This window comes from Gobio gobio, assembly GCF_949357685.1.
Source record: "Gobio gobio genome assembly, chromosome: 18".
Classification (NCBI taxonomy): domain Eukaryota; kingdom Metazoa; phylum Chordata; class Actinopteri; order Cypriniformes; family Gobionidae; genus Gobio; species Gobio gobio.
This window is the reverse complement of record NC_137111.1, coordinates 1,345,992-1,418,080: the sequence shown is the minus strand read 5'-3', so window position 1 is coordinate 1,418,080 and position 72,089 is coordinate 1,345,992. Positions and strand designations below refer to the sequence as shown.

General features: G+C 42.7%; 1 protein-coding gene across 1 annotated transcript; it reads left to right on the top strand.

Annotated features, from left to right (window-relative positions):
• Window positions 1-32,039: 32,039 nt before the first annotated feature.
• LOC307142036 (uncharacterized protein) lies at window positions 32,040-63,964 on the top strand (the record flags this gene model as incomplete). Its single annotated transcript, XM_079842558.1, has 12 exons — window positions 32,040-32,179; window positions 45,046-45,091; window positions 46,189-46,227; window positions 46,915-47,541; window positions 48,929-49,543; window positions 51,271-51,870; window positions 52,114-52,728; window positions 54,187-54,207; window positions 54,298-54,490; window positions 54,684-54,871; window positions 62,412-63,035; window positions 63,162-63,964. The coding sequence occupies exons 2-12, from the start codon at window positions 45,079-45,081 to the stop codon at window positions 63,962-63,964; spliced, it is 4,338 nt and encodes a 1,445-aa protein (XP_079698684.1). The 5' UTR covers window positions 32,040-32,179; window positions 45,046-45,078.
• Window positions 63,965-72,089: the final 8,125 nt, after the last annotated feature.

Here is a 72,089-nt window from a genome sequence, read left to right as displayed (position 1 = left end):
ATTACTTTGTCAATACAAACATTTTAAGATATGTTAGTGCAAGTGGACCCATTTTATAATAGGTGGTCTTAACTACTACAGGTGCTGGTCATATAATTAGAATATCATCAAAAAGTTCATTTATTTCACTAATTCCATTCAAAAAGTGAAACGTGTATATTATATTCATTCATTACACACAGACTGATATATTTCAAATGTTTATTTCTTTTAATTTTGATGATTATAACTGACAACTAAGGAAATCCCAAATTCAGTATCTCAGAAAATTTGAATATTGTGAAAAGGTTGAATATTGAAGACACCTGGTGCCACACTCTAATCAGCTGATGAACTCAAAACATTAAAAACCTTTAAATGGTCTCTCAGTCTAGTTCTGCCAGAAAGACTCGGGAGAATAAATACTGTGACAATTATCCATTTATTAACAACCCAGCAAGCAATAAAGTATTTTGGCATAGGCCCCGTCCGTAGCTCGCAATCTGAGGGTCCGGACTCTGCATATCCTGCCTGAAGACGAAGGCAGAGGCGCAGCCGACCCCCCCCCGTGAGGTATGGAAGGGACCATCCTGGTGGTGGTGGGGTGGATGTAGGGAAGGATTTGACTTGGAGGTGGTGGGGAGGATGGCGGTGAATTGGAGCGTCAGCATCTGCGAACTCAGACGAGCGTAAGTACCGATCTTTTATACCCAGTATTAGAATGTGATTGGATAGATACATTTAAAGTGACATGACAATTAAGTCTTCCCGGCAGAACTTATGCTAAAGCTTCCATTTCTGCCAGAAAGACTCGGGAGAATAAATACTGTGACAATTATCCATTTATTAACAACCCAGCAAGCAATAAAGTATTTTGGCATAGGCCCCGTCCGTAGCTCGCAATCTGAGGGTCCGGACTCTGCATATCCTGCCTGAAGACGAAGGCAGAGGCGCAGCCGACCCCCAAAAATGAGGTGGAAGAATTCTTCCACCTGGACGGAGCCTATCCTATCCCCCAAAAATGGTAAACAAAATAGACCCACCGGTCTTGTATCCTGGAGTTCCTACAAAGAAGAAGAGCAAGAGTTAACATGTTAAGCGTGAACATGGAATGCCGCCTGCTGATGGCTAAAAAGGCCACTTCATGATTAACAGAACTTGAAGTTATCATTTGTAGAGAGTACTACGCATGAGCAAATCATATCTGCTGCATAAATGTAAACATTTGGCTGTTGTTGTGTTTTTTTTTTTTTTTTTTTTTTTTTTTTTTTTTTTTATATATAAACGCATGTATAAACCATCGAGACAGCCGCAGGGCCACACGGTCTGCTAGACCACGGAGACAAGGCCGCAGGGCCGCACGGACTGCTAAACCACGGAGACAAGGCCGCAGGGCCGCACGGACTGCTAAACCACGGAGACAAGGCCGCAGGGCCACAAAGATAAGGCCGCAGGGCCACACGGTCTGCTAGACCACAGAGACAAGGCCGCAGGGCCGCGCGGTCTGCTAGACCACGGAGACAAGGCCGCAGGGCCGCACGGACTGCTAAACCACGGAGACAAGGCCGCAGGGCCACATAGACGAGGCCGCAGGGCCACACGGTCTGCTAGACCACGGAGACAAGGCCGCAGGGCCACATAGACGAGGCCGCAGGGCCACACGGTCTGCTAGACCACGGAGACAAGGCCGCAGGGCCACATAGACGAGGCCGCAGGGCCACACGGACTGCTAAACCACGGAGACAAGGCCGCAGGGCCACATAGACGAGGCCGCAGGGCCACACGGTCTGCTAGACCACGGAGACAAGGCCGCAGGGCCACATAGACGAGGCCGCAGGGCCACACGGTCTGCTAGACCACGGAGACAAGGCCGCAGGGCCGCACGGACTGCTAAACCACGGAGACAAGGCCGCAGGGCCACAAAGACGAGGCCGCAGGGCCGCGCGGTCTGCTAGACCACGGAGACAAGGCCGCAGGGCCGCACGGACTGCTAAACCACGGAGACAAGGCCGCAGGGCCACAAAGATAAGGCCGCAGGGCCACACGGTCTGCTAGACCACAGAAACAAGGCCGCAGGGCCGCACGGACTGCTAGACCACAGAAACAAGGCCGCAGGGCCGCGCGGTCTGCTAGACCACAGAGACAAGACAAGGCCGCAGGGCCACACGGTCTGCTAGACCACAGAAACAAGGCCGCAGGGCCGCGCGGTCTGCTAGTCCACAGAGACAAGACAAGGCCGCAGGGCCACAAGGTCTGCTAGACCACATAGACAAGGCCGCAGGGCCACACGGTCTGTTAGACCACATAGACAAGGCCGCAGGGCCACACGGTCTGTTAGACCACATAGACAAGGCCGCAGGGCCACACGGTCTGTTAGACCACATAGACAAGGCCGCATGGCCACACGGTCTGTTAGACCACATAGACAAGGCCGCGGGGCCACATACACCACCACCAGTAGTTGCATAGGGATTTACTTCGATTTTAGACCATGTACGATTTGGGTTAAGATGCGAACCCACCGGCCATCGTAGTTCCTGACGCGAGATTCACAGCTACCATGACGTACAGATATATGGGCCACAGCCATCTTTTGATATAGTAGAAAGACCATGCAATCATAACGTACCGAGCCGAATTGGCCGGAACACCACCACCAGTAGTTGCATAGGGATTTACCTGAACCATTACTGGAGAGCTTGCTGAGCTTCAAGTTGATTTTAGAATCGGTCTTGTATAAGACTTGAATGCAGAAAAACACCATCTCCCCAGTAGCTAACTGCTGGCCTGGAATTTCCGCGGTCGTAGCTGTAGGAAAGTCTGATACGAAGAGAAGGAGGTAAACTGCAGCTTTTAATGTCAGTATAAAAGTGGGTCGGAAACCAGGCCTTAGAGAGAGGTGCTCCATTAGATAAAATATCGGTGTAAGTGGAAGAGCGACTTTTACGATTTAAGTGTTAGGAGTTAAATTAAAAGCTTTGAACTTTCCAGATGTTTGTTAAGACAAGTAGGTAATCTTAGTTTTACCTTTGGAATTATGGGAGAGTTTACTGAACATGCCTGATGGTTTGAGCATTGCTGAAGAAAACCATCTTGACCATCATGGAATCCCGCATCCAGATGCTTCTTGATAGGGGAGACCTTGGCAAAGGATGCCAACTCCGCGGGTTGAGCTATGTTCGTAGCAACTCCAATCTGAAAGAATGGCCCATGCACAGGTGAGTTGGAGTTCGCATTTCTTTCCATCTGCAGTTAGGAGGATTCTAAACCCCTGGGCGTAGCTCCTGCTCACATCTTGATAGAACACCATCTAACCGTCAACCTGCTGAGAGAACCCCCAAAAGAAAATTAACCAGAACAGCATGACAAATACATAACATGCGCATGTGGTTGAGAACACCGGACGATGCCCTTGCAAAAAGAAAATAAGTGTTATATGGTTTAGCTTTACTAGCTAATAAAACCATAACTAGCTATATAGGACCCGACACAGCTACCGAACCTATGAAAGGGATCAAAGCGAGATTCATAATTTGATAACCCAAGCCAGGATAATACTGTGATTTTTGCCACGTTTGGCAGTATGACAATATCGCAATCCTAAAAATTCCTTTGACCCTAGAATAAAATCTGATTTCTTTAATAGTTAGTTGACATGTTCACCCACACCATGATAAAAGTTTTGGCCTGAATGATTTCGCTAAGTGAATGGGTTGATGTAAAACTCCAGACAAGTCCTCGTGCATCTGATTAACATACAGCCTGCCGTAAATGCCCTGAGATCCCACAGGGTGGCATCGGGATCGTAGTCTGAAAAGCAACAAATCACAATGTCTAAGCGCACCGTGTGTGCCAGCTTTAGTGAAGAGAAAAAAAAATAACTTACTGCGAGAGACCTATCAGTTTGCGGTGCAGCCAGGCATCAATACGCATATGCAGACTGTGTCAACAGTCAAAGTTATATTTATCCCCCTGTATATTGTGTTAGTCACGATAGAATTCAATGCGAGTGTAACCGGTCACAGACATGCATTTTCTGTAGCTCAAACAGTAGAGCGTGGCACCAGCAACGCCAAGCCACAGGCTCGATTCCCAGGGAAAGCAAGACCCGAAAAATGTGCACCCCGAATGCAACTCAAGGTGCCCTAGACAAAAGCGTCTACTGCCAAAAGCGTTACTGCCAATTCTGCCTTCTAGTGCATACTATGGTGTACTATGGTGCAGACCAACGAATAGTAGAATATGCAATCGATCATGATCCGGTGCAGTCAGATTGACCACAGCAGTTTCCACTGGAGTTTATCTGAAATGAAGCATTGACAGTTTCATGCGTTTATAAAGGAGTGCACTCTGTTCACTGTATTCATAAAAGATTTGAATAATTGTATTCCCGTGCTGCGATTTAGATGCTGAACGATCCAATCTTTATGTATACGGGTCGGATTGAGTACGGAATTAAATTATTGCTGCTATCGAATATCAAGTCAAACCTTGTTTTGTATGCAAACCTTACCCGACATATGGTGCTGAGAGTACAAGCGAGATACAAATGTGTTTTATTCATAAATGTAGCCATGGCGTCCTAGCACAGAAGGACCAAGTGAGACATAACACCAAATTCTAAGTTTCTAGAAATATAAGGGTGATTCTTCAATTGGGGGCTATTTTGCCATCTTACATTTTGATGTATGAAATTTGGTTGAATTTTGTTAAAATTATGTCAAGACAATGTTTACATGCTTTGATGTAAAGATATAATAATGGCCACGACTGAGCTTAAATGTAATTTGAGCATTTTATATCTATTTGCCAACTGGCACTGCAAAACGTTATTACCATCACAACATCAAAAAGTATCATAATGCAAAGAATGTATCAAGGAGATAATTTAAACTCATTTATCTTGCAAACATTGTTAACCTTCAACAATACGTATAAAAAACTAAATGTTTCCATTCAGCGAATTACATATATTTTCTTGTTCTCACCATCAAAATGTGTTTTCTGTGTTCATCAAAGCACACTTTTGTTTAATTTCTGGAAAATTAATTTTAGATGTTTTTCTTTGAATAGGTGGATGAGTATTTCATTAGGCTTTCCATGTAGCACCTGAAGATTGAACATAAAACAGCACCTTTATATGAGCACAGAACGCTACAGATCTTCCTCATAGGGAAGGAAGCCATATCGAATCATTAAAAGGAAGCCAGTCCAACGCTTGGTGCCCCGTATGTTTGAGCAAAATATGTACTCTGCTGAATGACAGCCAGCACTTCAAGCTTGAAACTTTGTTGTGACAGTTAAATTGCATATGTGACGAACTCACAACACTTGGAAGATGAATCTAACGCCATTGAATCAGACCGGATCAAAGCAATGATGTCGGTGCTGTACCTAAATATGCTTATTTGCTCAGCATAGTTTTTAAATTCAATTTTAGTGATCTGATAACACTGAACCCAATCGCGATTTCAGCTTAACTTCAGTTCAACATGAAGCCCCGATTAAATGGGTGCATGTTGCTTTAAAACCCGTGTTAATTTTCCTTGCATTCGTAGGGAGAATGATAGAGTCAAAATATGCTGTGCATATCTGTTCTGTTTCAGTTTTATAGCAAAATACTATCTATAGCGGTAACCGGTGTCATGCGAATCATTTACGAGCACTATGGCCACAAACGAGTCACAACGAGAGATCACGTTGCACGAGCAGACCGGCAAACACCTGTGCGCGTCTCACACGATGCATGTGTGTGCGCTATAAAGACATGCTTGCGACAAAGTTGAAAAACAGTAATATACTACACCCAATCGGCATCGGAATGCATAACCATATGCATATCACTGTGATAAATGCTGATGTAGTGATGTCGCCAGAATGGTGATGAAAACCACAGCCGTGTCTTTGATAACATGCCCAGATAGTCCTCCATGAAGCGATTGATCTGAGTCTGCCGTGAGACTTGCTCTTGTTAGTGAAGCACTCGCGTCTGTTACTGCGGTAACCCATTGAACAGAATGAAAGGCTGACATGGACTTAGAACGCCACTGTAAACACATTGTTAGTTATCGTAGGACCAGCGATCGACCACTACGGAACGCCCGGATCGTCAAGTGAATTGGAGCGTCAGCATCTGCGAACTCAGACGAGCGTAAGTACCGATCTTTTATACCCAGTATTAGAATGTGATTGGATAGATACATTTAAAGTGACATGACAATTAAGTCTTCCCGGCAGAACTTATGCTAAAGCTTCCATTTCTGTAGGCGACACAATCATGGGGAAGACTGCTGACCTGTCAGCTGTCCAAAAGACGACCATTGACATCTTGCACAAAGAGGGCAAGACACAAAAGGTCATTGCAAAAGAGGCACAGAGCTCTGTGTCCAAGCACATTAATAGAGAGGCGAAGGCAAGGAAAAGATGTGGTAGAAGAAAGTGTACAAGCAATAGGGATAACCTCACCCTGGAGAGGATTGTGAAACAAAACCCATTCAAAAATGTGGGGGAGATTCACAAAGAGTGGTCTGGAGCTGGAGTCAGTGCTTCAAGAACCACTACACACAGACGTATGCAAGACATGGGTTTCAGCTGTCGCACTCTTGAACAACAGAAGCGTCAGAAACGTCTCGTCTGGGCTAAAGACAAAAAGGACTGGACTGCTGCTGAGTGCTCCAAAGTTATGTTCTCTGATGAGAGTCAATCAGGGTCTCAGAGTCTGGAGGAAGAGAGGAGAGACACACAATCCACGTTGCTTGAGGTCCAGTGTAAAGTTTCCACAGTCAGTGATGGTTTGGGGTGCCATGTCATCTGCTGGTGTTGGTCCACTGTGTTTTCTGAGGTCCAAGGTCAACGCAGCCGTATACCAGGAAGTTTTAGAGCACTTCATGCTTCCTGCTGCTGACCAACTTTATGGAGATGCAGATTTAATTTTCCAACAGGACTGGGCACCTGCACACAGTGCTAAAGCTACCAGTGCCTGGTTTAAGGACCATAGTCTCCCTGTTCTTAATTGGCCAGCAAACATGCCTGACCTGAGAAAATCTCTGGGGTATTGTGAAGAGGAAGATGCGATATGCAGAAGAGCTGAAGGCCACTATCAGAGCAACCTGGGCTCTCATAACACCTGAGCAGAGCCTCAGACTGATCTCCTCATGCCACACCGCATTGCTGCAGTAATTCAGGCAGAAGGAGCCCCAACTAAGTATTGAGTTCTGGACATGCTCATACTTTTCATGTTCATACTTTTAAGTTGGCCAAGATTTCTAAAAATCCTTTCTTTGTATTGGTCTTAAGTAATATTCTAATTTTCTGAGATACTGAATTTGGGATTTTCCTTAGCTGTCAGTTATAATCATCAAAATTAAAAGAAATAAACATTTGAAATATATCAGTCTGTGTGTAATGAATGAATAGAATATACAAGTATCCCTTTTTGATGATATTCTAATTATATGACCAGCACCTGTATGTTCTAACATTTTAATGAATTATTTGATACAATGCACTTATTGTGTACATAAATGTTTTTACATTGTACTTACATTTTTAAAAATACCTGCATGTAATTACATCTGTAATTAATTTCTGTAGTAACATTTATAATTACACTGCTGACCCTTCCCTTACACCTAACCCTACCCTTAAACTTACCCATACCACCACACCTCTCCCCAACTTTACCCGTATTCCACCTCAACATCAGCAAAAGTTTTTTGCAATACAATATGAACACAATAAGTACATTGTACTTATTTTTTGATGTAATAGTAGTTAAGGCCACCTAATATAAAGTGGGGCCGTGCAAGTTGCTTTCAGCTACCACAGCTCAAACATGCATTTTAGTCTGGGACTTAAGCCTTGTCTGTGAAACCAGGGGATAGTGTAGCAATCATGTGTTTATTGTCATTGATTTTCATTCAGCCACAGCGGTAGCTGGATGCCTCTGTCCATATAAGGCATTTCCTGAAATGTCATATGTAATTACTTACTTATAATTACTTACCAAAAATTCAGGTCAAATATGGACAAACCTAACCATTGGGATAAAAAATATTGGGATTTAAAAATGCAACCCAACAGTGGGGTTTGTCCATATTTTACCCCTAGTGTCTATTCACAAAGACATAGACATAGACATAATGCAATAATTCACATAATGTACTCCAGTTATTTCAGTGCACATGATTGTTTTTGCATAATGTTTTGAACAGCAGCTACGCTAATTATTTTCGCCCATCCCGAGGTAACTAGAGAGTCTGTCAGCTCCAGTCTTGATCCAGCCTCTTATGAAGACTTCAGATGACCATCATCTGTGAAGAGACAACTCCAACTCCACCACCAACAAACCTTTTCTATATACCCAAATCATTGTTAACAACATGTATTCTTTACTTCAATGAGCCCATTGTTTCTGCCTTAAATTAATACATTGTTTATTAATACATTGTTAGCTAACTCTGTGATTGAATATTTTCTGAAATCCATAACTTGGACACAGTCTCCTCTGATATCAAATCACTCTAAATTGTAATGTAGCTGTGTGCATTTTCTGTAAAGCTGCTTTGAGACGATATGTATTGTGAAGAGCGCTATAGAAATAAATGTGAATTGAATTATTCTTAGCCTCAGATGTCACGCACATGAACCATTCTACAGATGCATATGCCATTTTTCCGTGAGGTGTGTGTCACATTCTTTAATGGTCTGCCTGGAAACAAAGCTTTCTTGACATCAAACTCCCTCATGGAACATCGCCATGCTTACTTTGACAATGAGTTCTTATCAGGATCAACTAAATGCTGTTTTTTCAAAAGTATGTGAAGTATGTGAAGTTCAGTATGATAAAAGATAAAAGATCATGCTTCTTTAATAGGTCTACATATTTTGTTTTACTACACTGGCAGAGCTTTCAATGGTTTAAGCAGGGCTGTACGTTAACCTTTTTTGCACATAGCACTGGTGCTACAGAGGTTGAAAGTTTTGTAGCACAGGCCAAACAATTGTAGCACATGTATAAAATCTGTGAAAAATGCAAAAAAAACTATAAAATACAAAACAGAGTATTTAAGAATAAATATAATAATAACTAGAAAAGATCAAATGAAAAGATCATTACCTAGTATCATGTATACTTAATTTAGCTGAGGCTGCAAAGCCGCCCCCTCATTTAAAAAATGGCAGGGCAATCACTGCCGTCACTAAAGATTGCTTTTTAAATAATCTTCCTCATCAATATCATCTCCTCAGCATCCCAGATAGCTTAGAAGAAGTTGATGTTGCAACAGAAACTATTGACTCTCTCTTTTCCAGTACTTTAGACACAGTTGGTCCTCTGCGCTTAAAGAAGATTAAAGAAAATAGTCCAACGTCGTGGCACAACGAGCACACCCGGGCCCTTAAAACAGCAGCCAGAAAAATGGAGCGCAGCTGGAAGAAAACAAAACTAGAGGTCTTTCGTAATTCGTGGAAAGAGCACATGATCGCATACAGAAAGGCCGTAAAAACTGCTAGATCTGCTTATTTCTCGACTCTCTTGGAAGAAAACAAACACAATCCTAGGTATTTATTTGATTTAGTGGCTAAATTAACCAAAAATAAAGCTTCAAATTCTGATGTTTGTAAACAGCACAGCAGTAATGATTTTATGAAGTTCTTTACATGTAAGATTGATAATATTAGGAAGAAAAATTGGACCATGCAGCCGTCTACTACAGTATCACATCAGACAGAGCATTGTAGTGTCACTGAGGAAAAATTACTCTCATTCACTGCTATAGGAGAAGACACACACACTCACTCACTCACTCACTTAGTTTTAACTATTATAACCCAAGAGAAAATGTTCGTAATACATTAAAAAAACGGACATTTTAAACATTTAAAGAATATTCCATAATAACGTTTTCATAACGTTTTCAAGATGATAGAACGGAATGTTTCTGCAACGTTCACATAAACCAAGAAAAAACATTCTTATTACATGAAGAAAACGCACATTTGAAACATTTAAAGAACATTCCCTAATAACGTTTTCGTAATGTTTTCAAAATAATTGAATGGAATGTTCCTGTAACGTTCGCAGAGACTCCACAAAAAACGTTCTTAATACAATAAAAAAACTGGACGTTTTCAACGTGTACAAAATATTCCCAAATAACGTTTTCATAACTTAAAGGGAATGTTAACAAAACGTTCTGACAACAACTTTTTGTTAGCTGGGATGTATGCTCGACCCTGTACCGACTAGGCTATTAAAAGAGATGCTACCAGAGGTCATAGATCCTCTTCTTAATATCATTAATTCATTTTAGTCATTAGGATATGTAACAAAAACTTTTAAGTTGGCTATTGTTAAACAACTTATTAAAAAAAACGCAACTTGATGCTACAAAATTAGTCAATTACAGGCCAATCTCAAATCTACCCTTTCTGTCAAAAATACTTGAAAAGGCAGTGTCTTCACAACTATGTTCTTTTTTTAGAAAGAAATGGTATCTGTGAGGATTTCCAGTCAGGATTTAGACTGTATCATAGCACTGAGACTGCTCTCATCAGAGTTACAAATGATTTACTCTTATCATCCGATCGTGGCAGTATCTCTCTATTAGTGTTACTCGATCTTAGCACTGCATTCGATACTATCAACCACAACATTCTTTTGAATTGATTCGAAAATTATGTAGGCATTAGTGGAATTGCATTGTCATGGTTTAAATCATACCTATCTGACCGTTATCAGTTTGTAGCAGTAAATGAAGATATGTCACACCGATCACAAGTTCAGTATGGAGTACCGCAGGGCTCAGTGCTAGGACCGCTGTTCTTCACCCTGTACATGCTACCACTGGGAGAAATCATTAGGAAGCATGGCGTTAGTTTTCATTGTTATGCTGACGATACTCAGCTCTATATTTCTTCACGCCCTGACGAAACTTACCAATTCATAAGATTAACGGAATGCATAGCTGATATAAAAAATTGGATGACTAGTAATTTCCTGCAACTCAGTTCAGAAAAAAACAGAATTTTTAATTATTGGACAAAAAAGCTCCACAAGTAGTAACCTAGAATACGGTCTAACACTTGATGGATGCTCTGTCAAGTCCTCGTCGTCAGTGAGGAACCTGGGTGAGCTCTTTGATACCAATCTTTTGTTTGAAATCCACGTTTCTAGCATCTGTAAAATTGCATTCTACCATCTTAAAAATATATCTACATTACGGCACATGCTCTCAATGCAAAATGCTGAACAGTTAGTTCATGCTTTCATGACCTCAAGGCTAGATTATTGTAATGCTCTACTGGGTGGTTGCCCTGCTTGCTTAATAAACAAACTCCAGCTGGTCCAAAACGCAGCAGCTCGAGTTCTTACTAGAACCAGGAAGTGTGACCATATTAGCCCAGTTCTGTCAACACTGCACTGGCTCCCTATTAAACATTGCATACATTTTAAAATCTTGCTTATTACTTACAAAGCACTAAATGGTTTAGTTCCCCAGTACTTGAGCGAGCTCTTAACACATTATACTCCATCACATCTACTGCGCTCTCTAAACTCTGGCCAGTTGATAATACCGAGAATATCCAAATCAACTGCAGGCGGTCGATCCTTTTCCTACTTAGCACCTAAACTCTGGAACAGTCTTCCTAGCATTGTTCTGGAAGCAGACACACTCTGTCAGTTTAAATCTAGACTAAAAACACATCTCTTTACTATGGCATACACATAAAACACTTTTTCAATAAAATTATTGTTAGGCTGCATTAACTAGGTCATCCGAAAACCGGGAACACTTCCCATAACACCCGATGTACTCGTTACATCATCAGAAGAATGGCATCTATGCTAATGATAGTCTCTCTGTTTTATCCCGAGGTTTACTGCAGTCAGCCGGAACCGGGCCGTATCCAGTTCAGATGGTGGACCTGCGCCCAGACAAGACCAACGCACCCTGAAGTGTCTGCAGAGACCGTGTCAATTAGACTCCCCCTGAAATTGCCTCATCGACACGGCATCCTCAATAAACCCGTCTCCGGCACGATGACTCCGATTGTTCGAATATTCCTATTTAATAATTGTTAGAACGATATGTCATCCTCAGTAAAACCCGTCTCCGGCGGGTTGCCTCCGATCTTTAGAATATTGCACTTTAATAATTGATTCATCAATACGGCATCCTCAATAAACCTGTCTCCGGCATGATGACTCCGATATTTTGATTATTCCTATTTAATAATTATTTAATCGACACATCATCCTCAATAAACCTGTCTCCGGCGTGTTGCCTCCGATCTTTCGAATATTCCGATCTATTATGTCCTCTGATCTGTAAAGTTGTCAGAAAAATAATCATACACTGTTTGTTAATTGGCCAGAGGAGAACTGGCACCCTGACTGAGCCTGGTTTCTCCCAAGGTTTATTTTTCTCCATTATGCTCCTGATGGGGTTTTGGTTTCCTTGCCACTGTCGCCTCTGGCTTGGCTTGCTCAGTTGGGGACACATAATTTTTCAACTAAATATCCAAATAAATCTAATTATTAAACTAAATTAACCATATAAAGTAAATTACTGATCTAATTACTGGTCTAAAGCCCTTATTGTCACTGTATTACATTTAAATTTACATTTACATTTATGCATTTGCCAGACGCTTTTATCCAAAGCGACTTACATTGAATTCAAGGTACACATTTTACTTTTTTTGTCAATTCTTGCTTTCCCTGGGCATTATAATTTAAATTAACTGATGACATCACTGTTTTCTCCAGAACTGCTATACGGCTGCATAAAATCCTGTTGCTTTATTTTCCTGTTTAACACTGTGAAGCTGCTTTGAAACAATCTGCATTGTTAAAAGCGCTATATAAATAAAGTTGACTTGACTTGACTAGAGCATTCCACGTCTCTTATAACATACAGTTCCCTGATGTTTCTCTCCTTTCTATCACCTTCTTCATTTCCTACCTTAATTCCATTAAGAGCCTCCAAGTTGGGTCCATCAAAGGTTACTTAAGCAGCATTCAGTTTTTCCACAAACTGATGTACGATGCTCCCTCTCCTGAGATAAACAATTCACAAACATCCCTCCTGATCAAAGGGATTCAAAGATCCCAGCCCACCCGTACTGACACCAGACAACCCATTACACTAGACATCCTCACCAAATGCATCCACGCTCTCCGCACAGGGTACCAGCCCCTCAATACCGCCCAAACACTCAATGCCATGTTCTTTCTAGCCTTTTTTGGTTTTCTTAGATGATCAGAACTCACCGTCACTTCCAAATTCGACCCAAAAATCCACCCCACCATCTCAGACTTCAGACTCAATTCTAGATGGGGAAACAATCTCATATTTGCTTAAACAAAGCAAGACTGACCAAACCAAAAAAGGTAATTTCATCTACAAGGTCATTTCATCTCATCGCCAATCCAACCACACCAGTCAGTTCTGGCTTATCTTCAATGGAGAAATTCTCAGGCTAAATCTCCCCTGGAACCCCTTTTCATAGATGAATCCAACAAACCCGTAACACTCTTTTGGTTCCAGAAACACCTCAAATCTGTTCTCCAACTGTCAGGTGTCCCAGCAAAGAATTTCTCAAGCCACTCTTTCCGTATTGGGGCGGCAACCTCAGCAGCTCAAAAAGGCCTCTCCCAACAGCAGATCTAAGCTCTCAGGAGATGGTCCTCTGACGCTTTTCAAAGCTATATCAGGACCAACTGGTTCCACTGGTTCCACTGGTTCCAAACCCTTATCGACTAAAAACCTTCAGGGTCGTCAACCGGGGGTTTTCTTGACACCTAGTGAGCATTTGGTCTCCTGATGGACATAATGAGAATCTCCCGATCAAATACTCATATTTTCTCTTTTATGTTCTCAGGTTCCAGGAAGAAGTGGAAAGTTTCCATACAGCACGAAAGTATGGACACAGCACGAAAGAGTGGAAAGTTTCCACGTAGTATGAAAGAGTGGAAAGTTTCCACGTAGTACGAAAGAGTGGAAAGTTTCCACGTAGTACGAAAGAGTGGAAAGTTTCCACGGAGTACGAAAGAGTTGAAAGTTTCCACGGAGTACGAAAGAGTGGAAAGTTTCCACGGAGTACGAAAGAGTGGAACGTTACCACGTAGTACGAAAGAGTGGAAAGTTTCCACGTAGTACGAAAGAGTGGAAAGTTTCCACGTAGTACGAAAGAGTGGAAAGTTTCCACATTGTACGAAAGAGTGGAAAGTTTCCACGGAGTACGAAAGAGTTGGAAAGACGTGAAAGAGTGGAAGTTTCCACATAGTACGAAAGAGTTGGAAAGTTTCCATGCAGTACGAAAGAGTTGGAAAGATGTGAAGAGTGGAAAGTTTCCACATAGTACGAAAGAGTTGGAAAGTTTCCACGCAGTACGAAAGAGTTGGAAAGATGTGAAGAGTGGAAAGTTTCCACATAGTACGATAGAGTTGGAAGGTTTCCACGTAGTACGAAAGAGTGGAACGTTTCCATGTAGTACGAAAGAGTTGGAAAGACGTGAAAGAGTGGAAGTTTCCACGTAGTACGAAAGAGTGGAACGTTTCCATGTAGTATGAAAGAGTTGGAAAGATGTGAAGGGTGGAAAGTTTCCACATAGTACGATAGAGTTGGAAGGTTTCCACGTAGTACGAAAGAGTGAAATGTTTCCATTAGGGTTGGGTACCGAAACCCGGTTCCAATATGGCACCGGTACTTATATAACCGGTATGTACCGGACCGAATCAGAACGCAGATTTCGGTTCCTCATTTCGGTGCCAAAATTCAAACGTGCTTTCACGCTTTGGCTGAGCCAGAGACAGACGCTCAGCGCTCGTCACATCACAACTCATGACGTTAACTATTCAGTGTTTTCAACGACATCATGTTTATTTCAGGTTTCAGACATTTAAATGCTCATATAGGCTACTAGCAAAAAACACACACTGATGTCTATGGAAGCGGCAATGACAATCCTTTCAGACAGTTATAATTTGACTAACGTTGTGTTTTATTCACATCAGATACATGCACATTATATAGTAACTATAAAGTTTACTCTATTCTTCTTCCAGTTCACTGGTCACTTACTTTCATGTATTTCGTGAGACGAGAATGAACTCAAGTGTTGTAAATCCGACAGATCCGATTCTGAGGCACAAACTAACATGGCGCCGCCCATTGCGCTTTATAGATCAACTAACACACATTCACTCACACATTTGAACATCAGATAGTTCGTGACACAGAAGTTTGTGAATATTTTGAATAAAAAGAAAAAACGAAATAAACCCGATACAGCTGAGCTGTCAGCGCTATTGCGGCTGCTGTGTGTCATGTGAGAAACACGCGTCGCCATGGAAACATTAAGGCCATGCGTTCTAAAATATTTAGCCAGAGAATATGATCATATTTCAAAATAAAGCTGAAGCTCGAAGCTGGTTTGTAGCAGAGCAAGAATGACGACGACTGCTGTTATAACTGTAACTGTTATTTAGAGTTATATTAGGCCTGTTGTAGTTGGGTTAGGTGGCTTAGGTTTTACTGTGAATTTAAAAATAAGTCAATAATAATTTGTAAATAAGTAAATTGTGTTTTGTATTTATTTATATTCATACATTTAAGTATACATTAAACTTTTAATAAATGGTTCAATTTAAAAAAAAATAAATAAATAAATAAAAAGCCATTTAATGTCATCCACCTCGTTTTGTGGCCTTTTTTTTTTTTTTAAAGTATCGGTTCAGGCACCGTTTAGGCACCGGAACCGTTTTAAAAGTATCGGTTTGGCACCGGAATCGAAAAAAACCCAAACGATACCCAACCCTAGTTTCCATGTAGTACGAAAGAGTTGGAAAGACGTGAAAGAGTGGAAGTTTCCACGTAGTACGAAAGAGTGGAACGTTTCCATGTAGTATGAAAGAGTTGGAAAGATGTGAAGAGTGGAAAGTTTCCACATAGTACGAAAGAGTTGGAAAGTTTCCACGCAGTACGAAAGAGTTGGAAAGATGTGAAGAGTGGAAAGTTTCCACATAGTACGATAGAGTTGGAAAGTTTCCACGTAGTACGAAAGAGTGGAACGTTTCCACGTAGTACGAAAGAGTGGAACGTTTCACGTAGTACGAAAGAGTTGGAAAGTTTCCACGTAGTAAGAAAGAGTGGAACGTTTCCACATAGTATGAAAGAGTGGAATGTTTCCACGTAGTACGAAAGAGTGGAAAGTTTCCATGTAGTACGAAAGAGTTGGAAAGTTTCCACGTAGTACGAAAGAGTGGAACGTTTCCACGTAGTATGAAAGAGTTGGAAAGTTTCCACGTAGTACGAAAGAGTGGAACGTTTCCACGTAGTACGAAAGAGTGGAAAGTTTCCACATTGTACGAAAGAGTGGAAAGTTTCCACGGAGTACGAAAGAGTGGAAAGTTTCCACGGAGTACGAAAGAGTGGAAAGTTTCCAAGTAGTACAATCGAGTGGAAAGTTTCCACGTAGTACGAAAGAGTTGGAAAGACGTGAAAGAGTGGAACGTTTCCACGTAGTACGAAAGAGTGGAACATTACCACGTAGTACAATCGAGTGGAAAGTTTCCACGTAGTACAATCGAGTGAAAAGTTTCCACGTAGTACGAAAGAGTTGGAAAGGCGTGAAAGAGTGGAACGTTTCCACATAGTATGAAAGAGTAGAAAGATTCCACATAGTACGAAAGAGTTGGAAATACGAAATAGTTGGAAAGATTAATAGAGTTGGAAGGTTTCCACGTAGTACGAAAGAGTGGAACGTTTCCATGTAGTACGAAAGAGTTGGAAAGACGTGAAAGAGTGGAAGTTTCCACGTAGTACGAAAGAGTGGAACGTTTCCATGTAGTATGAAAGAGTTGGAAAGATGTGAAGAGTGGAAAGTTTCCACATAGTACGAAAGAGTTGGAAAGTTTCCACGCAGTACGAAAGAGTTGGAAAGATGTGAAGAGTGGAAAGTTTCCACATAGTACGATAGAGTTGGAAAGTTTCCACGTAGTACGAAAGAGTGGAACGTTTCCACGTAGTACGAAAGAGTTGGAAAGTTTCCACGTAGTACGAAAGAGTGGAACGTTTCCATGTAGTATGAAAGAGTTGGAAAGATGTGAAGAGTGGAAAGTTTCCACATAGTACGAAAGAGTTGGAAAGTTTCCACGCAGTACGAAAGAGTTGGAAAGATGTGAAGAGTGGAAAGTTTCCACATAGTACGATAGAGTTGGAAAGTTTCCACGTAGTACGAAAGAGTGGAACGTTTCCACGTAGTACGAAAGAGTTGGAAAGTTTCCACGTAGTACGAAAGATTGGAACGTTTCCACGTAGTACGAAAGAGTGGAACGTTTCCATGTAGTATGAAAGAGTTGGAAAGATGTGAAGGGTGGAAAGTTTCCACATAGTACGATAGAGTTGGAAGGTTTCCACGTAGTACGAAAGAGTGGAACGTTTCCATGTAGTACGAAAGAGTTGGAAAGACGTGAAAGAGTGGAAGTTTCCACGTAGTACGAAAGAGTGGAACGTTTCCATGTAGTATGAAAGAGTTGGAAAGATGTGAAGAGTGGAAAGTTTCCACATAGTACGAAAGAGTTGGAAAGTTTCCACGCAGTACGAAAGAGTTGGAAAGATGTGAAGAGTGGAAAGTTTCCACATAGTACGATAGAGTTGGAAAGTTTCCACGTAGTACGAAAGAGTGGAACGTTTCCACGTAGTACGAAAGAGTTGGAAAGTTTCCACGTAGTACGAAAGAGGGGAACGTTTCCATGTAGTATGAAAGAGTTGGAAAGATGTGAAGAGTGGAAAGTTTCCACATAGTACGAAAGAGTTGGAAAGTTTCCACGCAGTACGAAAGAGTTGGAAAGATGTGAAGAGTGGAAAGTTTCCACATAGTACGATAGAGTTGGAAAGTTTCCACGTAGTACGAAAGAGTGGAACGTTTCCACGTAGTACGAAAGAGTTGGAAAGTTTCCACGTAGTACGAAAGAGTGGAACGTTTCCACGTAGTACGAAAGAGTGGAACGTTTCCACGTAGTACGAAAGAGTGGAACGTTTCACGTAGTACGAAAGAGTTTGAAAGTTTCCACGTAGTAAGAAAGAGTGGAACGTTTCCACATAGTATGAAAGAGTTGGAAAGTTTCCACATAGTACGAAAGAGTGGAACGTTTCCACGTAGTACGAAAGAGTGGAAAGTTTCCATGTAGTACGAAAGAGTTGGAAAGTTTCCACGTAGTATGAAAGAGTTGGAAAGTTTCCACGTAGTACGAAAGAGTGGAACGTTTCCATATAGTATGAAAGAGTTGGAAAGTTTCCACGTAGTACAATAGAGTTGGAAAGTTTCCACGTAGTAAAATAGAGTTGGAAAGTTTCCATGTAGTACGAAAGAGTGGAAAGGTTCCACGTAGTACGAAAGAGTGGAAAGTTTCCACGTAGTACGAAAGAGTTGTAAAGTTTCCATGTAGTACAAAAGAGTAAAAAGTTTCCACGTAGTTTGAAAGAGTGGAAGTTTCCACTTTGTACGAAAGAGTTGGAAAGTTTCCACGTAGTATGAAAGAGTGGAAAGTTTCCGCGTAGAACGAAAGAGTGGAAAGATTCCACGTAGTACGAAAGAGTGGAACATTTCCACGTAGTACGAAAGAGTTGGAAAGGCGTGAAAGAGTGGAAAGTTTCCACGTAGTTTGAAAGAGTGGAAGTTTCCACTTTGTACGAAAGAGTTGGAAAGGCATGAAGGAGTGGAAAGTTTCCACGTAGTACGAAAGAGTTGGAAAGTTTCCACGTAGTACGAAAGAGTTGGAAAGTTTCCACGTAGTACGAAAGAGTAGAAAGTTTCCACGTAGTATGAAAGAGTGGAATATTTCCACGTAGTACGAAAGAGTTGGAAAGTTTCCACGTAGTGCGAAAGAGTTGGAAAGTTTCCATGTAGTACGAAACAGTTGGAAAGTTTCCACGTAGTACGAAAGAGTAGAAAGTTTCCACGTAGTACGAAAGAGTGGAATATTTCCAAGTAGTGCGAAAGAGTTGGAAAGTTTCCACGTAGTATGAAAGAGTTGGAAAGTTTCCACGTAGTACGAAAGAGTTGGAAAGTTTCCACATAGTACGAAAGAGTATAAAGTTTCCACATAGTACGAAAGAGTTGGAAAGTTTCCACGTAGTACGAAAGAGTGGAACATTTCCACGTAGTACGAAAGAGTTGGAAATTTTCCACGTAGTACGAAAGAGTTGGAAAGGCGTGAAAGAGTGGAACGTTTCCACATAGTATGAAAGAGTAGAAAGATTCCACATAGTACGAAAGAGTTGGAAATACGAAATAGTTGGAAAGATGTATAGAGTTGGAAGGTTTCCACGTAGTACGAAAGAGTGGAACGTTTCCATGTAGTACGAAAGAGTTGGAAAGACGTGAAAGAGTGGAAGTTTCCACGTAGTACGAAAGAGTGGAACGTTTCCACGGAGTACGAAAGAGTGGAAAGTTTCCACGGAGTACGAAAGAGTGGAAAGTTTCCAAGTAGTACAATCGAGTGGAAAGTTTCCACGTAGTACGAAAGAGTTGGAAAGACGTGAAAGAGTGGAACGTTTCCACGTAGTACGAAAGAGTGGAACATTACCACGTAGTACAATCGAGTGGAAAGTTTCCACGTAGTACAATCGAGTGAAAAGTTTCCACGTAGTACGAAAGAGTTGGAAAGGCGTGAAAGAGTGGAACGTTTCCACATAGTATGAAAGAGTAGAAAGATTCCACATAGTACGAAAGAGTTGGAAATACGAAATAGTTGGAAAGATTAATAGAGTTGGAAGGTTTCCACGTAGTACGAAAGAGTGGAACGTTTCCATGTAGTACGAAAGAGTTGGAAAGACGTGAAAGAGTGGAAGTTTCCACGTAGTACGAAAGAGTGGAACGTTTCCATGTAGTATGAAAGAGTTGGAAAGATGTGAAGAGTGGAAAGTTTCCACATAGTACGAAAGAGTTGGAAAGTTTCCACGCAGTACGAAAGAGTTGGAAAGATGTGAAGAGTGGAAAGTTTCCACATAGTACGATAGAGTTGGAAAGTTTCCACGTAGTACGAAAGAGTGGAACGTTTCCACGTAGTACGAAAGAGTTGGAAAGTTTCCACGTAGTACGAAAGAGTGGAACGTTTCCATGTAGTATGAAAGAGTTGGAAAGATGTGAAGAGTGGAAAGTTTCCACATAGTACGAAAGAGTTGGAAAGTTTCCACGCAGTACGAAAGAGTTGGAAAGATGTGAAGAGTGGAAAGTTTCCACATAGTACGATAGAGTTGGAAAGTTTCCACGTAGTACGAAAGAGTGGAACGTTTCCACGTAGTACGAAAGAGTTGGAAAGTTTCCACGTAGTACGAAAGATTGGAACGTTTCCACGTAGTACGAAAGAGTGGAACGTTTCCATGTAGTATGAAAGAGTTGGAAAGATGTGAAGGGTGGAAAGTTTCCACATAGTACGATAGAGTTGGAAGGTTTCCACGTAGTACGAAAGAGTGGAACGTTTCCATGTAGTACGAAAGAGTTGGAAAGACGTGAAAGAGTGGAAGTTTCCACGTAGTACGAAAGAGTGGAACGTTTCCATGTAGTATGAAAGAGTTGGAAAGATGTGAAGAGTGGAAAGTTTCCACATAGTACGAAAGAGTTGGAAAGTTTCCACGCAGTACGAAAGAGTTGGAAAGATGTGAAGAGTGGAAAGTTTCCACATAGTACGATAGAGTTGGAAAGTTTCCACGTAGTACGAAAGAGTGGAACGTTTCCACGTAGTACGAAAGAGTTGGAAAGTTTCCACGTAGTACGAAAGAGTGGAACGTTTCCATGTAGTATGAAAGAGTTGGAAAGATGTGAAGAGTGGAAAGTTTCCACATAGTACGAAAGAGTTGGAAAGTTTCCACGCAGTACGAAAGAGTTGGAAAGATGTGAAGAGTGGAAAGTTTCCACATAGTACGATAGAGTTGGAAAGTTTCCACGTAGTACGAAAGAGTGGAACGTTTCCACGTAGTACGAAAGAGTTGGAAAGTTTCCACGTAGTACGAAAGAGTGGAACGTTTCCACGTAGTACGAAAGAGTGGAACGTTTCCACGTAGTACGAAAGAGTGGAACGTTTCACGTAGTACGAAAGAGTTGGAAAGTTTCCACGTAGTAAGAAAGAGTGGAACGTTTCCACATAGTATGAAAGAGTTGGAAAGTTTCCACATAGTACGAAAGAGTGGAACGTTTCCACGTAGTACGAAAGAGTGGAAAGTTTCCATGTAGTACGAAAGAGTTGGAAAGTTTCCACGTAGTATGAAAGAGTTGGAAAGTTTCCACGTAGTACGAAAGAGTGGAACGTTTCCATATAGTATGAAAGAGTTGGAAAGTTTCCACGTAGTACAATAGAGTTGGAAAGTTTCCACGTAGTAAAATAGAGTTGGAAAGTTTCCATGTAGTACGAAAGAGTGGAAAGGTTCCACGTAGTACGAAAGAGTGGAAAGTTTCCACGTAGTACGAAAGAGTTGTAAAGTTTCCATGTAGTACAAAAGAGTAAAAAGTTTCCACGTAGTTTGAAAGAGTGGAAGTTTCCACTTTGTACGAAAGAGTTGGAAAGTTTCCACGTAGTATGAAAGAGTGGAAAGTTTCCGCGTAGAACGAAAGAGTGGAAAGATTCCACGTAGTACGAAAGAGTGGAACATTTCCACGTAGTACGAAAGAGTTGGAAAGGCGTGAAAGAGTGGAAAGTTTCCACGTAGTTTGAAAGAGTGGAAGTTTCCACTTTGTACGAAAGAGTTGGAAAGGCATGAAGGAGTGGAAAGTTTCCACGTAGTACGAAAGAGTTGGAAAGTTTCCACGTAGTACGAAAGAGTTGGAAAGTTTCCACGTAGTACGAAAGAGTAGAAAGTTTCCACGTAGTATGAAAGAGTGGAATATTTCCACGTAGTACGAAAGAGTTGGAAAGTTTCCACGTAGTGCGAAAGAGTTGGAAAGTTTCCATGTAGTACGAAACAGTTGGAAAGTTTCCACGTAGTACGAAAGAGTAGAAAGTTTCCACGTAGTACGAAAGAGTGGAATATTTCCACGTAGTGCGAAAGAGTTGGAAAGTTTCCACGTAGTATGAAAGAGTTGGAAAGTTTCCACGTAGTACGAAAGAGTTGGAAAGTTTCCACATAGTACGAAAGAGTATAAAGTTTCCACATAGTACGAAAGAGTTGGAAAGTTTCCACGTAGTACGAAAGAGTGGAACATTTCCACGTAGTACGAAAGAGTTGGAAATTTTCCACGTAGTACGAAAGAGTTGGAAAGGCGTGAAAGAGTGGAACGTTTCCACATAGTATGAAAGAGTAGAAAGATTCCACATAGTACGAAAGAGTTGGAAATACGAAATAGTTGGAAAGATGTATAGAGTTGGAAGGTTTCCACGTAGTACGAAAGAGTGGAACGTTTCCATGTAGTACGAAAGAGTTGGAAAGACGTGAAAGAGTGGAAGTTTCCACGTAGTACGAAAGAGTGGAACGTTTCCATGTAGTATGAAAGAGTTGGAAAGATGTGAAGGGTGGAAAGTTTCCACATAGTACGATAGAGTTGGAAGGTTTCCACGTAGTACGAAAGAGTGGAACGTTTCCATGTAGTACGAAAGAGTTGGAAAGACGTGAAAGAGTGGAAGTTTCCACGTAGTACGAAAGAGTGGAACGTTTCCATGTAGTATGAAAGAGTTGGAAAGATGTGAAGAGTGGAAAGTTTCCACATAGTACGAAAGAGTTGGAAAGTTTCCACGCAGTACGAAAGAGTTGGAAAGATGTGAAGAGTGGAAAGTTTCCACATAGTACGATAGAGTTGGAAAGTTTCCACGTAGTACGAAAGAGTGGAACGTTTCCACGTAGTACGAAAGAGTTGGAAAGTTTCCACGTAGTACGAAAGAGTGGAACGTTTCCATGTAGTATGAAAGAGTTGGAAAGATGTGAAGAGTGGAAAGTTTCCACATAGTACGAAAGAGTTGGAAAGTTTCCACGTAGTACGAAAGAGTTGGAAAGATGTGAAGAGTGGAAAGTTTCCACATAGTACGATAGAGTTGGAACGTTTCCACGTAGTACGAAAGAGTTGGAAAGTTTCCACGTAGTACGAAAGAGTGGAACGTTTCCACGTAGTACGAAAGAGTGGAACGTTTCCACGTAGTACGGAAGAGTGGAACGTTTCACGTAGTACGAAAGAGTTGGAAAGTTTCCACGTAGTAAGAAAGAGTGGAACGTTTCCACATAGTATGAAAGAGTTGGAAAGTTTCCACATAGTACGAAAGAGTGGAACGTTTCCACGTAGTACGAAAGAGTGGAAAGTTTCCATGTAGTACGAAAGAGTTGGAAAGTTTCCACGTAGTATGAAAGAGTTGGAAAGTTTCCACATAGTACGAAAGAGTGGAACGTTTCCACGTAGTACGAAAGAGTGGAAAGTTTCCATGTAGTACGAAAGAGTTGGAAAGTTTCCACGTAGTACGAAAGAGTGGAACGTTTCCATATAGTATGAAAGAGTTGGAAAGTTTCCACGTAGTACAATAGAGTTGGATAGTTTCCACGTAGTAAAATAGAGTTGGAAAGTTTCCATGTAGTACGAAAGAGTGGAAAGGTTCCACGTAGTACGAAAGAGTGGAAAGTTTCCACGTAGTACGAAAGAGTTGTAAAGTTTCCATGTAGTACAAAAGAGTAAAAAGTTTCCACGTAGTTTGAAAGAGTGGAAGTTTCCACTTTGTACGAAAGAGTTGGAAAGTTTCCACGTAGTATGAAAGAGTGGAAAGTTTCCACGTAGAACGAAAGAGTGGAAAGATTCCACGTAGTACGAAAGAGTGGAACATTTCCACGTAGTACGAAAGAGTTGGAAAGGCGTGAAAGAGTGGAAAGTTTCCACGTAGTTTGAAAGAGTGGAAGTTTCCACTTTGTACGAAAGAGTTGGAAAGGCATGAAGGAGTGGAAAGTTTCCACGTAGTACGAAAGAGTTGGAAAGTTTCCACGTAGTACGAAAGAGTAGAAAGTTTCCACGTAGTATGAAAGAGTGGAATATTTCCACGTAGTACGAAAGAGTTGAAAAGTTTCCACGTAGTACGAAAGAGTTGGAAAGTTTCCATGTAGTACGAAACAGTTGGAAAGTTTCCACGTAGTACGAAAGAGTAGAAAGTTTCCACGTAGTACGAAAGAGTGGAATATTTCCACGTAGTGCGAAAGAGTTGGAAAGTTTCCACGTAGTATGAAAGAGTTGGAAAGTTTCCACGTAGTACGAAAGAGTTGGAAAGTTTCCACATAGTACGAAAGAGTATAAAGTTTCCACATAGTACGAAAGAGTTGGAAAGTTTCCACGTAGTACGAAAGAGTGGAACATTTCCACGTAGTACGAAAGAGTTGGACATTTTCCACGTAGTACGAAAGAGTTGGAAAGTCGTGAAAGAGTGGAAAGTGTTTTATTGCTTCTCTTTTAGTGTTTCTTCTTGTTTCTCTTTTCCTGTTTTCTCTTTCAGGCAGTCTCCCCCGAGGCCGCACACTGCTCTCAAGAAACAGCGTGATCTCTCTCGACTGGTCATTCCACATTACAGCTGCTCCCCGTTCGTAGGCCAGCAACGAGTCGCTCTCGCGGGCCCCCTTGGTCAAGCAACCAGAGAGCTAGAGGTCTTCACGGAGCCCCCGAGACCCGGGGACCCGGGACCCGTACGGGTTCAGGTCTATATTTTAAATGATCAGCCGGGTCCGGGTCGGGTCCCAATCTATAACTTCGCGTCCCGGGTCTGTTTAACATTTGTGTGTAATACCCGAGTCGATCCGGACTCGGAGAACACCTGCCCGTGATCAGAGTCAGTCAGCACTGCTTGTGTGTTTTTTGTATCTTGCAACCTGTAAAATTAGGTAAGAAAAGTGTGAGCTGGCAAATAAGGTTTAAAAAAAAAGAAAGAAGAAAAACACGAGCGATCTCTCTCTCTTGCTCGCTCGCCTCACGCGCTCTCTCTCTCTCGCTCGCTCGCCTCACGCGCTCTCTCTCTCTCGCTCGCTCGCTCGCCTCATGCGCTCGCTCTCTCTCTCTCTCTCTCTCGCTCGCTCGCTCGCTCTGCAAGCGCACGGTAATACTAATGGATACCTTCATGAGTGATGTGCGAAAAAAGCTAAAAAACAACGAATATAAAGAAGTTAAACCCACAGGCACCTCTTCTGTCTGGGCATCCTTCATGCATATTGTGGACAAACATGATAAAAAAGTAAGTGCTGTCAAGTGTATTAGCCTACGTGTGACGCACTGTTGAAGTTTGATTTGAACTTATATTTAAATAATATATTTCAAATCAGCAACAAAATCTCAGGTGAACTGTCACAAATGTTTTCTATGATGCTCAAATTGCGTAAAAAAGCTCATAATTCAGGTTGCTCCAGCCACCGCGCATGTGCGGTCTCAAGCGCGTGTCATGTTTCTATGGCAACCCGAGCTTCCGCTGTGATTGTTTTTAATAATAATATGAGTGAACCGCCTTGTTTAATCTTAAAGTTTTGGTGGTCAGACTCGGCTCACAGAGATGATAGCAAATAAATAATACTGACGTCAGCGGCCACCGAACGAGCAATCGTTATTATAGTTCAAAAAGGCAAACAGTCAAAGTTATTATGCGAGTTAACTTGGCGAAATGCAAATCTGCAAAGACGCATTTGTCATCCGTCACCGTGACATAAAGTGGACTTTTAAAGCTGAAATGATGAGTGAATTAAGCATGCTTGGAATAACAAGAGAGGAAAAACATGATTTAACTTTTTGGCAAGGATGTAATGCATCGCAATCAAGTAAGTTAACGTTACAAGGAAGGGAGACGACGGCTAACGTTATAGGTAAGACAAAAATTTATATTTTTCATAACTTGTTTATTGACTTGTTAATATCAGTTATTGTGGAATATGTGACAATCGGATCCAGTCGGGTCTGTGTCTTCGCGCCGGGGTCGGTTCCAGCTTTTAAATAATAGACGGGTCCAGGTCGGTTCCGGACACTACATTTTTGGCATTGCTCGGATCTGCACGCGTCCGGGTCCAGCTTTTGAAATAATAGACGGGTCCAGGTCGGTTCCGTTAAGCACATTACGGGGCTCTTCGGGTTCGGGTATGAATTGTTGGACCCGTGAAGACCTCTAAACCAGACCCCTTCTCGAAATGCCAGCCTGCCAAGCTCTACACTTCTTGGGGGGTATTTAGCCAGGCGGCTGTCCTATGCTCTTTAGCTTTTGGGGGGTACTCTGGGTTCGGGCCAAATTCCGAGCTCGAACCCCCGGACAGCACGCCAAATACGCATTTAAATTTACTCTCCATAAATTATATGTAAGTGTGAATTCGTGAAATTATGTTTTATTAACAAGGTTCGGGAGGATCACGTTCAGATAATTGACACAAGTGGAGAGCACTCAGCTAATCAACAATAAGAGGTATATATACAGGCAGCAGTCTTACTTCCGTTCATTGACAGTTTATCAGCATCCAGTTGAAGCCAGTTCAATGGAGACTTAGCAGGAGACAGAAGGTGTTCTTGTGTTTGCAGATGGAGATCCAGGGTTTTTGATAAGCAAACAGGAATTTTGGGAATGGTGACTTGAAGAGTGGTCTGTTACGTGTCATATAGACAAGATTAGACACTTGTGAGGTAGGTGGAAGGTGACTGCTTAAATATAGGGTGTGATGACGAGTGTGATTGCTGGTAGGTGAGATGGTGGAGTGTGTGCAGGTGGTGAGCAAGGAGGATTCTGGGAGTTGTAGTGCTGAGGGTGACTGAGCTGGTGACTTTGACAATAATAGCCTATTACTTGCCTCCAGTCCACAGCAATCCATTTTGAGCAATTAAGATCTTTCTTTAGGGGTCATTAAAATATGATGTAACACTTTCTATGAATATCTCATTTAAGTAGTGTTTGCCTGCTTTTAGTAAAGCAACAAAAGTTAAGTCTTCAGCCATAAGATATCATGAAGTGGTTAAGACATTTGCTTTGAACATTTATATTGCCATATTTTGTAATGTGTTTTCCATATGCAAGATCAAAAAACAATATTGTATTGTTTTAAATTTTAAAGAGTTTCCAGTAAGCTTAAAGTGGTAGCACTTAAGAATAATGGTCCTTCATTAATAAATAACTATGCAGGAAGTAATGTATGCAGGACTAATGAGTAGTACTACAATAACACTTCAGCTACTACTATTAACTAATATAGAAACAAGCTTAACTAATCTGTAAGTAATATCACATTTAGGAGATAGTTCCTTGTTAAGTAATCAATCATTTCTGAATGAGATTAGCCTCATTAATAACTATTAACTAACTGACAAATTATAAAGAACATTATTGCGTGTCTGATAAGTAATCAGTCATCTTTTTTTACTCTGAATAAAGTCATAAAATGCATCACTAATTAAGTATTACCTAGTCACTCTGTGTTACGGAGACAAGAAGTACAGGTTAGAGAAGTTTTATTGAGCAGTCCAGTGGATTGAATGGAAGTGCAGGTGAGTGGTACAGTAATTCTTGGGAGTTAGGTGATGAGATCCTGAATGACACAGTCCTTATACTTGCAGATGGTGAAACGCTGTAGACAGGCTTGGAGGCTCTGTCTCTCTTGGAGGAGCAGAGGAGACTCTGAAGACAGGGCGTGACTGTGAAACTCTGCAGGAACTACTAGTGATCTGGACCAATATTTTAAAGTGAAAAAGATGTTTAATAATGGTCCAGATCACTAGTAGTTCCTGCATAGTGACTAGGTAACACTTGAGTAATTAGTGATGCATTTAATGACCACGTTGAGAGTAAAAAAAGACAATTGCTCACATCTCAGACACGATAATGTTGTGATTAGTAATGAATTAGTAATTCTTTATCATTTATCATAGTTACCTATTAGTTCTTAATGATGCCAATCTCATTCAGTAATTATTGTTTACCTAACAAGGAACGTCTCGGTTACGTATGTAGGAAGGGAACGGAGATGTTACGTCAGTTACTGATCGAATGGGGGTTTTGCTTAGAAGATCTATAAAACGAGCCAATAGCATGAGAATGTCATGGGTCTGCGGAATTTGCACAGCGCAACTCCGCCCCACCTCGTGGGTATAAAAGGAGCTGCGCGGCAATCTTGCATTATATTTACCTGCTGAGGAGCCGAGACTGAGTGCCCCGGCCGTACCAGTGGCACAGCTGTTGTGGCATGGGGACGTAACATCTCCGTTCCCTTCCTTCAGGGAGCGAGGGTTACATACGTAACCGAGACATTCCCTTTCAGTCAGTCCACTATGAGTTACGTCAGTTACTGATGGAATGGGGGTTCCCAATCTAATCTCGCCACAATAGCTGTCTTCCAGCGTCCTGCGCTGACCAGAGCTCCCTGCTGTGAGATACCAATACCTGGGAAGCATATCCCACACAGAGAAATGCTACACAATGCCTGCCCGCAGGGAGGACTTAGAATACACATATGACCCACGTATGGGCTGCATATGGAGCACACTGAGGTATCCAGCCACATGTGGAATGTTTCAACCCCAGGAGTGGCAAGGTGTCTTGCCAAGGGAAGACACATGCTCGGAGAGACTTACCGTGAAAATACACATGTGGGGGTTGCCCAATGGGGGAACCATGCACATGGAGGCACCTGGCCTAACACGAGGGCTGACCAACCGGGCATGCACTCTGGTGTCGGCATCAACAGTGCTGGAGGAACTTAGGGCTTACTGAGAAACTCACCTGAAAGAAATAGCGCACACATCCAGTCCGTGGAGTGCAATGGCGCAGAAAGCGAAGATACCTGAGCCAATCCAGTTACTGGCCACTTGGAGCAAGTACACGAGAGGACACTGGCTGTACACAGAGATTATATCATCTCACAAAAGTCAAGTCAAGTCAAGTCCACTTTATTTATATAGCGCTTTTTACAATGCAGAATGTTTCAAAGCAGCTTCACAATGTTAAATAGGAAAATAATGCAACAGAATGTGATTTGGCTGTACAGCCGCTCCGTAGAAAACAGTGATGTCATCAGCTCATTTCAATTATCATACAGTGACAATGTGGGCAGATCAGTAATTTAGTTTATAAATGGTAAATGGTAAATGGACTGCATTTATATAGTGCTTTTAACAGACCTACGGCCATCCAAAGCGCTTTACATTTTGCCTCACATTCACCCATTCACACACTCATTCACACACCGACGGCGGTGTTAGCCATGCAAGGCGCCATCCAGCTCGTCGGGAGCAGCTGGGGTTAGGTGTCTTGCTCATGGACACCTCGGCACTTGGTCAGGTGGAACCGGGGATCGAACCACCAACCTTCCGGTTTGTAGACAACCTACATGAACCACTGAGCCACTGCCGCCCCCTATGAAGTTAATTTAGTTTACTTATTAGATTTATTTGGATATTTAGTTGAAAATGTAGTGTCCCCAACTGAGCAAGCCAAGCCAAAGGTGACAGTGGCAAGGAACCAAAACTCCATCAGGTGGCCTAATGGAGAAAAATAAACCTTGGGAGAAACCAGGCTCAGTCGGGGTTGTTTTGGGTGTCACCCAGCCTGCAGTTCTACAGATGTCTGTTAGTGAGGTGCCATGCGCTAAGGCCCAAGAGGAGGCTACACTCCTAGTGGAGTGTGCCTTAATCCCTACGGGGCATGGCAGGCCCTGAACCTGATAAGCCAGGACAATGGCATCCACTATCCAGTGAGGCAACCTCTACTTGGAGAGAGCCTTCCCTTTCTGCTGCCCTCCATAACAGACAAAGAGCTGGTCTGAGGTCCTGAAACACTGTGTCCTGTCTACGTAAGCGCAAAGGGCACATACTAGAAAGAGCAGTGCCAAGGCTGGGTCTGCCTCCTCCAGGGGCAGTGCTTGCAGGTTCACCACCTGATCTCTGAAAGGAGTGGTGGGAACCTTAAGCACGTATCCAGGCCAGGGTCTCAAGATAACTTGAGAGTTAGCTGGCAAATTCCAGACACGCTTCGTCAACCGAAAATGCCTGCAGGTCCCCTACCCTCTTGATGGAAGCCAGGGCAATCAAGAGCTCCACTTTCATAGAACTTCAACTCGATTGACTTCAAGGGCTCAAAGGGAGCTCTCTGCAGGGCGTATAAGACCACTGTGAGGTCCCAAGAGGGCATCTGTAGAGGGTGAGGCAGATTTATCATCCTTCCTCCTCTTAGGATCCTGCTGACCAGGTTGTGCTTTCTTACAGTTTTTGAGTCCACCAGGTCATGGTGTGCAGATATTGCAGCCACATAAACCTTAAGGCTGGAGGGAGACAGCCTTCGCTCCAACCCTTCTTGGAGGAAAGAGAGCACGGACCCGATCAGGCATTTCCTGGGGTCTTCTCTGCGAGAAGAGCACCAGGTGATGAAGAGGTTCCACTTAAACGCATAGGCCTGTCTTGTGGACAAGGCCCTAGCGGAAGTGATGGTAGCCACCACTTGTGGTGGTAGGATACTCAAACCTGCCGCGTCCCGTCCAGGGCTCACACGTGTAGATTCCACAGGTCGGGACGCGGGTGAACAGGGAGGGGCTGTCGCAAGGAGTATGAGTTTAGAGAATCAGGTCCGGCTGGGCCGACCGAAAGGACCTGCTCCTTGTCCTCCCTGATCTTGCACAGGACCTGTGCGAGAAGACTCACTGGGGGAAACGCATACTTGCGTGGGCCCGGTGGTCAGCTGTGCGCTAGTGCATCCGTACCGAGGACCCCCATCGGTCAGGGTGTAAAACCAGCGGCAATGGGAAGTGTCATGGGAGGCAAACAGGTCTACCTGTATGTCGCCGAACAGTTCCCAAATCACCTGAACCGACTGGGGATAGAGCCTCCATTCCCCCGGAAGTGGCTGAAACCGTGAGAGCTCGTTGGCTGCACGATTCAGTACTCTCGGGATGTGAATGGCACAAAACGACCTCAGATGCTTCTGACTCCATAGGAGGAGATGGCGGGCGAGTTGCGACATCCGGCGGGAACATAGACCACCTTGTCGGTTGATGTACGCTACTGTCTGAATGGACCAGTACGTTTTTCTCCTTCAGCAGGGCTCGAAAGCGGTGCAGGGCTAGACTTACGGCCAGCAACTCGAGGCAATTGACATGCCATAGGCACTGGGGTCCTTACCAGGAGCCCGCGGCAGCATGACCATTGCACATGGCACCCCAGCCCGTGGCAGAGGCATCTGTTGATACAACAACATGCCTGGAAACTCGGTCTAAGGGCACTCTGGTTCGTAGAATACCCATTAAGAATACGCTTATAATGCATATAGGCTTCATATAAAGTGTTACCATATAGGTTTTTGTATTTTGTCTGGTATTTTTATTTTATTTATTTATTTACTTTTTGGGAGGTCTAGATTGAGGTTTTTAGTATTATATTGAGGTATTAGATATTTGTATTTTATCTTCATATTTTCAGCACCACACAGAACATTAAGTAACTTTTTATGTTTTAACTTTATTCTTGTAACATGGAATAGCATCACTCTTTGATCGATTTTGCACTGGAACCTATTTGATTGTAAATATTGTTCTTTTCTGAGTGGAATAAAAAAATATCAGTCTCAGACCACAGAAAATACTTCAGACACTTAAAAAAACAAACAAACCTGAAACCATTTTTTCTCCATGTTTTCCCACGTCCCCCTCTTCTCCTGAAATTTTCATTTTTTTAATCAGATCAAATAAAAAGCATTATTGTTTCAAATATTCTGAAACAAGAATACAAATATAACTGCATATTGCTCATTTAGCTCAAATTAATCTTGGTTCTATTTTAATAACAAGTTTGGCAGTTCATCTCAGTCTTCTTCAGATGACCGACTGCTGTGAAAAGTTGCATTTGAGCATGTGACAAGTAATTAATAACCTTTATTTATAACTCCACTTCCTCATAATTGAAGCCATGGGGACTTCCAAACAATGTAGAAAAAATGCTGTTCTTTCAACTTTCACATAAAAACAAAAAAACTTCTGATACCTTTAGGTTCCATTACAGAGTTCAACGGAACCTGTGACCATATTTGGCCAATGATGCTTTTGGAAAACCCACCCCAGCATGATTTACTAGATTTAATGGATAGAAGCCTATGCACATCATATAAAGTTCTCACTTCAGTTTGAAGTGACTGTCTGTTTAGGCTCACCATTTGTGCTTAGAAATAACAACAGATAAGTAGTTTGATTAATTACAGCTTTTTCAGAACCACAAAGAAAGAAAATAAGGGACAAAGGTAAGCATTTTTATAAGTATATAGCACTACATATAACCTTTATTTTTTTTTTTTAAATAAACAAATGTATCAAATTTGCATCTTCACTTAACATTTCAAATGAAGTTCAGTCATTTTACTTTATAGATTGCTTATGCACCTAGATTTGCTGCAAAATAAGATTTTAGTTCAAATCTAGTTTTATTTCTGTTCTGTTCTGACTCGGATCTCCTTCAGCAAAGGCTAAGAAATTTGTCAATGCATGCTTTCACAACATAACTATACAGTATAAAAAGGTAAAAAGAGCATATGTTAAATATTACTCCTTAATATTAGATATTATGTGGATGAGTGTTGAATGTTTTATTGCACTAAAATTAAGTTCATAAAAGTTTTTCCTTAAATTTACAGGCTACTGACATAAGTAAATAAATAAACTTTTGAATATAAATAAATATCATGGTGTAACAAGTGACTACAGAACAAATTTATTATCAAAAGGATGGCAATCAAATCCACCGATTTCATTTCAGTCAGGTCCATTTAAGTCAAAAACACCATAGACAACCTTTTAGTCAACTTTTTTATTGGCATATTTTGCAAAACTTTACATTTGGCGATATGGCTCTGTTCTAAATTCCAAATCCTTTCATGAGCTCCATGAAAAGCCAAGATAGGGAACAGCAGCAGCTTCTGGGGACAACCTCCCATTTTAAAACTGGGAGAACAGTGAAATCCCCCATTTAGAACAGAGCATGCATGAATGACAACAGAATGACATTGATTAAGTTAACCACAGTTTAAGGAGGATCTAGGGTGGAGGTCGGTTTCAAAGCAGCGTGCAGTGGAAGGCAAGGCAAGTTTATTTGTATAGCACATTTTATACACAGTGGCAATTCAAAGTGCTTTACACAGAAATTAAGTTAAAATATTCGTAAGTGAATAAAATAAAAATATATATAGTATAACAGTTATAATAAGAATTAAAATAAAAAATAAAGATGAAATCCCCTATCTGGGCTGGAAGAAAATGGAGAGTCAGGTTTACTTTCAAAATATTTGTCAGGTAACTGTGCGTTTAGACAGTACCCTTGCAGACAAATCTTCTTGGCCTAACTTGAGGGCGTTCTCTAGATGTTTTACCCGTCAGAGCAGATCTAAACGGGTCTTCCTCGCACCGAAGCGAGTACTCAAAAAAATATTTCTCAGGTAACTGTGCATTTAAACATTACCCTTACAGACTGTAATGAAGACTCAGATGGAATGGGATCCATTCACAGTTTATTAACCCTTAATCGTCCCTTGGGCCCCAGCTGACCCCACTGGACTTTTCCTCCATTTTTAAAAAGTGTTCCCTTCATCTCAGGGCCATGAGACTCTGTGACTTTTCCTAAATAATCTATCTAAACATGCACAAAAAAATCTGGGCTTGATTTGGTTGTTCTAAAGGTGTGTAAAAAAAAAAATTACCGTTTAAGTCCCTCGGGGTCAGATTGACCCCACATTGAAAATGAATGGGAAAGTGTAAAAAAAAAAACATTCACTCTTTTTGTCAAAAAAAAATTAACTAAATCCAGTATAAATCTGAAAATTTCTACATTTATATCAAGGTCTGGTCCTAGAGCATAAACACAAAGTAGAACGAACTTTCTATCTCATACACACGCACACACACACACACACACACACACACACACACACACACACACACACACACACACACACACACACACACGTGTGTGACTGCAACAGAGAGTATTTTTATTGAAATTGGCAAATAAAAATCAACAAAACTGGCATAAATCTGAAAGATTTTCATACATAAATGAAGTACTAATACTAGAGCACAAATGCAATATGGAACAAGCATGTTCACTCACACACAAACACACACACACACACACACACACACACACACACACACACACACACACAGGTGTCTGGAGCATTTTTTTGATTTTGGCAGTGAATGGGAAAATGTAAAAAATGCTTTTTTTTCACTTTGTAAAAAAAAAAAAAATCAACTAAATCCAGTATAAATCTGAAAATGTCTACATTTATATCAAGATCTGGTCCTAGAGCATAAACACAAAGTGGAACGAACTTTCTGTCTCATACACACACACGTGACTGCAACAGAGAGCATTTTTATAGAAACTGGCAAATAAAATCAACAAAACTGGCATAAATCTGAAGAAAAAAAAAATCCATACATAAATGAAGGACAAATACTGGAGCACAAATGCAACATGGAACAATCATGAGAAAGAGAGGGAAAAGGGCAAATAAAAGAAAGATGAAAGGTAGCTTAACTTCTGCATAACTTCCCTCTGGACCTCTAGTGGATAATGTGGTCATTGCACTCTCTTTCTCTTTAACTATAATTCCTAAAGTTTTTCCACAAACCTACAGATGGCGGTATTCTATCCCTAACACATAGAGCAATGTCCAAAAACTATTTATATTTATTTAAGATCATCATTCAAGTGATTTTTTCAAAAACAAATTATTTTTAATGAGCCAATTTATGACATAGTTAAGTATTTGTGCAGTAAATAGGTAAAAAAAAAACGTCTCGGTTACGTATGTAACCCTCGTTCCCTGAAGGAGGGAACGGAGACGTACGTCAGAACTGACAGACGAATTGGGATCTGTTTCAGAGACCAATCTACTTCGAGTGTATTAAAAACGAGCCAATGGACATTGGCATGCGGTGCACGCATTCCACGCACCGCCTCGCATTGCGGGTATAAATACGGAAGTGGAAGTACCGCATATTGTTTTCAACTGAGGAGCCGAGAAGAGTGGCTCGGGCCTTCAGCTGAAGCACAGCACCTGGCGACGGGACGTACGTCTCCGTTCCCTCCTTCAGGGAACGAGGGTTACATACGTAACCGAGACGTTCCCTTTCAGTCGGTCACGTTCGACGTACGTCGGAACTGACCGACGAATTGGGATCCCTACCAAAACGCCAGGGATGCTGGCCCTTCCAGCGCCCTGCCTGAGCTCGCTGGACCACTCCTAAGTTGGAGTGGGAGTCAGGGCTCCCGGCAGGGAAGGACAGTCACTGCTGTTCCTGCAAGACCCACTCAGCGTGACTATTGGATAACGCTGGGAAAGCGTGCCCGTCTCGGGAGATGGTACGCTGCGGAGCCACATCCTTCAATGGAAGGAGAGGTGGAAATACGCATCAGGACTAACCTAACCTAGGGTAGTGCAACTATGGAAAATCTCTGGGGTGGACCCAACCTGATCCCAGGGGGGGAAGAACACATCCCAGAGATGACAGAGCGGGCTCTGTCGAGGGAAAGACACGGGGCTAACCGAGCAGGGTAGCAGATACCGTGGAGAATACACATATGGGGTAGCCGTGAGGGGACCGCAACATATGGAACCCAGCCTACACACACGTTCCACAAGCATACGGGTGCAGGCCTGGCGCCAGACGGCCGCAACGTCTGGCACCGCAGGGGTGACGGAGGAACTCACAGGGTTAGCCGTTTCCGGGGAACACAACTGGAGCAAGAATAGACGCACGTATCCGGCCCGGAGGCGGGAGTGGCGTTGCAAGCCGACACTAGAACGGGTACTTAGCGCTACTGGCCCTGGGGGCCGAGGATGCGGGAAGATACCGGCTCTACACGGAGGCTATAAAATCTAGCGAACGTGTTAGGTGTCGCCCAGCCCGCAGCTCTACAAATGTCTGTCAGCGAGGCACCTTGAGCCAGCGCCCAGGATGAAGCAACACTCCTTGTTGAGTGGACAACCGTAACAGACGAAGAGCTGCTGTGAGGATCTGAAGCTTTGAGTCCGGTCAACGTAAGCGCGAAGAGCGCGGACAGGACACAACAAAGCCTGGGCTGGGTCTGCCTCCTCCGAAGGCAGCGCTTGCAGGTTCACTACCTGGTCCCGGAAGGGAGTGGTAGGAACCTTGGGCACATATCCAGGCCGGGGTCTCAGGACAACGTGAGAGTTGGCCGGCCCGAATTCTAGGCACGATTCGTCGACCGAAAGCGCATGCAGGTCCCCCACCCTCTTGATTGAGGCCAATGCGGTCAGGAGGACTGTCTTCATGGACAGGATTTTTAGCTCGACTGACTGCAAAGGCTCAAATGGAGGACCCTGGAGTGCTCTAAGCACCAGGGCTAAGTCCCAAGAGGGTAACGAGGTAGAACGAGGAGGATTTAGTCTCCTCGCACCTCTGAGGAACCTGACGATTAAGTCGTGCTTACCAACGGATTTACCGCCTACTGCATCGTGATACGCCGCTATTGCAGCGACGTACACTTTGAGGGTGGAGAGTGACAGCCGCCGCTCCAACCCATCCTGCAGGAAGGAAAGCACAACATTAATCGAACACTTCCGGGGGTCTTCCTGGCGGGAAGAGCACCAAACGACGAACAGATTCCACTTCAGAGCATAGAGGCGCCTCGTAGAGGGGGCTCTAGCTGAAGCGATGGTATCTACCACAGCTTGTGGTAGGCCATCTAGAACCTCTGCGTCCCATCCAGGGACCAGACGTCTGGACGCGGGTGCCATAGAGTGCCCCGTCCCTGAAAAAGAAGGTCCTTCCTCAGGGGAATCGGCCAGGGAGGGGCTGTCGCGAGGAGTGTAAGTTCGGGGAACCAGGTCCGGTTGGGCCAATAGGGCGCAACTAACAAGACCTGCTCCTCGTCCTCCCTGACCTTGCACAGTCTGTGCAAGAAGGCTCACTGGGGGAAACGCATATTTGCGTAGGTCCCGGGGCCAGCTGTGCGCCAGTGCATCTATGCCTAAGGTACCTCCGGTCAGGGAGTAGTACCCCTGGCAATGGGTTGACTCCGGGGAAGCGAACAGGTCTACCTGTGCAACCCCGAAGTGGTCCCATATCAGCTGGACGCTCCGGGGGTGGAGTCGCCATTCGCCCGGAGGTGTCGACTGACGAGAGAGCTCGTCGGCTGTCTGGTTCAGCGCACCTGGGATGTGAATAGCACGAAGTAACCTCACAAACTTCTGACTCCACAGGAGGAGATGGCGGGCGAGCCGGAGCATGCAACGGGAGCGTAGACCACCCTGTCGGTTGATGTACGCAACGGCCGCAGTGCTGTCCGAACGGACCAGTACGTGCTTGCCCCGAAGCGGTTTCTTGAACCGGGCCAGGGCAAGACGTACCGCCAGTAACTCTAGGCAATTGATATGCCAACGCAGTTGGGGCCCCGTCCACAGACCCGAAACTGCGTGCCCGTTGTACGTGGCCCCCCAGCCCGTGGATGAGGCATCCGTGAAGACCACAGCATGCCTCGACACCTGTTCTAGGGACACTCCGGCCCGGAGAAACCAGGGGTCTGACCACGGACTGAAGGTTTGGCGACAGTAAGGAGTAACTAGGACCCGGTACTGACCGCTCTGCCACGCCCATCACGGGACTCGGTCGTGTAACCAGCGTTGAAGCGGCCTCATATGAAGCAATCCGAGCTGCGTTACCGCGGCTGCGGATGCCATATGCCCCAGGAGCCTCTGAAAAAGTTTCAGTGGGGCCGCTGTCCTGCCATTGAACGTATTCAAGCAGTTCAACACGGACCGGACGCGCTCTGGAGTGAGGCGCGCTGTCCGGCTGACCGAATCCAGCTCCATACCGAGATAAGAGATCCTCTGCGCGGGGCAGAGTTTGCTCTTCTCTCGGTTGACCCGAAGGCCCAACAGGCTGAGGTGACTGAGCACCATGTCCCTGTGTTCGCACAACTGCTCTCGAGACTGGGCGAGTATGAGCCAGTCGTTGAGATAGTTGAGTAAGCGAACGCCGCGTTTTCTGAGCGGAACAATGGCTGCCTCGACGACCTTCGTGAAGACGCGAGGCGACAGGGACAGCCCGAAGGGCAAGACTTTGTACTGATATGCCCTCCCCTCGAACGCAAAGCGCAGGAACGGTCTGTGTCGAGGAAGAATAGAGACATGAAAGTACGCGTCCTTCAGGTCGATCGCTGCGAACCAATCTCGGGGACGGATGCATTGGAAAATGCGTTTCTGCGTTAACATTTTGAACGGAAGCTTGTGCAGGGCCCGATTCAGAATGCGCAGGTCCAAGATTGGTCTTAACCCACCCCCTTTCTTGGGTACAATGAAGTAGGGGCTGTAGAACCCCGACCTCATTTCGGCAGGAGGAACCGGCTCCACCGCGCCCTTCGCCAGCAGGACATCGATCTCGGACCGCAAGACATGGGCATCGCTGCTCCGCACGGAGGTGAAGAGGATGCCCCTGTACTTGGGAGGCCGGCGTGCGAATGAATCGCATAGCCGAGTCTGATGGTACGGATGAGCCAGCGAGACGGCCTGGGGAGACCTAGCCAGGCCCCCAGAGACCGAACTAGCGGGATCAACGGCACCACAGACGTACCCGGGGTGAGGCAGCGAGGTGGAGTATTCAGACCCGACTCGGGAGGCCCGGAGGCGGCCCGGAGTGTTGCCTGAATACTCCAGGTGGGGCAGAGAGTGGGTGAGAAGGCCCGGGGGCGTCCTCGGTGCCCAATCTGCTGCCGCCTGGCGAGGGGTGAGAGGGGAGGAAAGGAGTGGCAAGGCCCGGGGGCGTCGCACACTGCCAACCTGTCCCTCTCTGGGCTCAGGGAGGGAAGAACTGCTCTGAGAATGTGGGTACCGCTGGACTCCGGGGAGCCAGCGGCAGGACCGAAACCAAAAAATATTCTCCCCCCGGTCCTCCTCCGGGGGAGGGAGGGGTGCGGACACCGTCTCCCCGAGCAATTCCTCTCTCGCTGGGCTGCCCGTTTCAGGGTTGCTTGCCCTTGTGCTTGCTAGCAGGCTCGCGGGACCCTGGACGGGTTGGGCACCTCCCTTGCGCCCGGCCACCTGCTGCCTGGGTGGAGGCGGACGCAGGGTGGCGCCCTCGGCGACAAGCAGATGGAGGTGCTGCGGCCGACGACTGGGTGTAGGCAGCAGCTGGTCGTCGGGGCAGGTTTTTTTTAATTTATTATTATTATTATTATTTTTCATATTTTTTTGCCACCTCCGTCTGCTTCTGGGCCACCAAGAACTGCTGGGCGAAGTTCTCGTTGGCGTCGCCGAAGAGGCCAGCCTGACAGACAGTGGCGATGAGGAACCGAACTTCGTCGGGCTCACGCATATCTGCCAGGTTTAGCCCCAGCTTCCTGGACCACTGGTGTGGACATCGCCTGACCCAGGGAGCGTGCAGTGACTTTCGTCACTCCGGAGAGCGAGGTCCATCACCGCACGCAGTTCCTGCATAACCCCTGGGTCGGGACTACCCTCATGCATGCAGGACAGAGGGCAGTGAGAGAGGGAAAAACTTATACAGGTTATGGCCCTTTTGGTGTTCCTTATTTTGACACCAAATAGTTCCATGCTGTTAAATTTTTCAAATGCACATCCGGGCAGCCACCCAGGAGGGCATTGCTGTCAAACTCTGAATCTGATTCAGCATGAGCACACACCATTATAGTGGGAAACTCAGCATTATCATTTCCAGCGCATAACAGCCCTCTCTCCGATGCAGCAATTGACATCTGTCCTCCGCCAGAGCGCCAAATGAAACGCTAGATCCCCTTTTTTTTTTTTTTTTTTTTAAAGGACCAGCAATCCCATCTGTAAGCTACCAGCAGGCATGTGAGACAATGAGCGTGGCCGTCAGACTTGACGGCACACGGCGCGCTGAACAATCCAGCCCCTATGAAAGAGCAAGGTGAACAACGCGCCGACGTGGTCATGTTCTCGTGAGAGAACATGAACCACCCACAAACAAAGTCTCAGCACGCTCGTGATGCGATAGAGGAGTGGGGGCCCGAAGAGATGTACTCGGCGGGGAAGCCCCACTGTAATCCTCAGGTCACCAGCGCTTATTAGCCAAAGTAATCCTTTTCTGGAGCCCCAGAAAAGAAACTAGATCGGGGAATAAGTGAAGGGACTCAACCCCGTTTGAGGTTTCATAGTCTCGACCGCGCATCAGAGCGCCGAGTGACGCGCTGGGTTGCCGTGACAACCCCCGCTTTCAGCCGGCGCGAGACGGCACACGGCGCGCTGAACGCTCAGCCTTTACGAGAAAGGTGAGACGAACAACGCGCCGACGTGACCATGCTCTCCTGAGAGAGCATGGATCACCCACGAAAGCAATCTCACATGTTTATATGCGAGAGAGATCGTGGCCGTCAAATGAGGACAGGAAACAACCGCATCCAGAAACACACGGTTTGAATGACATCTTGAAAAAGACGCAGGGTCAAACCGTGTTGCTCTTTTAGTGACAGAGAGAAGAGAAAACCGCTCCGAACGTGCCGAGGCACACAGGGGAATAGCCGCGGCTTACAGCGGTTTAAAGGTGCAAGCCCGCTGTAAGCACTCAGAGGGAAACGCCCAGCGAACCAACAGTTTCACTTCTGGTCGCGACCACCGCTGTATAGCACCGTCACACCGACACAGGAACAGGTAAGCTGATCTTCTCTCGTAATGTCTTGAAACTCGTTCGTAGAACACACTCTTCGCAGGAAGCATGAAAGCTCGGCTCCGAAGTTGAAAGCAATATGCGGTACTTCCACTTCCGTATTTATACCCGCAATGCGGGGCGGTGCGTGGAATGCGTGCACCGCATGCCAATGTCCATTGGCTCGTTTTTAATACACTCGAAGTTGGGGTCTATCTGAGCCCAAGGGACTCAAACGTAAACCCTACTTGAGGGACGATTAAGGGTTAAAGTCAAACAAACTCACAGTGTAAACAGGCAGGGGGTCGATTATCCAGGAATAACAGCAGTATCAGAGGCAAGACATGAAACGTGGTCAAATAACAGGCAAGGGTCAGGGTAGGCAGCAAGCAGTCGAAATAGAGTCGAGGCAAACACAGATCAAAGGACAGGCAGTGAAGGATCAGAGTCGATAAACAGGCAGGGTTGTAAACAAAGGCAGATCAGGATATTAGTAACAAACGCTCAGAAATTTCGCCGGGGCAGAACAAGACTTTGCGGTGTGTGTCTTCTTCTTCTTCTTCTTTTAGTTTCTTGGCAGATTGCATCGTTTATTTGTTGCATACCGCCACCTACTGTACAGGAGTGTGTAGAGTGTTGCAGTAAATCTTTGACTATTCAATAAAAAAAATTAAAAAAAATACAATAAAAAAAAATTATATTCTTCTTATTAAATCACTGTCTTTAAGGAAAATAAATAAATGTCTAATTATTTCGCTTTGCATTCCTTGTTCCCAAAGAAAATCCTCAATGTTGTCATCCATTTCTTGCCATCTTTGTCTCTGTTCACTGTATCTCCTACATCTAAATAAAACATGTTTCACATCTTCCTGTGTTTGACATTCTGTGCATAAACCATTTCCTTTCCCTACCAATTTCAGTGTTGCATTCAATCCTGTATGTCCCATTCTTAATCTTGAGTATAATATTTCTTCCTTCCTATTTTTCATATTAATTCTTTTTCCTCCAACCTGTTTCTGAATATTGTAATATTGCCTAGCCTTAGGTTATGCTTCCCATTCCTGTTGCCACTTCTTTGTAATTTCACATTTTATTTTAGCTTTCGCTTCTCCTTTCCCTATTGGAACATTAATTTCTATTTCTTTATTTTTTAGTGCCTTTTTTGCTAAATCGTCAGCCTTTTCATTGCCTCTTATTCCAATATGTGCTGGAACCCAACAGAACTGAACTGTTATTCCTAATCTTTGAATATTTAACAATAGATTTCTAACCTCTACTATTAAATCATCTCTGACTGAAACTCCACTTTCTAAGCTCTGTAATACAGCCATTGAATCTGAGCATATTATTGATTTTAATGGTTTTATCTCCTCTATCCACCTTAATGCAGTTATTATACCAGTCATTTCAATAGAATATACTGAAAGGTAATTATTTAATCTATATTTCAGGCCTTTCTTAAATTCAGGAATGTAAATTCCTATACCACAATGACCATTTTGGTCTTTTGATCCATCTGTATAAATGTTAATAAAACCATAAAATGAAGTAGACAAATATCTTTCACTATACCATGCAAAACTCTGTTCATCTAAGTGTTCTCTCTTTTCCTTCAACAATTCTATGTTTACTTCTGGCATTGGAAGCATCCAGGGAGGAACTTCACTCAGAACTATTGCAGGACTAAACTCTAACTCTTTAATGCCGTACTGTTAACTGCTAAATGGTGTATGTCCCATCCAAGCCCTTTAGCCTTTGTTTGATATTCCCAACAATCATTTAATACTGACATTTCGGTGTGTGTCTGTGTAAGTTCAGGGTATAAATAGCCAGGGTGACAAGGATCAGGTGTGCAGTAATCAGGCCAGGCATGTGGGATGATGGGAAATGAATTCCAGGAGAGAGAGTTAGTACTCTGGTGAGAGCGACCTCTGATGGCCGATGGTGGACTCTTCACCAGCGGTCGTGACACAGACAAATCTTCCTGGACAGGAACACCAGGGCTATCTCTACTTTGTTCGACCATCAGAGCGGATCTACACGGTCCTTCCTCTTACCACCAAGGCTATACAGATCTATCCGTCAGAGCAGATCTAAACGGATCGTCCTCGCACTGGAGGGATTTCAATTAATCGCTCCCCCGTCTCTCAACCTCTTCCACCCAGACAGCCTTAACAAAATTAAAAATAATTAAAAATAAAAAGTATAATTAAAACTAAAAATAAAAACAGCACCCGAGAGGGATTTTCTTAATGGAAACCAGGAATAAAGGGCACCAAAAAAAAAAAACAGTCTTCCATAACGAGATAACTCTTGCGCCAGTACTTCATCTTTAATAAACGGAGGTACGTTGGACAGTACAACCTTTTTAGACGGGGTACTCAAAGGTAGAACAGGTATGAGAGAACCGTTCAACACTACGCCACTTTGGACAGCATCGTTTGCCTTTTCAACTGTATTAAAAAATAGAACGATTGCACTGTTCCTCCGCGATGCTGAGACAATGTTATCATGTCCAACAATCTCTCCCACCGCTAAACAACACTGTTCCACATTGATTCTAGACTCCACCTTCACTCCATGTCGGCGGGTTAGATTATTTAGATACATTACTGCAATCAAGGGGAGTGTAAGGGCGGGGTCTGGGCGGGTTTACGCACAGCTCACCAGAGCCCATTCATGTTTTGTCGTCAGAGAGAAAGGACGCGTTTGCTTCTTAGTGTGTAAGAGAGACATGTTTTTGCCTAAACTAAATAAAAAATTAACAGTAATTGTAATATGAAAAACTTATTCGTTTTGCTTTTATTTATTTTTAACATCTGTTCCACACCGAGGGGGGGGTGTTAGGAGCGGAGCTGAGGGAGGCGTCTTCGCGCGAGCCTTCGCGTACAGTCTTGTTTCCGTCGTCAGCCTGGAAGGACGTGTTCGCCAGAGTTCCGTAAGAGGGAATTATTTTAACTAAAACTAGAGAAAAACTTGAACAGTAAGATGTAATGTGAAACAACGTAACATTATTCGTTTCATGTGATTTTAACCACATTTCTTTATATTTATGGAAAACATTTTAACGGCTCAAAGTTCAAATGTATGTGAAATACTATCTTTGTTTAATAAAAACTATTCCCTGATCTTGATTCCCAAACACAATGTCTGACATTTTAAAACGTTTCAAGCATCCGTTTTTAAACATTCTTTGATCGTTTTCGAACTTTTTAGAAAAACACACAAAGTTACAAACAGTCGTAAATTCCTTTGAATGGGGGGGAATAGCAGGGGGGAGGATAATAAAACAGGTGGCCAAAACAGGTGTCCAGAACAGGTGTCCAGAACAGGTGTCCAGAACAGGTGTCCAGTCCGGTGGGAGGGAAGGGGAGGAGGGAGGGCGGTGGAATGTTGATTAGGGTCATAAATCATTGAAATCTGGCATTTGGTGCCCTTTATTCAGAGGTGGACAAAGTACACAACTCCATTACTCGAGTAAAAGTAAAAGTACTACTGGTCAAATATTACTCTGTTACAAGTGAAAGTTGTTAAAAACTATTTTTACTTAAGTAAAAGCACAGAAGTACTTGCTTTTAAAAGTACTTAAGTATCAAATGTAAATTTCCTTTTTTATGTCAATACATTATTTTATTATTGTTGCATTGTTGTATAAATGCACGCTATGCCATGGTGGGTTAACCCAGTCAGTGATGCTCCATACGATCACCTTTAACTAATTTAAATACTTAAAAGTTACAAAGCTTTTTACAAAGCTGCTGTCACTTTAAGGCAGAATGCACAAATCCTACACACTGACACACATCCGATATTCCCCCGACTGTTTACGTTCACTTAAGACATAATCAACTTTGTTTACGTGAATACTTTCCAAAATGAAAATTGACATTTTGTGTGTATTGGTCTGTTTAAGTGCGAAAAAACACACAAAAGAAAGCTCTATTCAGTACTAGTGCTCTGGCATCTCAGAGGCACAAAAAAACAGACTGAACTGAGCTCTTTCATCAGGCTTTTTCAGATTCATCCATATGTCTATGCTTCTCTTTCTCCCAGAGAACATTTTGCACATTGCAAAAAAAAAAAAAAAAAAAAAAAAAAACCTTTTAAAGAAGAAAAAATTGTATCCACTGACTTGCAAAGCTGCTACAGAAACGACTTTTGACTTCGAGGACCTTGATAGAAATGTAGTGGAGTAAAAAGTACGATATTTGGCTTTCAAATGTAGTGAAGTTAAAGTAAAAGTTTCCCTAAAAAAATAATACTTCAGTAAAGTACAGATACTCAAAAAGTGTACTTAAGTACAGGACTCAAGTAAATGTACTTCATTACTGTCCACCTCTGCCTTTATTACTCTCTGTCTTGTGAGCTATGTGTCTCATCACACCCCTAGTTATCATGTTTTTTAACAGCTTTAATGTGCTTAAAAACAATAATGACACATATGTGATTGAATGATTTATAGCTTTCTGAGAAGCTGAAATCAAACTGCAAGATCATGAGTGAAACAGGTAAGAAACCCTTTATAGTGCAAGTCTACAGCATATAACCTGAATAAATTCAGTGAATACATTTATTTTAAAATATGAACACTTAATGGTTGCACTAATGCACAGATAATCATGAGTTAATGTATGAATCATGGAGAACTAATGAATTGATGATAACTGCATCAGCAACTAATAGAGTCTATCTGATTAATAGATTCAGAAATATATGAATTGTTATTAACTAAATGCGTTATATAAATGTATGAATTCCTTAACAACATATAGTATTAACCAATAGTGCAAATGAATGTGTTAATTACCACAGTGTGTAAAATCCATGTATTTCAGTCCTTTAATTAATCATTAGCTAATGATTTGCAAAAATATCATTATATTATGACTTTACTTGTTGAGGCACATGACTATTGACGCATTATTGGGTAATATGTCATAATGGTTATGGGTTTTGACAGTTGCATAGTGAATGTAATATCAGAGAATGGATTTAAAGGATGGGTAAGATTGGCTGCTCGCAAATATTAAAACATCAGAATCTGAATTACTGATCGCATCTAAACCGAACGCAACCGTTATTGCATCGCTCCGCAACAGCTGTCTACACTGGACATGACAGACCACTACAAATCTTTTTGTCCTTTAGATTAGAAGCAGCACAAACGCTTGGAGTATGCCATGAATAGAATGGGGTATATGTTTATCGTTGGGTTTAATAGCAGTGTCTGGCTGCATGTCATCAGTGATTCCTAGACCTCAAGCTTTATTGCCATGAACAAGAAGAGTGGAATAGAGTGGAATCCCGGTTGTAGACGATTGAAATCCATGGCTTAGTGTTAATGTCAAAACCAAGATGAAATATTACATAATAATGAGTTAATAGTCATGTGCCGAGTCATAACATAATGATATCTTTGCAAATCATTCGTTTAAATCAAGCAGAAACCTGGAAGTTAAATGGATGCCTTTGACCCATTGTGGTCATACATTACCTCATGATTGTCTGTGCATTAGTTAAGCATGAATTAATGCTTAATAGTGCACCCATATTTTAAAATGTTACCAAAAATATCAATAAACATATCACATTTGTATCATAATAGAACCTCTCATTTCAAGCGAAGATGACGACGATTCCGTTGGTAAGATCTATCATTTCACCTCTGTGTCATTAGTCCTTTTTCTTGTCCAGCAACGTTCTTAGATTGACCAAATAACACTGTCACAAGATAAGTACAAAAGTATCAAATGTTGTTAAATATCATTGTTATTAAAATTCTTCTTCTATCAGTGGCTTTATTTTTTAGAATGAAAGTAATCATTTAAGATTAATGCTGTCACTCCAGCTAAGACCATATACGGTTTTGTATCAGATGATTCACATCTTAAAAAATATGTCCTGCCCTGAGTTGCTTTAATGTACTTTGGTAAAATTGATTAGTTTGTTGTGTAGTTTAATCATGAGTTTGTAATGCTGAATTCAACGTAGTGAGCAATATTATACATTATTTCTGAAAACCGTAGGCATTTGAGATTTTTGAGGCTATATAATCAAATTTCCATGTAAGATCAATCTGTCACAACTGCAATGTAATTTTAGTAAGCCATCCATCTGCTTTAATGCCATTGAATCTGCCACAACAACATCACAACTCAGAGGCTCATGGGAGAACACAGCAATTGACAGAAGGAAACACTATAATTATATACTTTAATAACATTTTGTTAAGACCAATGTTGGCTTTATTTAAAAACATCATGTCATATCAATATTAATAAATGTTGTAAAATGCTCTGTTTAATCCCAGACATTATAATTTGATTCACAGCATCAGCCTCATCTGAAATCAGGATTGTTCTGGTTGGTAAAACTGGATCAGGAAAGAGTTCAACAGGAAACACCATCATGGGTCAGGAGAAGTTTAAGAATTGTTTTTCCCTAGAGTCAGTTACTAAAACCTGTGAGATTGAAGAAGTGACCATAGATGAAAAAAGTGTCTCAGTCATCGACACTCCAGGCCTGTTTGATACAACAATGACAGAACAAGAATTAAACAATGAAATAGCGCAGTGTGTCTACAAGTCTGCTCCTGGTCCTCATGTGTTTCTGCTGGTCATCAGACTGGACGTGAAGTACACAGACGAGGAGAAAAACACAGTGAAATTGATCCAGAACAACTTTGGAGGAGATGCAAATCATTACACCATCATTCTGTTCACTCATGATGATACGCTAGAGAATCAATCATTAGATCAGTATATCAGAGAGAGTAATGATCTCCAGGCTCTTGTTCGTGACTGTGGAGGCAGATTTCACTCATTCAACAATAAGAACATGGAGAACCGCTCTCAGGTCACTGAACTGCTGAGGAAGATTGAGATGATGGTGGAGAAGAACGGAGGAAAGCACTACACTAATGAGATGTTCCAGGACGCTCAGAGAAAGAAACAGTTCTGTAAGTGTGTGTGGGTCAAAGACAAGACATCACAATTTTGGCGTCCGCATCAAATTATGTTTACAAAAGTATTTTTTTATACATAAAAAACATGTTAAAGGCAAGTAAACTGTCTACTTTACTATTTCAAATAACTTTTGTCAAAATAAAATGTCAACATTTAGGGGAAATAATGTTCCAAAGTGTAAAATTGTCATTCAGCGTAATGGTCCGGACTTTGATTTTGCCATTACATCTTTAAATAAATGTATAAAATAACAAGTAAAAAAATATATTTGTTTTCTTGGCATTTTCAAATATGTGTTGGCTGTGTTATATTAAAAGGACTATGTCTTACTTATTTTTTTAAGTATTTAAATAACCAGGGGACTTTTGTCCCGAAAATCCAGTTTGTAAGAGATCATTCAGTGTAACAGGATCAAGAAACCATTCTGAAATCATATAAAAAACAGATAGTCATTCGACAGTCTGTGACATCATCAAAAGGCCCCCTGAAGACCATGTGGTGCAGCAGAAAAGTGAATTCATTGCTCTTAAATATTTGATAATTCCACCTTTTCATGGTGTGGTATCCTAAGTTACAAAACCGCACGTCATTCAGTGAAATGCCAAAAAAAACATTTATATTGTTAGAATTTTTGAAAAATAAGTAGATGTTGTGAATAATTGTGATTAACTGGTCAAGCTCACTTTTTGATATAGATGGCCAGCTTATGGCCTGCAATATAAGCTGAAGTAGAAGTTTCGTCATTCAGGGTAATGCTTTTTTCATTCAGTGTAACAGATATATTTATGTAAAAAATTAAACAATATACTTATTCTAACCTGTAATCATTAAAATATATAAAATAATGTGATCCTACAAAATTTTATTATATTTTAAATGATTTTCACTTCCTTACAAAAACTTCTTGCTAGCAAATGGGTAAACAAGTGGTTTGAAGGATAGTGGCAAAGTATAAAGATTTAAAAATTACAATGAATTAGTATTTGTGGGCTGGATTCCTGTTTTAAATATTCCTAATAAGATTTTCTGATACATAAATATTGTTACACTGAATGACATTTTAGTGGGTGTCTTCTGTAAATCATGGTAAAAAATGTGTGATAGTCATTATTTTTTGCTAAGAAAATATAAAATTAAACAGGACACATTCTAATGTACAGGAAAAAACTACATTTAAAGCTGTATTACACATTTATTTTTTTGATGCTTGAAAACCCGTTTCGTCTTTGACCCGTGTGTCTTTCTGTCTTTTTGAAATAGAATACCACCATGAAATAAATAGCAGAACAATGAATATTCAGGTTGTTCTCATTGTCTCTGCATCAGTCATGTTGTACCTGATATCATTAAACCCATTTAGTCTACTCATTTATTTCACAGGGTCAAAGAAACCTCGGATTGTGCTGCTGGGTAAAACTAGATCAGGAACAAGCTCTGCAGGAAACACCATCATGGGTCAAGAGAGTTTTGAGAGGAGAAATTCAGCAGATTCTGCTACTAAATCCTGTAAACTAGATAAAGCATGTGTGAGGGGGAAGAAAATGAAAATAATCGACACTCCAGGACTGATTGATGCATCAGAAGTGAAGATGAAGAAAGAAATAGAGAAGTGTGTCTTCATGTCTGCTCCTGGTCCTCATGTGTTTCTGCTGGTCATCAGACTGGATGAGATATTCACAGAAGAGGAGAAAAACACAGTGAAATGGATTCAGGAGAACTTTGGAGAAGAAGCTTTAAATCACACCATCATTCTGTTCACTCACGCTGATCATCTGAGGGGTAGATCACTAGATGTGTATATCAGAGAGAGAAAGCATCTTCAGGCTCTTGTTCGTGACTGTGGAGGCAGATTTCACTCATTCAACAATAAGAACATGGAGAACCGCTCTCAGGTCACTGAACTGCTGAGGAAGATTGAGACGATGGTGGAGAAGAATGAATGGAGTCACTACACTCAAGAGATGTTCCAGAACCATCAGAGAAAGAAACAGTTCTGTAAGTGTGTGTGTGCCTGTGTTAGTGGCTGTTTTCAAAGCCCAATATACCCATGATATACAGGTGCTGGTCATATAATTAGAATAGATTTATTTCACTAATTCCATTCAAAAAGTGAAACTTGTATATTCTATTCATTCATTACACACAGACTGATATATTTCAATTTTTTATTTCTTTTAATTTTGATGATTATAACTGACAACTAAGGAAAATCCCAAATTCAGTATCTCAGAAAATTGTAATATTACTTAAGACCAATACAAAGAAAGGATTTTTAGAAACTTGGCCAACTGAAAAGTATGAACATGAAAAGTATGAGCATGTCCAGCACTCAATACTTAGTTGGGGCTCCTTCTGCCTGAATTACTGCAGCAATGCGGTGTGGCATGAGGAGATCAGTCTGAGGCTCTGCTCAGGTGTTATGAGCCCAGGTTGCTCTGATAGTGGCCTTCAGCTCTTCTGCATATCGCATCTTCCTCTTCACAATACCCCAGAGATTTTCTATGGGGTTAAGGTCAGGCGAGTTTGCTGGCCAATTAAGAACAGGGAGACTATGATCCTTAAACCAGGCACTGGTAGCTTTAGCACTGTGTGCAGGTGCCCAGTCCTGTTGGAAAATGAAATCTGCATCTCCATAAAGTTGGTCAGCAGTAGGAAGCATGAAGTGCTCTAAAACTTCCTGGTATACGGCTGCGTTGACCTCTTACCTCAGAAAACACAGTGGACCAACACCAGCAGATGACATGGCACCCCAAACCATCACTGACTGTGGAAACTTTACACTGGACCTCAAGCAACGTGGATTGTGTGCCTCTCCTCTCTTCCTCCAGACTCTGGGACCCTGATTTCCAAAGGAAATGCTAAATTTACTTTCATCAGAGAACAAAATTTTGGCCCAGTCCAGTCCTTTTTGTCTTTAGCCCAGACGAGACGCTTCTGTTGTTCAAGAGTGCGACAGCTGAAACCCATGTCTTGCATACGTCTGTGTGTAGTGGTTCTTGAAGCACTGACTCCAGCTCTAGTCCACTCTTTGTGAATCTCCCCTACATTTTTGGGTTTTGTTTCACAATCCTCTCCAGGGTGCGGTTATCCCTATTGCTTGTACACTTTTTTCTACCACATATTTTCCTTCCCTTCGCCTCTCTATTAATGTGCTTGGACACAGAGCTCTGTGAACAGCCAGCCTCTTTTGCAATGACCTTGTGTGTCTTGCCCTCTTTGTGCAAGGTGTCAATGGTCGTCTTTTGGACAACTGTTAAGTCAGAAGTCTTCCCCATGATTGTGTCGCCTACAGAACTAGACTGAGAGACCATTTAAAGGCCTTTGCAGGTGTTTTGAGTTCATCAGCTGATTAGAGTGTGGCACCAGGGGTCTTCAATATTCAACCTTTTCACAATATTCTAATTTTCTGAGATACGGAATTTGGGATTTTCCTTAGTTGTCAGTTATAATCATCACAATTAAAAGAAATAAACATTTGAAATATATCAGTCTGTGTGTAATAAACAAATATAATATACACGTTTAACTTTTTGAATGAAATTAGTGAAATAAATCAACTTTTTGATGATATTCTAATTATATGACCAGCACCTGTAAACAGTGAAATAATAACATTTTTTTTATTGTCTCTATATCAGTGATGTATCCATCATTGTGTCATTTCCAGTTCATTTTCTAATTGATATCAGTAAATCTATTTATCTTGTTCATATTATTCTCAGGGTCAAAGAAACCTCGGATTGTGCTGCTGGGTAAAACTGGATCAGGAAAGAGCTCTGCAGGAAACACCATCATGGGTCAAGAGAGTTTTGAGAGGAGAACATCAGCAAATTCTGCTACTAAATACTGTAAACTACAAGAAGTACATGTGGGGGGGAAGAGCATGAAAATAATCGACACTCCAGGACTGATTGATGCACCAGAAAAAAAGATGAAGAAAGAAATAGAGAAGTGTGTCGCCATGTCTGCTCCTGGTCCTCATGTGTTTCTGCTGGTTATCAGACTGGATGAGATATTCACAGAAGAGGAGAAAAACACAGTGAAATGGATTCAGGAGAACTTAGGAGAAGAAGCTTTAAATCACACCATCATTCTGTTCACTCACACTGATCATCTGAGGGGTAGATCATTAGATCAGTATATCAGAGAGAGAAGGCATCTTCAGGCTCTTGTTCGTGACTGTGGAGACAGATTTCACTGCATGGAGAACCGCTCTCAGGTCCCTGAACTGCTGAAGAAGATTGAGATGATGGTGATGAAGAATGAATGGAGTCACTACACTCAAGAGATGTACCAGAATGCTCAGAGAAAGAAACAGTTCTGTAAGTGTGTGTCTCTTTCTGTGTCTTTGAAACCACCATGGTATAATAAACAGCAGAGAAATAATAAAATCTATCCAGGTTCCTCTCATTCTGAACCAGTCCTGTATCAGTCACTGTTTGTTTCACTTTATACTGTATTGATATCATTAAATCTGTTTAATTGTTTATTGAAGTTATTGATTTAGATATTTTTTTATTTCTGTATTGTAATCGCTCTGTTTTATTTGACATTCTGACTGTCAGGGTCTGGCAAACCTCGGATTGTGCTAATGGGTAGAACTAGATCAGGAAAGAGCTCTGCAGGAAACACCATCCTGGGCAAAGAAAGTTTTAAGAAGAGAAATTCAGCAGATTCTGCTACTAAATCCTGTAAACTACAAGAAGCATGTGTGGCTAGAAGAAGAATGAAAATAATCGACACTCCTGGACTGATTGATGCATCAGAAGAGAAGATGAAGGAAGAAATAGAGAAGTGTGTCTTGATGTCTGCTCCTGGTCCTCATGTGTTTCTGCTGGTCATCAGACTGGATGAGATATTCACAGAAGAGGAGAAAAACACAGTGAAATGGATTCAGGAGAACTTTGGAGAAGAAGCTTTAAATCACACCATCATTCTGTTCACTCACAATGATCATCTGATGGGTAGATCATTAGATGTGTATATCAGAGAGAGAAATTATCTCCAGGCTCTTGTTCGTGACTGTGGAGGCAGATTTCACTCATTCAACAATAAGAACATGGAGAACCGCTCTCAGGTCACTGAAATGCGGAGGAAGATTGATGTGATGGTGGGGATCAATGGAGGAGAGCACTACACTAATGAGATGTTCCAGGACGCTCAGAGAACGAATGAGTTCTGTAAGTGTGTGTTTTTTGTCTTTGAAACAAAATATAACCATGAGCTAATATTATATTACCAAAGTCAGCTTTATGCTAAATCTGGGGCAAGGTCAGAAATGTACAAAGGCCTTCATAAAACAGGGCGGGGAAAGTGTAGTGTCGCCGCTGAGCAGAAAGGAATGTGGATCTAAATTCAGCTCTTATACATTTTAACATAAACAAGGAAGGTAATTCAACATATATCAAGTCCACAGGAGAAAAACAATGTAAAATATAGTGATAAACCAAAGACAACACCAGAATAAGAGCTGAATCAAACTGAGGGTATAGGAATACATGATAATGAGGAACTCAATTAGAAACAGGAGTAAAACTATAATCAGTAACTATAGAAACAAACTAGTGACTAGAACAAAGGAAACTAGAACTAAACACACGAAAAGGCAAAATGAATAGAAAATAATAGTCTTAGAACACAAAGACATAAGACCATGAAACTGCATGTAAAGTGTATGCAACAATAAATACAACACAACACAAAAAATTCAAAACAGCAAATATCAAAAGAACTCATAAACAACTATGGTGAGCACAAACATTTTTGTTTATCTAATTTTTTTTTATTGAATATAATTACAGTGCATTATGAATTAGATTTTTTCAACTAATAACAAAGAAAATGTTTGTCCTTTACATGTGTCATGGCCGATCAGGCAAAGATGATGAGATGAGGCAAAGCGAATCTAAATTATGTTTTACTAACAAAGTTCGGGAGGAACACATTCAAATGATCTATCCAATTATCACATCATTTAAACCAGCTGTCAGCAATCAGCAATCAACATGTCTACCCAATCAGCACAAGGGAAGGACTACATAAATACCCAGTCAACTCACCAAAGTTCTTTGACAGTTTCCCAGCATTGGACAGGTTCCCAGCATTGGACAGGTTCCCAGCTTTTGGTCTTCCAGTTGTCTGCAAAATGTCAGAAATCCAACTCTACCCCTCTGACGATGAGTCTTCAATCTCTTCAATCTTCAACCCCTCTTCCCAAATCGACTTCTCTCTCCAAGAAGGGTAAAGCGAGCATGAGTCGCAAAGCTCCATCTTCACGTCCACAAAAAATTCTGTCTCCTTCATGCGCAAGTCCAGGGCCTCCTCGCGCTTCTGGCCGTGGCAGTAGGCCGTCAGCAAGTTTGGGCCGCGCCCCGGACTCCGCGTCTGCCAGGCCTAATACTCCTCTTCCTTCCGCTCTGCCCGCAGGCAGCTCCTTTAATGCAAGTATGACTCCGCTAGAAGTACAGGCTCGGCCGCCGCAAAATTCTCGCACTCTTTCCATTCCTCCTCCCTGTCTGTGGCCTGCAGCCCCATCATCAGACCCTAGCGCGAGGCTGCCTCCGCTAGCCGTACAGGCTCAGACGCACTACTTTCCTTCCCAGCCTGTCTCATTTTCTAATATCTTTGTTCCCCCACAGGCTCCAGGGACCGACCCGAGCGTGAGGCTGCCTCCGCTAACGGCGCCGGTCCAGATGCCTTACTTTTCTTCTCAGCCTCCTTCTTTTCCTAACTTTCTCGCTCCTCCTCAGGCCTCAGGGGTCGATCCGAGTGTGAGGCTGCCTCCGCTAACGGCTTCTGCCCCGGCTTCTCTTCCTCCTACTATTCCCCAACCCAAAACTCCCTTCACCCTGTCCTCAGCAACTCCGTTGCCCATCCCACCAAACGCAACAGCTTTGGAACCCACTCCCGTCGCCCACAACATCAGGACCCAAATTCTATCAGGTGTGGACGTGGATTTATCCTCCTTGTTATCTCTACTTCCTCCGTCCGCTTCAGACCGCCAAATTGACGTAGGTGACTTCTCAGTTACTTTAAAAAATTCGGCTGTTAATCCATCTCGCCTCCTTTCTTTCACTGAATTCTCTATTGCCTTTAATCGCTTCAGCGAAATTATTTGTAGCGCATTTCCCTACAGGAGACGAGAGCTGAGTGATTATCTCGCGATAATTGCAGAGCTTGCGCTGTCTTACGGGGGATCCCATTTCTACACATATCCCAAACTGTTTTCAGCAAAATGCGCTGTGCGTGTTTCTCAATGGAACCAGTGTCCTTACTGGGGTGCTCTGGATACAGAGCTTCACAACAAAGTGTTCTTGGGCTGCCGTAATATATCTTGCGCAGTCTGCAGATCACTCGCCCACTCCACCATATCATGTCCTTTGGTTAACCCTTAATTTCCCCCTTGTCCAGTTCCTTCCCAGGAAAGATCCACTAGTTATGTCCCACGACCAGTGCATTTCGACTCTTCAACCAAAGATTTCAAGAAAATCAATTTCAACTCCCGCGATCAAGTCTGCATCAATTTCAACTCGTGGGGATGCGCACGACAGCGGTGCCGTTTCCTGCATATCTGCAATTACTGCGGCGGTGCTCATTCCCGCACCATTTGCCCATTTGCACTGATCACAAAATAAAAATTCAAAAAATTACTTGTCGACTCCTGTGAATATTTCTCGTCTGTCTGCCGAATTGTCTCACCACCCTGACGTTAACTTTAAGGAGTATTTGCTGTCTGGTCTCGAGCACGGTTTCAAACCCGGAGTGGAAAGCCTACCTACGCAGAACATTATTTGCGATAATCTTCAGTCTGCTCTCGCCGAATCAGACACAGTAAGCCTCTTAATCAAAAAAGAAGTGGAATCAGGTTTCATGATTGGCCCTTTTGACATACCCCCCTTCGATTTTTTTCCGTATTAGCCCTATTGGAGTGGCTACCAGGAAATTCTCGGGGAAAAAGCGATGAATAATTGATCTCTCAGCCCCACACAATTCGCCTTTTCCAAGCATAAATAGCCTTATCTCGCTTGAGGAATTTTCTCTTCATTACCACAACATTGAGCAAGCAATAACGTTGATTAAAAACGCCGGCCACGGTGCCTGGCTCGCAAAAGTCGACATAACTTCTGCATTCAAAGTGATGCCCATACACCCGGACTCATGGCACTTGTTTGGCATACGCTGGGACGGGAAGTGTTATTTTGCCGTCCGCTTAACTTTCGGTTGCAAAAGCAGCCCTAAGATTTTCGACATGCTTTCCGAAGCTATTTGCTGGATCCTATCTAATAACTATTCATTTCCGTACGTGATTCATCTGCTGGACGATTTTCTAATCATCTCGCCTCCCGAAGCCATTCCAGCCGCACATCTTCTCATAGTCCAAAAAGCTTTCGCTGAGCTCGGGATCCCAATCGCCCAAGATAAAACCTTGGGTCCAGCCACGACCATTGAATTCTTGGGCATTAACTTGGATACAGTACATTTCCAGGCCTCATTGCCCAAAGAGAAAATTGACAGGATAATACTGATCGCATCCGCCCTCTTAGACAGTCCAAACTGTTCTAAACGCAAACTGTTATCTTTGCTCGGTCATTTAAACTTTGCGATGCGCATAATCCCGCAAGGCCGCCCCTTCATCTCTCATCTCCTCTCCCTTGCGTCTTCATTTCACTCGTTAGAAGATCAAATCTCATTAAATAATTCATGCTGCAACGAGCTTAGTTTATGGATAACCTTTCTTAAACAGTGGAACGGTATTTCCTTTTTCTATAACAATCTGCTCGCGCTCCCTTTCGATATCCAACTGTTCACTGACGCAGCTCCCTCCATCGGTTTCGGTGGTTTTTACCAAGGTCGCTGGTTCGCGTCTACATGGCCACCTCAGCTTTTGGATGCACAGGAGTCTGCAACTTCCTCAGCGATGTTCGAACTATACCCTCTTGTAGTAGCAGCCTTCCTGTGGGGGAAAGAATGGTCTGCCAACAGCATCGTAGTGCACTGCGACAATGAAGCAACAGTACATTGCATTAATAAAGGTTGTTCGCACTCGACTGCGCTGATGCCTCTCCTAAGGCGCCTCATTTGGATTTCAGCATGCGATCAATTTATTATAACGGCCAAACATATCCCCGGATGCAAAAATCAAATAGCTGACTCTCTCTCTCGTTTTTCTTTTCAGAGATTCAAGCTGTTGGCACCAGAGGCGGACCCATTCCCAACCCCAGTACCTCATTATTCAGAGTTGATATTCCCATAAACCATTCACTGAAATTCCTCCTAAACACTTCACTCAAGCCCTGTCACTCGGTTTTGGTTCCAAATCTTATATCCTTAAATCCATTTTTATTCAATCAGACATATCCACTGCCAATACAATCATTCCAATAAATGGAAATTTCCTTTCTCCACTGCCGCAGCAGTGATGTTTACTCGGCTCCCGCAGGAGCTCAGCTCTTCTGACTATTCTCCACTGCCGCAGCGTTGATGTTTACTCTGCTCCCGCAGGAGCTCAGCTCTTCTGACTATTCTCCACTGCCGCAGCGTTGATGTTTACTCTGCTCCCGCAGGAGCTCAGCTCTTCTGACTAATTCTCCACCGCAGCAGCGTTGATGTTTACTCTGCTCCCGCAGGAGCTCAGCTCTTCTGACTAATTTCTCCACCGCCGCAGCAGTGATGTTTACTCTGCTCCCGCAGGAGCTCTGCTCTTCTGACTAATTCTCCACCGCCGCAGCAGTGATGTTTACTCTGCTCCCGCAGGAGCTCTGCTCTTCTGACTAATTCTCCACCGCCGCAGCAGTGATGTTTACTCTGCTCCCGCAGGAGCTCTGCTCTTCTGACTAATTCTCCACCGCCGCAGCAGTGATGTTTACTCTGCTCCCGCAGGAGCTCTGCTCTTCTGACTAATTCTCCACCGCCGCAGCAGTGATGTTTACTCTGCTCCCGCAGGAGCTCTGCTCTTCTGACTAATTCTCCACCGCCGCAGCAGTGATGTTTACTCTGCTCCCGCAGGAGCTCAGCTCTTCTGACTAATTTCTCCACCGCCGCAGCAGTGATGTTTACTCTGCTCCCGCAGGAGCTCAGCTCTTCTGACTATTCTCCACTGCCGCAGCGTTGATGTTTACTCTGCTCCCGCAGGAGCTCAGCTCTTCTGACTATTCTCCACTGCCGCAGCGTTGATGTTTACTCTGCTCCCGCAGGAGCTCTGCTCTTCTGACTAATTCTCCACCGCAGCAGCGTTGATGTTTACTCTGCTCCCGCAGGAGCTCAGCTCTTCTGACTAATTTCTCCACTGCCGCAGCAGTGATGTTTACTCTGCTCCCGCAGGAGCTCAGCTCTTCTAACTAATTCTCCACTGCCGCAGCAGTGATGTTTACTCTGCTCCCGCAGGAGCTCTGCTCTTCTGACTAATTCTCCACTACCGCAGCAGTGATGTTACTCTGCTCCCGCAGGAGCTCTGCTCTTCTGACTAATTCTCCACTGCCGCAGCAGTGATGTTACTCTGCTCCCGCAGGAGCTCTGCTCTTCTGACTAATTCTCCACTGCCGCAGCAGTGATGTTTACTCTGCTCCCGCAGGAGCTCTGCTCTTCTGACTAATTCTCCACTGCCGCAGCAGTGATGTTACTCTGCTCCCGCAGGAGCTCAGCTCTTCTAACTAATTCTCCACTGCCGCAGCAGTGATGTTTACTCTGCTCCCGCAGGAGCTCTGCTCTTCTGACTAATTCTCCACTGCCGCAGCAGTGATGTTTACTCTGCTCCCGCAGGAGCTCAGCTCTTCTAACTAATTCTACACTGCCGCAGCAGTGATGTTTACTCTGCTCCCGCAGGAGCTCTGCTCTTCTGACTAATTTCTCCACTGCCGCAGCAGTGATGTTTACTCTGCTCCCGCAGGAGCTCAGCTCTTCTAACTAATTCTCCACTGCCGCAGCAGTGATGTTTACTCTGCTCCCGCAGGAGCTCTGCTCTTCTGACTAATTCTCCACTGCCGCAGCAGTGATGTTTACTCTGCTCCCGCAGGAGCTCAGCTCTTCTAACTAATTCTCCACTGCCGCAGCAGTGATGTTTACTCTGCTCCCGCAGGAGCTCAGCTCTTCTGACTAATTCTCCACTGCCGCAGCAGTGATGTTACTCTGCTCCCGCAGGAGCTCTGCTCTTCTGACTAATTCTCCACTGCCGCAGCAGTGATGTTTACTCTGCTCCCGCAGGAGCTCTGCTCTTCTGACTAATTCTCCACTGCCGCAGCAGTGATGTTACTCTGCTCCCGCAGGAGCTCAGCTCTTCTGACTAATTTCTCCACTGCCGCAGCAGTGATGTTTACTCTGCTCCCGCAGGAGCTCAGCTCTTCTAACTAATTCTCCACTGCCGCAGCAGTGATGTTTACTCTGCTCCCGCAGGAGCTCAGCTCTTCTGACTAATTTCTCCACTGCCGCAGCAGTGATGTTTACTCTGCTCCCGCAGGAGCTCAGCTCTTCTAACTAATTCTCCACTGCCGCAGCAGTGATGTTTACTCTGCTCCCGCAGGAGCTCAGCTCTTCTAACTAATTCTCCACTGCCGCAGCAGTGATGTTTACTCTGCTCCCGCAGGAGCTCTGCTCTTCTGACTAATTCTCCACTGCCGCAGCAGTGATGTTACTCTGCTCCCGCAGGAGCTCTGCTCTTCTAACTAATTATCCACTGCCGCAGTAGTGATGTTTACTCTGCTCCCGCAGGAGCTCAGCTCTTCTGACTAATTTCTCCACTGCCGCAGCAGTGATGTTTACTCTGCTCCCGCAGGAGCTCAGCTCTTCTAACTAATTCTCCACTGCCGCAGCAGTGATGTTTACTCTGCTCCCGCAGGAGCTCTGCTCTTCTAACTAATTATCCACTGCCGCAGTAGTGATGTTTACTCTGCTCCCGCAGGAGCTCTGCTCTTCTGACTAATTCTCCACTGCCGCAGCAGTGATGTTACTCTGCTATGAATATTATTATTATCATAACCCCTTCATTAACTCCGGTAGGCAAGGGAATTGTAATTGGCTGCTTTTTCTGCAGAGAGCAGATCTCTGTTGATGCGTCAAAAAATATGTTATTGATCATTTGCTTTTTTTTTGAAAGAGCCAGATGTGGCTCGCGAGCCATAGGTTCTCGACCACTGGGTTAAAGGAATATGAGGTATGGTAAAGTTTAATGTTGAAACTTTGTACATGCACCATGTAGATACATTTACATTTACATTTACATTTATGCATTTGGCAGACGCTTTTATCCAAAGCGACTTACATTGCATTCAAGGTACACATTTTACATTTTGTCAGTTCTTGCTTTCCCTGGGAATCGAACCCATGACCTTGGCGTTGCTAGCGCCATGCTCTACTGTTTGAGCTACAGGAAAGCTGTACAGATACAGCGCCCAAAGTATCTACATGGTGCATTACACTCTTTACTAAAGCTGATAATGTTCTATTCTGTAACTAATGTTAATATAAATCATGTCAGAATAAAAAGTTTGCATTTTATAGGTGCAACGTCCAGTCACTGGCAGTCCCTTATGAAAACCATCAGAACCATGGTTTATTTTTTACTATAGTGACCGTTGTTCAACTATTTGTAGATTTCCATGGTTACCACTACAAGTAAACATATTTTAACCAAATGCAAACAAAAATATAATCTAATAAATTGCAATTAAGGCATATTTGAATGTTAAAATACCTTTCAAATATAATGTTAAGTGGGTATCTTTACCCATTTTACTCTTAGTAATTGTAATAATTTAATACATTTAATAATATAACAGTTCAGTTTAGAAGTATCGTATCGATATCGGTGATACTGGCCTTGAAAGTATCGGTATCGTATCGAAAACAAAATAAGTGGTATTGCCCATCCCTAGTCATGAGTCAACACTTACGTTTCTGTGGTAAACCTAAAGCTCCTGCACTGGGATTCAAGCAGCTGTAGCTTGTTTAAGGTAACTTAATGACGAAAACCAATTTTATAACAGCAGCGAAAATGTAAAAGTGTCTATATAAACTTTAATATATACTTTGATTGAAACTGGTGCTTTGCTGTGCAAAGAGACATTTCAAAACACTTCACCCGCTAGTAGGCTGCTTTCGCTTTTGCCACAGAGACCTTTTATGTTCTATAAATCTGTTTAAAGTTGTTAATAACAAAACATGAATGAATGAGAAAGAAAAAAAGTGGGATGTGCGTATATTGAAAAGAAATATTAAAAGCGCAATAAGTCGCGAAAGAGAATGAATTCTACTGACAGGATACTGTGCACGCGCTCCAGGCGCAACCATAGACCGTAAAAAAATATGGACGACGCGACTCCATTGACTTCCGCTGACCAAAGTTGAAGCTTTCATAGGCCCGCTCACGGCGCTGACATCTTGGGACCGAGTCTGCGCAGTAGCGATCTCGGGACCGGAGTTGCGCAGTAGAGAACAGGAAGTAGAGGCGCGATTATCAAAAGCCCGCCCACACTCTCGCAGATGCAGAACAATTCATTATGTTGGTGTGAAATAAACAGTTATGGAAGTGTATAAATTAAAGCTAAAGCTCCAATCTCCTCCCAAAAATCCAGAAAAAAGTCCGTTAGTGCCTCAGTGACAAGTTCATTCAGAGAAGCCGTCAATCTCAGCTGTCAATCATGACGTCACACCCCTCGTTTTTATAGCATCAAATAACTCACTAAAACTAAACTTATTTAAAAAACGAACACTTGAAATGAAATTATTGTAATAAAAACTGCCTAAAATGACAGAAACCATCTTTAGGAAACAATTATTTGAAGTGTAATTAAATTGTTTAGTGTGTCTCGCGCCCATTCTAATACATGGAGAGGCGGGGTTTAGGAGCTATACTGGGACCGGCCACCGGGGGGCGATCGAGGCCCGAAAGCTTCAATTTCTGACTGAAGCACTACAGGCTTGGGCGCAACACAGACAAGCAGACTTTGTCTCCGGTAGCGCGCCTAAACGGCCAAATAAACACAGGAATATATCAAAATGCCATGTTGAGTATTCACGTAAACACAGTAGATGTAAGCACTGTGTGCGTTCTCTCTCTCTCTCTCTCTCTCTCTCTCTCTCTTACACACACACACACATCATCAGTTGGTAACTCAACCTCACAGTGAAAGCCCTGCACAATTAATTGCATATTGCAACTTATTTATTGTTTGCTGCATATATGTTTGTTTTTAATCGTCTATGGACCTAATAATTACTACTATTGAAATTTAATTGGGGGAAAAACACGTTTTTAATAGTAATATTATATTTATTTACTGTGGCTCTTTTGGAAAAATGCATTAACCAAAAATAAAAAAACGGCTTTAACCACAGGTAATCTACAGACTCTACTAGGATTAAATGTCACTTGAGCCTGTAAATCCTCATGTTGAGTAGCAACAGGACCTGTGAGATGTGTTAGTTTGGAAGATTTCCTGTTGTTTTTGTCACTCAGCACAAAAGTTATGTTCCCAATGTGTTGCTCAATGTTCAGAGGTGGTGAGAGCTCCCTTTCTCGCATGACAGAGAAAACTCAAAATGTATTTTGACAAGCATATGAAACCTATAGGGAGAGGGAAAACTAGGTAACTGACCATTGCATTTAATCATTCAACTAAATATATAAAGGTATTATTATTATTATTATTATTATTAAAATTGTATTATTATTATTGTTTATTAAACTATTTTATAAATATATTTGACAAATAACCAACTTCTAATTAGCTGGGCCACAATTCAAAATGGATGAGCCCATGTTCACCTGGGGCAACCGTCTGTTCAAAATGTCAGAGCTTAAAATAGTAGTCAATTTTAAATGCTGCTAAAATGCTCAGTTTAATCCCAGACATTACCATTTGATTCACAGCATCAGCCTCAACTGAACTCAGGATTGTTCTTCTGGGTAAAACTGGAGCAGGAAAGAGTTCAACGGGAAACACCATCATGAGTCGACAGTATTTTGAGATAGATGCTTCACCAGAGTCAGTCACTAAAACCTGTGAGAGTGGAGAAGAAGAGTTTGATGAAAGGAGCGTCTCAGTCATCGACACTCCAGGCCTGTTTGATACGACAATGACAGAAGGGAAACTGAAGACTGAAATAGTGACGTGTGTAAAAAAGTCTGCTCCTGGTCCTCATGTGTTTCTGCTGGTCATCAGACTGGATGAGATATTCACAGATGAGAAAAACACAGTGAAATGGATTCAGAAGAACTTTGGAGAAGAAGCTTTAAATCACACCATCATTCTGTTCACTCACGCTGATCATCTGATGGGTAGATCATTAGATGAATATATCAGAGAGAGTAATGATCTCCAGGCTCTTGTTTGTGATTGTGGAGGCAGATTTCACTCATTCAACAATAAGAACATGGAGAACCGCTCTCAGGTCCCTGAACTGCTGAGGAAGATTGAGACGATGGTGAGGAAGAACGGAGGAAAGCACTACACTAATGAGATGTTCCGGAACAATCAGAGAAAGAAAAAGTTCTGTAAGTGTGTGTGTATGTCTATTGTGCAACCATTTCAAATTGTATTTATATGAATAAACATGTTAGATTACTTAGATAATCTCTAATCATCTGGAATGTAATTTTGTTTAACATTGTGATCGACAGGGTCAGAGAATCTTCAGATTGTGCTGCTGGGTAAAACTGGATCAGGAAAGACCAGTGCACTTGAAACCATTGTGGGCAGAGAGAGTTTGACTAAATCCTGTAAACTAAAAGAAGCACATGTGGGGGGGAAGAAAATGAAAATAATCGACACTCCAGGACTGATTGATGCATCAGAAGAGAAGATGAAGAAAGAAATAAAGAATCTTGCCTCCTTGTCTGCACCTGGTCCTCATGTGTTTCTGCTGGTCATCAGACTGGATGAGATATTCACAGATGAGGAGAAAAACACAGTGAAATGGATTCAGGAGAACTTAGGAGAAGAAGCTTTAAATCACACCATCATTCTGTTCACTCACGCTGATCATCTGATGGGTAGATCATTAGATGAGTATATCAGAGAGAGAAAATATCTTCAGTCACTGGTTAACAGCGATGGCAGATTTCACTCATTCAACAATCCGGACAGAGACAATCACAATCAGGTCCTTGAGCTGCTGGAGAAGATTGAGAAGATGGCAGAGGAAAATGGATGGAATTACTTCACAAATGAGAGATTTGAAAAAATTCACCAAAATAAGAGACGTAGACTTCGTTATATTGCAGCAGGAGTTGGATCATTTGGAACAGCAGGCATAGCAACAGGAACTGCCCTCCTGGTAGTAACAGAGTTGGTCTTTCCACCAGCACTAATAGTTACCCTAGGATTACTAGTTGTAGCTGGAGCTGGAGTTGGAGTAGCTAAATTAGTTAAAGCAGCTAAAGATAGAAAAAAGGGAGCAGGACAAGCTGGAGCGAGTAGCTAGAGGAGCTGGGAGGCTGGAGCAGTTAGAGTAGCTGGAGAAGCTGGAATTATCAATAATATATTATTTTTAAATAATTAGGACACTTTTGCAAATTACCGTTATTTAATTGTCACAGGGATTGTGGACAGATGACACATCATTACATATGAAATTATTTAAATAGTAATTTTAATTTGTGGCTAAATTTGGGACAGTTGTCAGTGTTTCTTTTGTTTCCTGTTCAGTACTGGGGGTGGCGCTGTAGAGCGTACATGGAATCAGGTAGGAAGTTATTTAAGGAAGTTTGATTGTGTTTCTGGATTTTGGTGTGGGGAGTATTTTGTTTATTTTTGGCAATTTATTTTGTAAATATTGTGTGACGTTTTATAATTTTTTTGCCGGCTCATTAGTTTAGCGGAGTGTCTATTTACGCCAAGTGCTATTCACACTAGCTCCACCTAACAATGCCTGGTTGGGCCAAACAAGATAAAAAACACATGTATTTCCACATCTTCAGTGGTGCAGTCAGTAGAGTGTAAGGCTTAAGGAAGTGAGTTTTGACACGACCGACCCGGGATCGAATCTGCCTTTTGCCGAGCTCGCTCTTCTCCCTTTTCCCATCACATATCACATCAGAAAGGCATTTACTTTAAATAAAAATTAAGAACATTTTCTAAAAGTGGAAATAAAGTGCATAACGAAATGTTTAATAATAATAAGAGTAGTGATAGGGGTTGGTGTAGGGAGGGCTTTTATTGTCCCATTAAGGCGGCATCCATTTAATAATTTTAATAAATATAATCATTTACACTCTATGTTATTATTGCATCCTGTTAATGTACAACAACACTGAGGTGCAAATCGTGTGTATCTGTCAGAATAAAGAATAAATTGCATGTAATAGCAGCGTAAATATCATCTGTAGCTAAGAAAATATGCTATTTTATAATATGCCTTAGTTTAATGAGTGACATGGTAAGCCAATTAATGTTTGGTTGTTTTGTTGAATTTGTTGGATTAATATTGTTTGTATTTTTTTTATATTTTTTAACTTCTTTTTATATATATATATATATATTTTTTTTTATGGTATATTTGTATAGGGGAATTAATTAAAATGGGATTTAGTTTCCCACTTTGTTCCATGATTTTTCTTATGCCTGTTTTGCTCTGGTGGGGTTGACTTATTTGGGGGGGGGGGGGGGGGGGGTTCTTTCTTTTTTTCCTGCTTACGATTTATTGTTTTTTAATCTAATTGTCTAGATTGAAGTATTTGATTTGTTTGTCACTCGTTTATTATTGTTAAAAGGTTTTTAAAAGGTAAATGTTCCTGGGCCTGCGATTAAAATAATTGTGATTAGTTTTTTCTTTTCTTTTTTTGAATGATGTACTGAATTGAGATGAGATGATGTGGTGATATGATCTGATTTTAACTTAAATAAAACTGTTAAATCAACTCTTCTTGTTCCTTGTACTTTTTGATTCCCATGAGTGTCATCCCTATATGAAGTGCTTTTAATGATGAATTGAATTTAATAACTGTGGTGGTTTTTACCCCTGGCACCCAAACCCAAATTTATAAGGCCAAATACCGTCACAAATTGATCAGTGCCCTTCATGTTTAAATGTTGTTCAATATGATTTATAAAATAATTCAATTTGAGGACCTATTTTTGTGCACATATCAAAAGTGTCAGAATAACTGTTTCTGTCATTTCAAGCTGGCATTAGTATCACAATGCATAATTTCTTACATACAGGGAGTGCAGAATTATTAGGCACGTTGATTTTCTGATCATATTTTTTTTCCAGGCACATTTTACCAATTCCAAACCACAGTAATCCTAATAACTACTATTGATTTAGTATTTAATAATGTATAAGTGATATATAATTGTTCATGAAGGCTGGAAATGAAAATCACCTTATATTCAGGTGTGCAGAATTATTAGGCATGTTTTCTTTTACAGATAAATTGAGCCAAAAAAGAGATTTAACTCAGACTGAAAAGTCAAAAAGTATTAAATGCCCATGAGAAGGATGCAATACTAATGCAATACTAGACATTGCAGTTAAGGCGTGACCATTGGACAGTGAAATGCTCGTTGGGTCAGCAGGATCTGACAAAAACAGGTGGTGAAGAAAAGACACCTGTTAACTGCAAAAGAATTAAGAATTAAGGTGAAGAATTAAGGGTGAAACCATCAGGAACCCTTTAGTCTCCAGCGCCACCATTTTCCAGAGCTGAACCTACCTGGAGTCTCCAGAAGTGAAGGTGTCAGGATCTCAGAGACTTCAGTTAGGTAAAGAATCCTAAAAAATGACCCCAACTAGATAAGAATCACAAGCTGAAGTGTTGTAAAATACATGAAGAAGGTTTTTTTATAGGCTTTATGGACAGATAGGTTGAGAGTGACTCTTGAAGGACCAGCACCACATCCTCTAGTACCACTGTTTGAAGAATTCATCTTCCAGAATCTGGCAGTACGTTTTGGGAGTTCATTTTTAGTCCATCTCTGCAAAACGGACTTCAGGATGGACTAAAATGAACTCCCAAAACGTACTGCCAGATTCTGGAAGATGAATTCTTCAAACAGTGGTACTAGAGGATGTGGTGCTGGTCCTTCAAGAGTCACTCTCAACCTATCTGTCCATAAAGCCTATAAAAAAACCGTCTTCATGTATTTTACAACACTTCAGCTTGTGATTCTTATCTAGTGGGGGTCATTTTTTAGGATTCTTTACCTAACTGAAGTCTCTGAGATCCTGACACCTTCACTTCTGGAGACTCCAGGTAGGTTCAGCTCTGGAAAATGGTGGCGCTGGAGACTAAAGGGTTCCTGATGGTTTCACCCTTAATTCTTCACCTTAATTCTTCATTCTTTTGCAGTTAACAGGTGTCTTTTCTTCACCACCTGTTTTTGTCAGATCCTGCTGACCCAACGAGCATTTCACTGTCCAATGGTCATGCCTTAACTGCAATGTCTAGTATTGCATTAGTATTGCATCCTTCTCATGGGCATTTAATACTTTTTGACTTTTCAGTCTGAGTTAAATCTCTTTTTTGGCTCAATTTATCTGTAAAAGAAAACATGCCTAATAATTCTGCACACCTGAATATAAGGTGATTTTCATTTCCAGCCTTCATGAACAATTATATATCACTTATACATTATTAAATACTAAATCAATAGTAGTTATTAGGATTACTGTGGTTTGGAATTGGTCAAATGTGCCTGGAAAAAAAATATGATCAGAAAATCAACGTGCCTAATAATTCTGCACTCCCTATTTGCATTGGTAAAAAACAATTTATTTGTGTATAATTATAAGTTGATGCGCTATACTATTATTTTTTAGAAATTAGGGCTGTAGTCAAGTCCACCTTTGTCAAGTCCAAAACCAGGACTAGTCGAGACCGAGTCCAAATGAGACAGTCAAGAGAGAGATAGAAAAAAAAGAATACTCTTCAAGACCACGTACTTAACTTTTGATGATTTATGTTTATACAATTTCACTAAAGTCACATAAAGCTGAAGTGTCTTTTAACAATCATATTCAATGGAAAATATAACAAATAATAAGCAACACAGGTGTCACTAAAAAAAATTCTTAATTAATTAATTAAATAAATCCAAGCTGAATTTGAGCTCCACACTCCGGGTATGGGGTGGTACCTCAGGATCTCCCATAACCCAGGAGTATGGAGCCCCAACTCGGCTTTGTTTCCGAGATACATCCGGTCAAAGTTCCATCTTGGACCAACTGTGATGCATTCCACCTGTGACCTATTCGACAGGGCCCCTGTAAGCAGTCTGTGGAGAGGTCTAGGAAGATGGGATCACTGACCCCTGGGTCGGGGGAGAGGCCCCATCAAACCAGGGGTGTCTGCTTGGCCCCAACAATTTGGGGGGCCGACATGCAATGTCCACTGACTGCCTGCCACGGGCTGTCATTTAGGTGATACGTGTCGTTTGGTTCTGGCCATAAGGGAACTTAAGGGGTTGGTGGATTTTGGCCCATTCATTTAAGTTGGCAGATGACACATAGTTGGTGCGATGGATGAAAAGGCTCCAAATGGATTCCAACATCACACTTTAATGAATGTCTTTCCCCTAATCGGCGGATTATGGGACCGTAGTTCCTTATAGGGGCTCTGTGGTTGCCACTAAGGGGCCAGGAGAGTATGGTACCCTAAGCCCTATATTGCCCACGAAGCGCCTAAAGTTCCACCTAACCGCCTATTTTTCATCACTATGTCCGGGAAGCACCTAAAGTGCCCCCTAACTGCCTAATCTTCATCACTATGTCCATGAAGCACCTAAAGAGCCCCTAACTGCCTAATCTTCATCACTATGTCCATGAAGCACCTAAAGAGCCCCTAACTGCCTAATCTTCATCACTATGTCCCTGAAGCGCCTAAAGTGCCCCCTAACTGCCTACTCTTCATCACTATGTCCAGGAACGTCTGAATGGCCCAAAATTGACATGCATGTCTCATCATATTCCTCCTGATATGCGGCAGTGGGGACCTTAGGCTACCAGCACGCAAAGTTTGGGGCCCAAATGGGAGTCGAGGACACGTACAACTTATTCCATTCGTTTTCATAGGTGCTTCATGGACGGTGGACCGAAAGGTCTGATTTCCCCGAAATAAACATATATGTCTCGTCATGGGCCCCAGTTAGGGGACAAATAGGCTACTTGTGGACGAGAGGAAGACTACGTTGAAGAATAGGCAGTAAGGGGACGTTTCGGCACTCTCTGGACGAAGAGTAGGCAGTTAGGGGACAATTAAGCCACTCATGGACAAGAGGAAGACTACGGTGAAGAGTAGGTGGTTAGGGGACGTTTAGGCGCTCTGTGGTCAAACAGTAGACAGTTAGGGGACAATTATATTTATATATTTATGCATTTGGCAGACGCTTTTATCCAAAGCAACTTACAGTGCCCTTATCACAGGGACAATCCCCCTGGAGCAACACGGAGTAAAGTGCCTTGCTCAAGGACACACTGTGGTGATCGAACCAGCAACCTTCTGTGTATCAGTTCTATGGTTTAACCCACTGGACCACCATCTCACACTCTCAAAAGGCCACTTGTGGACAAGAGGAAGACTATGGTGAAGAGTAAGCGGTTAGGGGGACCAGAAGCGTCTCCAAATCAGCTGGACCACCTGGGGATGGAGTCTCCACTCACTCGGAACCACTTGCTGTCGTGAGAGCTCGTCGGCTGCACGATTGAGCAGGCCCAGAATGTGAGTGGTCCGAAGCGACCTCAGATTCTTCTGACTCCATAGGAGGAAATGGCAGGCGAGTTGTGACAGGCAATGGGAGCGTAGACCCCCGTTAGTTGATGTACGCAGCGGTCGCTGTGCTGTCTGTACGAACCAGTACGCGCTTGCCTCGTAGCAGCATTTTGAGGCGGCCCAGCGCAAGGCGTACTGTTAACAACTCGAGGCAGTTGATGTGTCATTCCAGTTGAGGCCCTGTCCATGGAACCAACACTGCATGCCCATTGTACGTGGCCCCCCAACCGGTGGTAGAGGCATCCATGGAGATGTTTGATGGCCTCCATCGGCTTCTGGAGGGCTGAGAACTGCTGGGCAAAGCTCTCGACCACGTCACCGAATAGCCCAACCTGGGAAACGGGGGAGTCCAGGAACCGATATTTATCGGCTTCCCTCATATCCACCAGGTTGAGCCAGAGGTGTTGCTCCTGGACCACCATGGTGGACATTGCCTGACCAAGCGAATGGGCGGTGACTTTCGTCGCCCGGAGGAGCTCAGGGTCAGGTCTACCCTCATGCATGTCCATGAGTGCCTGGGCTTGATGCACCTGGAGCAATGCCATGGCATGCAGGGCGGATGCAGCCTGTCCACAGGCTCTGTAAGCTTTGCCAGTTAGAGTGGACGTAAACTTACAAGCCTTGGATGGGAGACGTGGATTACCACGCCAGGAGGAAGCAGGAAAGCATAGCTGTCAACTCTGAGTCCTTCTCGGGCAATGCTACTCTCCCAGACTGAAGCTCCCCCTCTGATGCAGCGATCAACATCCTGTCATCAGCCGGAGCCCCGGAAGACACCACTGGATGCCCATGGGAGGGGCCAGCGGGCTCTCTCGGTAACTCCACCGGCTGCAGCGCTACAGAGGGATTAGGGGCCCACAGAGTTTGCCTCGGGGGGGTAGCCCTAACCGAAATCCTCAGGTCACCCTAGCTATTCACCGAAGTAGCCCTATTCTGCTGACTAGCAGGAATAGCGCTAGATCGGGGCAAAGGTAAGGGGAATCCGCCTTCCCAAAGGTAGGTGAGTCACGACCTCAGTGCCGAGACAGTCATGTTCCCGCAGTGTGTACATGACCTATCCACAAACGCTGCCTCTGCGCGCTGAATGCCCAGACACATAAGACAACGATTGTGACCGTCAGCTGGTGAAGGGGAACAACCGCATCCAGAAATGCACGGCAGGAATGACATCTTGAAAAAGACACAGTGTCACACCCAGTGGTGCCTGGAGAAGTGAGTATACTCTTAATTTATGCCCCCAATTTGTTTTAAAGTGGTCCAGCAATAGATGAGCATCCTGTGTTATAAACAGTAACATGTAAGACTATTTGCAAATATTACTGGTCCTACGCAGGCCTAATGAATGAATATAAGATATATTCAAGATGAGGCAAGCATGGTGTCAAAGATTAGTTTATTTTTTTTAAATATCGTCATCTTTCAAAGAATTCAACAATATATTCAAAACAATATGTTAAACTATATATATATATATATATATATATATATATATATATATATATATATACATACAGGGTTTGACATTAACTTTTTTGCTCAGCAGTCACTGTGGCTCATGGTTTTTCAAAGTTACTAGACACTCAGCATTTTCACTGGCCAAAATTGTGCTGTTTGGAAATTACATTTTATATGATTAAAGTTGACTTTGGCATGCTTAAATTACTTGATTTTGAGTAATTGTAATTGATTTAGAAGATTTAAAACCCTTTCAAACTTTCAAATGCAGAGTGACCACCCAAATCAAGACTACATTGCATATCAGCTGGTATGTGCAGGTGGGCATGGGGTGGGCAATACGAGCATCAGGCTAATATGATAAATTTAATATGATATGAGTTATTTTTTAGGCTATATAAAAGAGCAAAGAAGCAAATTACAAAAACAATGGTACATTAAAAAAAAAAAATCAGATAGAGTAGGTTTATTTAATATGTATACATTTATTTAACACCTGTAGTTGTTTGATTAACATTAATGACAGATAGGTATGACTGAATAAATCGACGTAATATTCTGACACATATCCAGTTATTACCCACCTGTTTACGTACACTTAAGCCATAACCAACTGTGTTCTTGTGAGATACTCCACACGATGGATATTTTGACATCTGTGTGCGCGTGTATTTGACTATTCAGGTGCAAGGAGAACGGACAGAGAGAGAGAGCGCACGCGAGAAAGCGCTTCTGTTGTATGTCATTCAGCGCGATTCCGTCTATCCCGTGTCACGGGGTGACAAAACAAACCGAACGGGACTAAGATCCTGGTGAATACTGTTGCAGGATTTTCCAGTGAACCTCCGGTCTATGCCCTGTGAATCTGTTGCCATGGCAGCGGGGCTGATTGCCTGAGTGACAGCAGGTGTGGGGCAATTATAGAGAACGCTGTGAGAGGGACACCTATTGAGATGAGGCTTTAAAAACAGAGAGAAAACAGACTGTTGTGTGGTTCTCCTCCCGTATGATGCTGTGTTTGTCAGCGGGTTGCTCTTTTTATTGAGGCTGGGCTGAGGAGTGGGGAAGATTGGAGTTGGGGAAGAGGAAGGAAGGAGTGAAGTATTTGGCAGCGAAGACTTGAGGAATATCGTCCGTAGTGAGAAAGACGCAAGTGATGAGTATTTGATCCGTTGTTTATATGCACTAACACTGAAGTGGTGTGGAGAGTTTGGAAAACGTTTGGCACGAGTGAACATTACACCGAGTGAATTAATGATCTGTCTCCAACTTCTGTCCTCTCCTTGCCGAATGTGGTGATCGCTGCATCATTCTTCTGCTTTCCCGGAGCAAAGTCAAGCCCTGATCGAGGACGAGATCCGATCTGGTGGGAGAAAAGACCGG